The sequence below is a fragment of the Larus michahellis genome, chromosome 23, assembly GCF_964199755.1.
Source record: "Larus michahellis chromosome 23, bLarMic1.1, whole genome shotgun sequence".
Taxonomy (NCBI): domain Eukaryota; kingdom Metazoa; phylum Chordata; class Aves; order Charadriiformes; family Laridae; genus Larus; species Larus michahellis.
In genome coordinates, this window is record NC_133918.1 from 1,193,713 (window position 1) to 1,263,896 (window position 70,184).

Consider the following 70,184-nt stretch of genomic DNA (forward strand, 5'->3'; position numbering starts at 1 on the left):
GACCATCCCCCTGTACTCGGCACTGGTGAGGCCCCACCTCGAGGGCTGTGTCCAGTTTTGGCCCCTCGCTACGGGAGGGACATCGAGGTGCTGGAGTGTGTCCAGAGACGGGCACCGGAGCTGGTGAGGGGTCTGGAGCACAAGTGCTGTGAGGAGCGGCTGAGGGAGCTGGCGGGGTTCAGCCTGGAGAAGAGGAGGCTGAGGGGAGACCTTCTCGCTCTCTGCAGCTCCCTGAAAGGAGGGGGCAGCTGGGGGGGGTCGGTCTCTTCTCCCAAGGAACAGGCGATGGGACAAGAGGAAACGGCCTCCAGTTGCCCCAGGGGAGGTTTAGGATGGATATTAGGAAAAACTTCTTCACCAAAAGTGTTATCAAGCACTGGACCAAGCTGCCCAGGGCAGTGGTGGAGTCGCCATCCCTGGAGGGACTGAAAAGCCGGGCAGACGTGGGGCTGAGGGACATGGGTCAGTGGTGGGTTTGGCGGTGTTGGGTTGATGGTTGGACTTGATGATCTTAAGGGTCTTTTACAACCTAAATGATTCTATGATTTTAACAGTCTCCCTCCTTTTGTAACCCGACGTTTCTAGCTGATTCATGGCTGGTTATAACCATTTGTCCTTCTGGCAACCGCTTCAGTAATTCACTTCGCACCGCTCATTTTTCTGCCTCGTACGATGCATGTTGACGAATGGCTCCCAGCACTGCCCTGTTTGCAGTGAGCTTTCTTCACGTTTCCACACAAGAAATACGTGACTTGACGCACCCATGAAGAGCCTGGTGCCATTTATGTTGCATCATTGTAAGATGACTTCACTGGGAGACCTATCTTCCCATTTCTAAGATTCCACATTACCATGAAACCTTTAGACTGGTATGTTTTCCTATTGAACTGAAACACTGCAACAATGAATATATTTCAGCAAAATGAGATTGTTCCTTTAAAAGCTGACATATAGTTCAATAGGATAATATGTTCTAATTGCCATCACGGTTTTAAATAACAGTGTTTATGGTGATAAATGAAACGATGAGATTGCAAAAGTGCTGTTACAAGATAAAGGCATCGAAGCTCTGTGCAGTGTTGTCTTGTGCCCATGGCCTCAATTTTTGAAGATCTGAGACCCATTTTAGGCTTAATTAAAACCTGAAATGATGCAAGGAAAATACAAAATTCGCACTACCAGAAAGCTGCCATTGATGTGAATGACAAAATTATGATATTGTGGCTGGCATACATAGCAGCACGAGCAAATAACAGATGCACAAACATCTTTAATGTTTTATGAGGCCTTGAAGGATATTTCCAGACCTGTCAGGCTGGAGTTTACATGTGAGGATTCCCCATCTGGCACTGAGAGCTACAATAAAGAAAAAAAGGAAATTGCAGCATTTTTAACATCTCTCTTAATCATTAATGTCCTCGATGGACTCTTCATTTAATGATGCTGACCATTACGTTTTCTTTGATACTGTGCCCTTCGGACTATGGCAGATGCTGGGCTGTTCCCAGTTGTACCGTACACAGGATTCGGAGCCCGTGTGTAACGGCCTAGCGTAACAACACCGCTTGGGGGGGATTCTGAAATAGGTTTCTGGGCAGTTAAACCAGATACCGCCAGTGTAACAACATTGGGAATTTACTACACAAGGCCTTGCCACGTCAAGATAGGTAAAGATATTTGCGTTTTCCTTCTGTGATTTTCCATGTGTTCCAGTGTAATTATTACTGGGTACGGAGTATTTCCACACACACATGTGCAAGGAAATGGCACAGAATGCATACTGCTATATATGGGTTTGCTGCAATATTGCAAGTTCCAGTCCGTCAGGTGAGATCCCACTGCTCTTCTAGTCTAGCGAAAGGTACGTGAATTTGATTTTCTGTTATGTTATTCAATCAGGTAAAACTCAAATTATCAACTGTCTGTGAATGAAAAATAACTCACACATTTTAGCGCAGCAATATTCTGAATTTTTCGCCAAAGTTGAGCACCTTGACAGGTATACAAGATTCACGGACTTGCAAGCTTACATGTATGTTACACGCTAACCGTCCTGCTTTGTGCCATGGGTATTGTTGCAGAATACTGTGTGAATGACAAAAAGACATTTGTTTCCTGCAGAATAGTGGAATTTTACAGTCACAGACTCCTCCTGTGCAGTGGAAATAGGCTCAGGTATAAAGGGATGCCCTTGGCTACCGAAAACTTGCTGGCAGTGGACAGAGGGAGAACTCTTGACCTCAATTCCCCTGAGGCCACTGAAGAAGGAGCATGGAAAAGCGCCGGCCACCAGAGCTTCTCCTGCAGATCCTCACTTCTGTCTCGTTTACACGGGAACAATTTCATCTCTCCAGGGAGGCTCCTGTGCCTGAGCTACGGCTGGTGTGCGATGCCACGGGGAGACAAGTAACAGGGAGGCGCCGGCCAGGCACCCCGAGCCTGGGCCTGCCGTGCCACATCTGCTGCTCAGGCCTCGCTTCTGCCACGGGGAAAGACTTTTATTTCTCCTCCTGCGAGAGCAGCAGGGCAGGACCCACGCAGGAGCAGCCATGGAGGTCCACCTCCTCCTCCCAGCTCCCTCCCACGGCTTCAGCCGGCCTCAGGGCGAAGGCCGAGGCTGGGGGGCGCCGGCTCCGCTCTTGGGATCGCTCTGCTCAGGCTGCCCGCCGCTTCCCGCCAGCCTCTGCGGGAGCCCCGCAGGCCCGCTCCTCTCCCGCAGCGGCTGCCTGCAGCCCCGGCAGACGGGCCGGAACCACCCCTTCCCCGCCGGCCGAGGGCCCGGAGGCGGCGCCCCCCACCAGCCCCGTCCCCGGTGGGCTCGGGAGGAGGCGGCGGGCCCGGGGGCGGCGCGCGGGCTCCGCTCCCCGCGCCAGGCCGCCAGCGCCGCACGCGCAGCGCCCCTCCCCGCCGGCCTTTGACGGACGGGCCGCGGGGCCAATGGGGCGCGGGGCACGTGCGCGCGGCAGCCAACGGGGCTCGGTGGGCGGGGCGGGGGCGTGGCCGGCGGCGCTGCGAGCGGCTTGTTGTGCGCGCTGCGGAGCCGTTAGCCTCCCGCTGCACAGGCCCTGCCGAGCCGGCCACAGGTGAGGCCGCGCCGCCGCCGGCTGCGGGGCGGCGCCCGTCGAGCCCCCGGCGGCGCCCGCCAGGCTGGCGCGGGCGGGAGCGGGCGGCGAGGGCCGCGCCAGCGAGGCGGAGGCCGAGGCCTGGGCCTGCGGGGGGGAGGGGCCGGGCGCGGGGGGAGCGCGGGCCCGGGGCGGCCGGGCGGCGAGCGGGGCCGCGGCCTGCGGGCCGGAGGCGGGCCTGCGGCCTGCGCGGCGGTGAGGGCCTGCGGGAGGCGGATGGGGCACGGGCGGCGGAGGAGGGCCCGAGGCCTCCGCGCTCCTGGCCGAGAAGGCCGTGGGTCGCGCCGGCCGGGGCTGGCGCCGAGGGGGCCGGCCCCGGCTGGCGGAGGCGCTGCCCGGGTCCGTGCCTTATCCTGGAGCTTTTTATCTTCTGGTTAATGCCGTTGCCTTTCGTATTTATTTGGCCTGTGTCTGCACGGACGCGGCTTTTAAATCTCCCACCTTCGTTAAGACTGGCGCATCTTTATTGACTGGCAGTATCTGAGGGTGGGCTTCCTAATGAGGACAATGCGTGTGAGTATTAGTGCAGATTTGGGCCGGCTAGGAGCAGGGTAAAGCAGTGCTGCGCTGAGTGCGTTTGGCCGGAAGAAATCCTGACTAAAGTAGCAGTCCACTGTTGTTAGTACTCGTGGGAGGCTTTTCAAAGTAGAGCGCTTACCGTTTTTTAGTGATTGGAAGAGGCAAGAATGTATTAGGAGGCCATTCAGTGGGAGGGCGTGGGTGAAAGGAACGTGTGTGGAGGTAGCCGGGAGAAAGGGCTACTGAGCTCTGCTGGAATAGTTGTGTGGAAGCATGTGCTGGCTACCATATTCTGTAATGCTGGGTAGCGGAGTAGCATTATCTGTTGGGCAGAGGCTCATATCTGAGACTTGCTGAGAAGGGAAGCACGTTTCCTTGCATGAAGGATTTGCACTGGGATCCTGTGGACCACTTAATGAGGCATCTGTGGAAAATAAAGGAGGAAAGAAATGGGAAGGGTAGAGATTCATTCTCTCTGTTAATGTTTGTCGTTGTTGACATTTGATCACTTTTTATGGTCTCTGTATTTCTGTTCCTTTTTCCTTTTATACCCTGAATGTGGATGTTTTTCTGCTCATATCACTCAGTTCTTACCAGCCTTTCATTCCCGGTACTCATGTTTTAACCTCTTTTTCTTCCTAGATGTGTATGAACAGAGTTCTCTGACTGGTGCATCTCTTTAAAACTGGAGTGATGCTTAGGTTCCATAGGCTTTATCAAGGCTGTATGGTTCATATGATTTCTTAGATCTCTGTTGACTCTTGGGTTATGTGTGTGTTGTATGATAGATAATAAAGTCTAGGTTCCTGAGCTTGTAGGTCTGTGCAGCATGATACATTACTCTGTGACTGTCCTAGTTTTTGTTCTGCAGCAGTATAACTGTATTTGTATAATGATGCTAATGAGCCTGTGGTTTCATGATTCAAAGTGTTCAACAGTCCTGAGTTATAGAACAACGGCCTGCACTTGCAGTAGGCTCTTCCCTTGGCTTGATTGGAATATGACCAGGAACACCTTAAGCTAGTATGGTTCTTAAATTTATTGTATAGTGAGTTTATAGCCTTAGTTATTTAGTCCTGATGTGGGTCGTTCTGCAGCACCAGATAAAGGTGGCCCTACTGCTTTCTGATGTGAGCTGTCTCACGCTGTGCCAGGTTTGTGGGAAGAGCAGTTGTAGTAAGCACAGTCTAAATGGAAATGTGAATATTGTGTCTAGCGTCTTTCTTAACTTAATCACGTCTGTTGCATGTGGCCAGTGTCTAGTGCTAGCATTAGCTTACTCTGTTTTCTGGTCTTTGCATGTTTTGTCACTTTTTGTTTTTCCTGAAAAAATACCCTCCCTGTCTTGACCTGTCAGAGGCATGTCATTTTACTTTTGGAATCTGTTTCTTTAAGCTGTTGCGCCAGCCTGCTTTTTTTCCTGAAACTTTGGTCTCTGTCTTGTTTCTTGCTTATTTGTTACATGCCCTCTGTGAATTGATGACAGAAAAATGTTACTAGATGTTGCAGTGACTACATGTCTTGTGGATAACCTACCTCTGAAGGTGGTAGACTTTCAGTTACAGAAAACTCGAACTTGCTGTATTTGCAGACTTCAGAAAGATACTTAAGAGAAGCTGTTATTTTTGCACCTCCAAGTACTTTTAGAAAAAGCATGGAAGGCAGCTGTAGGAGATTCCGACCAATTTAAGCATTTGGGAAGAGTGACATAGTTCAGCAAACAAGAGGTGTTAAATTTTGCCTTCTGTTCGAGGTTGATCAGGACACATCTCCTTTCTGATGTGCATTTCTGTGATCTAGGCACCTGCAGTCTTCAAACTGCTGGCCCAAATGATCCATTTGATTATACAACCTTGTTATATGTAGGTGATGTATGCAAAAATAGATTTTAAGCTGCTTTTGTTTTGTTTTTTTTGGGGGCAGAGATGTTCTTCATGTGCGTTGGTTTGCTGCTTTTTATTTTATTTTTTTTAAATATTAGTAGCAGTGGCATAGTAACTATAAAGTATGATTTATTTTTTTTTCCTCTTGCCCACCGCTTTCATGGCCTCCTTGTAGGAGTGCAGTAGCAAGTTGTGGTGTCTCATCAAGCCTTCAGAGATGGCTTTCCAGCTCCTTGTTTTGTGCTGGTGAACAAGTTGGGTGCTGTCTCCTCCTCCTGTTACTTCCCTTGCCTTCTTGTCCCATCAAAGTGAAAGTACCAGCTGCTAATCCAAGGATGGATCAATGTGTGGGGCAGCTGTTTTCAGAATGTGTCTGGAATCCATAGTTCTTATGTCCACTTCTCACCTACCGCAAGTGTCCTGTGCATAGGAAACAATTTGTTCCCTCACAGCACAATTCTTTGTCTCCAGATGTTTTTTTGTAGGTGAAAAAATTGCCAGAGGCGACTGTTGCACAGTCTGACACTCTCTAGAACAAGGAAGATAATAACTTTTTGTGTTTTGTTTTGGTTTTTTTTAACATCTGGTTATCGTAAACCTATCCTTTTTAACATACCAGTGCAGAAGGTGAGATAGTCTTAGCTGCAAAAAGTTGTCCGTCTGTCCCTTCTCTGTTTAAGAGCTCCGTTATGTTAACTGTCAGCATCTTTGACCCTGGGACAAGACGACTGTGGAAGGTGTGGGCGTGAAGCTCTGAGCAGAGCTCTGTAGCCTACCCTCTCTGTCAAGGCTGTTAACCTTGAAAGACGGGGAAACCTCAGATCTAGCTGCAGATGTTTAGTATCTGAACTGCATAGTTTCCAGTTGGCCCTTGTTCATACCTGTCCAGCAGAGATGATCCTCCCCTTTGTGTTAAAGCAGCAGTGGATGGGAATTATGGCCAGTCTGCATCTGATTTCTGACAGCATCCTAACTATAATGAATTTCATTCCTGGGAATTGAGTATAGTTCATCAGACTGATGGTAAAACGAGGTCATTCCTCTGAAGAATGCAGCTTATTTTTTTGACCTCAAATATTTCTGTCTCTGAATGGCCATAGAAGCATTGACAAAAACACTTACCTTGATGATGTCATTCAATAATATACTAGAAATCATTGATTTAGTGTATGGAAATAAAGTTTGTTGAAATGCAGTAGTAGGTTTTAGAAATAACCAGTTCTGGTGCAGAGATATTTTTATTTTCAGAACTAACAAAAGTGTTGGAATCTCCAATTTAGTCAAGCTAAGGAGAAAAAGGGCAGTGTCTTCATTCCAGGTTCGCAAAGGGGGAGAGGACTCAATAAAAAAATGAGATCTGTTAACTCTGAAAAATCCAAAGGACTGGCAAGCAGAAAGGATTTATTTGGTTGCCAGGTTTACAAGCAGAACTTACACGTTAGTGTGGAAGGAACGTATATTACAATTTAAGCAAGTTATGTGGCTTAACGCTTAGAGTTTCAGTGTAACAGAATCTTCCTGTCTAAAGACAAACGTGTTGGTTTTTTTTAAGTGACCTTCATTAGCCTGTTTCAGTAGACCGAGTTGGTTTCAGTCTTGGGGAGGAGGGAGAGTACAAATACCAAAGAAATCAAATTGAGCATTGAATTTAAATTTCTCCTGTTTGTGGATTTAAAATATCGTGTCTGAGGGGAGAGGAATTCCGAGGAGACAGCTATGTGGGAGAGAATACTGATGTTATTGATCACTGTGGGACAATAAAGAGAGAAATAGGGTACCAGTACAGTTTGAGGGAAGGAATCTGTGATGCCTTGCTTTCTGCCTTTAAGTTTTCGTGTGTACCCAAACATCATGCTTCAAAGTTCAGGAAGATGGCTATTCCGAGGGAACATAAAGATTCATGCTCGTGAAATACAGTAGCTGCCCATCAGGCTAAGCAAGCATACCAAGCAAGAAGAGGTGAGATCAAGATTCTTCCTTTGTGGTCAGGGACTTGCTTTTTGGAAACAGCGTCAGGTATCTCAAACATCGGCACATTACTTGGGATCTACATTATTTTTATTCATAAAGAGGACTTAAGCATTACTACCTGTCTTTGCAGGTATACATTGAAATAATCTGTTGAAAGACTTAAGCATGTAGCTCAGATCTGAGTAGAGGTTTTGAAGTGCGTGACCTGTGTTGTGCGTGTACATGCTAGGATAACCTGTTATGTTAAACTTCACATTTTTTTCCCTCGTATGCTGTATAAACGTAGAAGGGTCTGGGTTAAGAAATAGATGTATTCTGGTTGTGGAGCACTGGGAGATGTTTCTGTTTTCTGGGAGGCATATAGGCCTAGTGGAGGTTTTTCTGCTGGCGTGGCTTCTAAGGTGAATCATTTTGTTTCTTGCATTGATTTGAGAAGAAAACATGGGTATCTTTTTCCCCAGTCTCTGTCCTTTCTATGCCTTGATTAAACTCTTGCTTCTCAGTCCTGTCTTGACAGCTGGCTGCAAACCAAGTTTTTGCGTGGCAATACTGTCAATACTGTGTTGGATCATTCTTGAGAACTGTTTTCCGGAAACAGCCAAAGCTAGCGGAGGCTCTGCAGGCCCTTCTCTGTGTCGCATTGCTTCTGGCATGTGGTCAAACCTAGACATCTCAGCACCTCTGCATCGGCCTTTTGCAGCTGTGTGGCTTGGTTTTGCACTTCCCTTGATGTAGTAGTGTCCTTTTTGTTCTATTTCAGGTGTGATCTCCAAGGAAGACTGCTCAGCAGCTTCAAAATGGAGGGGTAGAGCAGTGTCCAAGACAGATAGTCAAACTTGTTGTTTGCCTTTGAGTCAACCATGACTTGCAGGGGAGGCATGTCAACAAATATCATCCATGTGCTGAAGAAACAGGAGGCGGTCTCTTCTTTGTATAGCCCTGAAGTTCTACTTGAAGAACCCCATCAAGATTCTTGAGGTCAGCCAGTGTATTTAAGACTAAACCCTTGAGACTGAAGTCCAAGTTGATCAAGACAGCTCACCAGCAGAACTCTGCCAAGGTCACTTGTTCTGGTGCAGGATCCCTGTTCATTCACCAGTATTAATCCCAAGAAGGGGACCTCATCAACGCAGGGACTCAGTGAAACACTATCTCCTGCATAGCATGTCCTAGGTGATGCTAACTTGCACTTTGCAAAGACAGCAGCTTCAGTTCTCCCGTGGTTTGAGAACCACGCTGTGCTCGCTGTGGCCCGTTCCCAGCGTTCCAGTGAAGGTCCCCCGAACTCGGTGCCACAATACTTTAACACATTCATCTGTCTCTCTTTGGCCAAGTGTCAGATATCGGTGTAGTCTGTGTGCTTCTGATAGCAAAGACAAGAAGTATGTCTGAGGTAGCTCTGACCTCCTTGTGTTCAGCACAGCTAGTGCTAGTGCTCCCCTGCGCATCTGCAGCACTACGTGGCCTTCGCTGTCTGGAGAACTATATTGCATGAATGAGGTCAGTTGCTGGAGTGATAAGACCTGCTGCCTGGATTTTAATGAAGGTGCTAATTGCTGGCATGAAGGAGCACAGGGCTCCTTGCTCCTGGAAGAATTTCCTGTCTTAAGTTCTGCAGCAGCTAAAATGCTCGTGTTGTTATCATCTGTTTAGGTGTCTACATTCGAGTCTGTGATCCCAGTAGTGGGATCTGGTGCCTCTACAGGCCTGTGGACAAGGTGAAGGTACGCTAAGCCTCTTGCCTGATCTTGAAGACAGACAGTTTCTTTCTTGCCAGTGTTCCCGTTTCAGATTATCTCCTCAGATGTGTACAGGTCTTCCTTCTTACCAGATGTCTCCCTGTGAAAGACTTAATAGCACTGCCTCCTAGAATTCTAGGTGGAGATACTGTCAGTTGGAAAAATCTTTTATTGGTCTGTTGCCAAAACCATCTGTGTCATTTTTCTTTTAAATGTTCTGAGATCTTGTGCACCTTCGTAAGGTGGTTGTCGTGGTCAGTGCAACGTTTCTGGGGAAAAAAAAACAACAAACCTTGGAGAGCTTCCTGAGTCCAGTTCCTCAGGTCCCGAGTTCCTCATTCCAGTCCTGAGAATGCAGACCTGGCTGTTGGTGAACGACACTCTTCGAAGCGGGTAGTAAAGCGCTGGGCTATGTGAATTTGAGCACCTCCAGAGTCAATGGGAGACTTGAGCACCGAACACACAGTTCCCGTTGGTTGCTCTGCATCCTTGGCACTGTATGTTTGAGGGCATCTTACACAAGGAAGAAAAAGAAGGCTGCCTTTTAAGACAACCTGTTGCAGGTTTATTTTTAAAAAAAAAAAAAACCGCACCTAATTTTAGGAACTGCAATGCAATGGAACTTAATCTTAAGATTTCCTTTTTTTGGGACATAGAATTGAAGGCTTTTTTTGGAAAGGCTGCAAAGTACCAGTCTCGTTGCAGCTCCCCTTCCCAAATGGAGCTGTTAGGCCTTTTTCCATCCTTGACCTGTCTACTGAGAATGTGATCGCGTTCAGATTTCTGATTTATGTCAACATGGATTGACAAACATGAGTTAATGAAGTTAGAGATCCAAGTTAGTTTCTAGGCCTCGTTCTCCAGTCTGGAATATCTACTGATGCTAATTTGAATCCCTCTTTGATAAGGAAAGATCAGGAGATTCCCTCAACATATTTCGGTGAGAGCAGAATAAACTTGTTTTCTTATGTAGCATTTCTTAGTCCATCCATGTTGACCATTTTATGGCCTTTCCTTTTTGGAATTCTTTTCAGCATGCAAAGGTTAACAATTCTCCAGGGGCTGCCTTTATTCTCAACGGTATGAGAACTGTTCACCACCAGCGGAGGAAGCGGTTTCCCACTCATTTCCAGGATGGCCAGAAAGTGTTAGTCTTGCAGTAGATTGTGCAAGTGCTTGGGGAGAGATTAGGAAGAAAGGAGCATCTTCTTTATCAGCACTCTGCTCCTTTACTGTGCCTTTGTCACTTCTGCATACGTTCTTCCTCTTATCCCATGAAAACATTTGCCAGACCTTTATGGAAGGGCTTCCTATAACTTTTCTAATATCTGAAGAAAAGCAGATGGAAGGCTTCCTTCACAGTTCTAATTGCTCCTGAATCAACAGTGCCCTAGGCACTGCTTGTTTATCACAGGGAGATAGAGATGGTGAGCGTTGCAGACAGTGAGATTAGAGGCTGTGGTAAAATGATTTAAAGTTGATAGCCACTTGCCAAACTCCTGTCAATTTTGCTTAATGCCAGATATAAGCCTGGGAACTTGCCGTCATGGTGTGCTGGGGAGTTTTCTGCGCTTGGTGTCTAGCTGCGGTGTCTCCTTTCTAGGCAGCATATAGACCTTGGAGGATAAGGAAAATAGTTTTATTTATTTATTTTAAAAAAAGTTTTGGGAAAGCGTTAGAATACATAGCAACTTCTTAAACTTGGCAGGAGGGTAATATTGGCAGCAGGAAGGATTTGTATCTCATCGTGGGCAAATCTGGTTAGTGACAGAAATTTGAACTTTAGTCTTGTAAAGCTGGAAAAAATCGCAGCGCTTCTCCCTTTGCTTACTAAATATTCTGATTGTACCGTACCACGTCTGTGCTCATCAACACATTGGTGTGTTGTAGGGCTTGAATTTTATACGGGACGAAGGCAAGCGAAGTTGCCTTCCGTTAAAACAATTTTGAAAACTTAAGTCATCTGGTTTTATAGCTCTGCCGTGCTGAACAACGAAGGTTCAGCTGTTTGAGTGTCAGTTACCAGCACAGGAAGGTTGTGCCCGGGCACTTCTGACAGAGCCGAAAGGGAACATGTATCTAATGCCATAATTTCCCAGTAGAACTGAGACAACCTGGCAGCATAAAATCATCCGATGGGGGAGTCTCTTCCCCTGCTTCTAGCTCTGTGTTTTCTCCTCTTTCTCTCCTCTCCTCCGGCAGTAGCGCTGGTGCTTATCGTGCTGCAAGGAAAGCAGATTAAAACTGCTGACACAAGAAAAAGCGCTTCCCTCCTGGTGTAGTTTTCCATTGCTTTCGTGGCACGAATTGGTTATCCTGTGGGCAGAAGGGTGCTGGGGCTTGCTCCTGGGGACACTGGAAATGCAGAAATGAGGGTGGAAGGCTCATCGGTGGGAGAGGGGGAGCAAGACTTCTCTAACCTGCCAGCTGTTAGCGCTTCAGCACATACTAAAAAAAAAAAAAGAGGGGATTCAGTTTAAATCTATACTGTGCTAAATGTCAGGTTAACATAAGTCTAGTCATGGTTTATTCTAAAATGGTGTATTCTGTTGTCACCGCTTTAAAAAATCTGACCTTCCTAAGAAGAAAGTATGAAGTAAATGCCAAACATGACTTAAGTACTGGTGAAGGGACTGAAAGTCCCTTCCTGCAGGCAGCATTCCCTTTCTAGATGTAGGATTTCTAGTTGCTCTTCCTGACTTTTTCCATTATTCCGACAACTTCAGGTTGTCAGTAGCAGTGCGGTCCCTGAAAGGCTCATCCTTTGAGAGATCTGATTGGTAAAATAAAGCTGTGTTACCATTGCTGCTCAGGCCCTTGGCATCGGGGGCAGCGACGTCTGTAGTTTCACAAAAATCCGGAAGCTGATGCTACATAGTTGTCTTGTGTTGATTTTTGTAACTCAAAATCACCTTATTTGAGAATCATTTGTAGTTATATCAGGGAGTGTAATGATAGGACGAGGGGTAATGGTTTCAAACTGAAGGAAGGGAGACTTAGGTGAGATGTGAGGCAGAAATTGTTTGGTGTGAGGGGGTGAGCCCCTGGCCCAGGTTGCCCCGAGAAGCTGTGGCTGCCCCATCCCTGGAGGGGTTCAAGGCCAGGTTGGCCGGGGCTTGGAGCAACCTGGGCTGGTGGGAGGTGTCCCTGCCCAGGGCAGGGGGTGCCACTGGGTGGGCTTTAAGGTTCCTTCCATCCCAAACCAGTCTGTGATTCTATATGAATGCTTCCTACCCATCTTAATGCAAAAATAAATTGCTAAACGTAGCCAGTATTAACTACATGGAATGGCAGTGCTTGCTGGCTCACAGCACTGGGATGAGCGAGAAGCTTTTGCATCCTCTGAACACCTGACCTGGTGTTTTACTGGTGGCCGAGAAGCAATAATACCTTAAACTGTTGTAATTCAGCTGAGATTGATTATCTCCTCGGGCAAGACTCGCACTGTGCTAGTGATCCCCGCTTCAGTTCTCAAACAAACTGCAGCTAGAGGAGTTTTAATAGTAGTTACTTACGTACAGCATCTTATGTTATTCTTTTGGCCAAAGGATTGTATTGTCCAGAAGTTCTATTAAAGTAAACACAAAGCTCTTCTTTGAGCCTGTGGTAATTAATTCTTCTGTGGTGGCACTGAGAGGCTCAATGAGAAGCGGATTTAATGTTGAACTTGGAAGGTTTACACTGAACTTTCAGAAGGGAGCTAGGGTTGTAAGTCTGCCTTCATTTCATCCAAAAATAAAAGCGCTTGGTCTTATGGCCCTTACTGGTGGAGTCTGAATTGGAAACACATTCATACTCAAACATTATTGTGACTTTATGGTGTGGATTGACATGTCTGTGTGCTGCTAATAGGCCAGAGTGTTGGGATTCGGTGGTAAAATGCACAAGTAGTGAGGACTTCAGAGGAGGAGTGCTGATGAATTAACTTCAGGGGTTTAGCAGCTTTTCTGTTAATTCTGTGTGCTCCGCAGCTGGTTTTAAGAGTTGTTAAACAGAACTGTGTATTTTGGAGCTAGAAATGTTTGGCGCTCTGGGACTGAAAGGACGAACAAATCTGCAGCAGCAAACTCGAGAACCAGAGTCTGGAACCATACAAGAAATTAGCTTCCTGGTGGTGGTGGTTTCCAGAAAGAACGTGCCAGTCTCGGGTTCCTGAATCTGCTAGACCTCATTTTTTCTCCTGTTGGAGGAATGGGTTTAGGTATCCTGATTTTCTCAGAAATTGTCAAATCCTGTGACAATTTCAAAGTAGTTGTAAAAGTGCTTTAAAATTTATTCTTCTGGGAGGCCGTGAAGGAAGAGCAGCTCGGGTCTGGTGGGAGCTTGGGTGGTAGATGTCCTCTGCAGCTAAGATGTCGGGATTCAGTCCCTGCTGCTGCCTGGCTAAGGCAGAGAATATCTTCACGTGATGGAATTTCTGGATGTTTTCTCAAGGCTTTCTTTGAAAAGGTGCAAAAAATAGAAACTCAGTCAAATACTCAATATGCACCAAAGTTTGTGCTCCAGTCCAGGTTCTTCTGTTCCATATATGCAATTAAGCAGTCACCCAAAGGCAACCGTTTAGCAATAGCAGGGCCTTCAGATGCAGGATAAGCAACGTGCGAAAGAGGAAATATTCAGAAAATAAATAGTCCCCGGTTGAAATACTGAAGTTTTGATTCTGGCTCGTGAAGCGCTTGGACATGGGGAACCTGATTTTTTAACTCTGTTGTTGTGAATACTTCGGTGTTTACAGGAATGTGTACAAAATCTGTCTCGATGATTTTTATTTTTTTTTTTATTAATGAAAAAAACCAAAACAAAACCAAAAACCAACAACCCTTAAGAGCTCTTTAATGGCTCATAGTTTTGGAAGATGCCATGATTGTTAGTTTGAAGGAATGAATTGTTCTGGAATTTTCAACAAATAATGTTTTGTTTTGTGAGTGGAAAAAAATGCGTAGTCAAAACTGTTGCTTGTTCTCTTTTTTTTTTTTTTTCCTAAAATAAACATTCAAACTTAGTTCAGGTGGAGAAAGTTTGGCTTATTGAAATGCAAAGACCTAGAACTTACTTGGGATTTTTCTCTTCACAGATATTTTATAAAATGTCTAATGGTTATGAAGATCACATGGCTGAAGATTGCAGGGACGATATTGGTAGAACAAATTTAATTGTGAACTACCTCCCTCAGAACATGACGCAAGATGAGTTACGGAGTCTATTTAGCAGTATTGGCGAAGTTGAATCTGCAAAACTTATTCGGGACAAAGTTGCAGGTATAGTCCAGTATATAAGAAATTTTTACTTTGTGGTAGACTGCTCAAGCAAATACTTACTTGAATGCAATTTAATGTAAAAATATTAAATATTTGTGTGTGTCTGTGTGCAACCAAACTACTGACAAGTATGCATGTAACTAGAGTAATGCTAAGACGAGTTACTGAGTATTAGGAAGACAGTCATTAATTGGGCCCTAAGTATTCTGTTTTGTATATGGTTAAGAATTGCAAGTTCCTAAATTTGCACATCAATAGGCGTGTCTAAAACTAGTTTGAATTTGGTCCCCGGCTTATTTATTCTTCCTATAGTCTGGGCATTTTTCGCTCTACCAGAGCTCTAAATACGCAAACAAACTTTTTCATCTGATTTTGATCAATAAAATAAGGGTGCGGCTTGTGTCTGAAATGGTTGTAGGCCTTATCACTCTTCAGGAATTTTACTTGTAAGGTCCTTTAAATAGGATTGTTAGTAGTAGCTTTAAAAAATGAGAGGAATGAATTGTTCAGATTTCAAGGAAACATTTAAGTTTCACAAAACAGCCAGATGCTGGTAGAGCAACTGGTTCCATAAGCTGTGTCTATTTAGTTGCAGGAGCTTTTTTATCAGCTCTGTGAAGATGATTTAATCCTTGCCCAGTTAAAAAAACAAATCTTCATTTACAAATTCTGGTTGTTATTGTTCAGAATTCACAGAATCTTGGATTTAGTGGGAGAGCCTGGTTGGTTCTGTAAATAAAAGTAACCCCGCTGTTCAGTAGCGATGCACGCGTGCTTGTTCGCAGCCTGCAGACGATTGCCTTGTGGAATTTGCTGCTGCACATGCTCAATCTTGTAGCTCAGGATCTAGCACTACTGACTTAGATCATTATCTAATCCATAACGAAACAGGTCTGAAACTATGTCACTGCCTATAAAAACTGCATGAAAGCTGATGAATCCCGTGAGAATTCTTTGTGTCTTATTTTAAATGACTTTAGTGCTTTATTTTATGTGCTTGAGAATAGACATGAGAACTGAGTAGTTAAAAAAATTTAGAATTTACTTTCAGAATGGCTTCTCTGATTTCTGTCTAGTTTTCCTAATTTTTTTCAAATGAAGTTTCACATGGTAGCTGTCTGTCTAAATCTGTATTTACGGAATGTATATGTAAAATCATCATGAAATAGTCACGTAAAATACTGGTTTCTTTGAATAATTTGATAGCTGAGTAATCAGCCTGGATGTCATACAGTTTGGGATGCTTAGAAGTAGAGGCTTGCTCTGGAGGCTACTTTTGTAAGGAAATAAGATCACTTGTTTAACGGTAGCAAGCCGTTCATCAAATGTCATGGCTGATCCACAACTTAAGACTTTCAAATAAGTACAAAATTGTCTCTGTGAGAGGTGAGGGTATTTTAAATTGGAAGCAAGACATGTCATTACCTGAAGTTTGAGAGTCTACTTTGCACTGTTCTCTGTAGCATTGACTACTCCGGTAAGTCTGGTTAACTTTAACTTGGAACTTGACAGTGCTGGGTAGTTTAAAGTCCAAACCATATGCTTTTGTGCTTCAGGTTTTTCTTATCAACCCTCTGAAGAATCAAAAATAAAATTCCTGTTGACGTTGCATAGAGTCCTTGAGTGCCTGTGGATAAAACGCTCACGTTTCTTTAAAGTGATAGCGAAGTGTTTCATTCTGCCTGGCTGCGTTGGTCAGACCACTTAATTTTGTTCTGCCTAATTTTTTGTTCACTTGTGACACTGTTAGGAGCAATTCTCAGCCTTCTCCACGCTCACTGGAATATCGGTAACTAAGAACTGACTTCTTCAGGAACCTTCTAAAAGTACTATTTATTTTTTTTTCTTCCTTTTGCTTTTCTTTCATCCCTTCGTGTTTACGTTAAGACTTCTGTATTGTAAAACTCCACCCTGAGCAGATCTGCTGTTTGGCTGCCCCTGAGAAGAACAGTCTTGTGGCGGTGTTCTGCTTTCCTTGTGCCACCACTTGCGTTCTTCTGGCCCCATGGCAGACTAGCAGGAAACCAGAGCTGCAGAAAAACCTGTTTAGCTCCCGGACCTTGGCTTCCGTGAGGTCAAATAAGTCATAATATCAGCATGTGAGACATAGTGGGCTTGAGTGGCCTGGACAGGAGGGAGGTAACCTCCCCTTTTGTTGAAATTGTACTTTTTAGATCAGTTTAGTTCTTTCCAATGAAATCACAGCTTTTGTGCCCTGTAACATTCTGTTAAATCAAAGCATTTTGTCTTTGGAGTTGCCCTTATTAACTGTATTTGCAGAGTTCAAATCAGTGTTTGATAATGCTTGGTTTTCATAAAACAATGACTGATATGTATATTTTTTTCTCGATTAATTCTCTGTTAATGAAACATGTAGGGCAGAGAATGTCTCCTGCCTGGAATGCAGTTTTTAATGACTTACTGAACCTGCCTTAGTTTTCTGGAAATTGATTACTTTGGCTTTCAGATCGGTTCTTTAATCAAAGTTTTGTTTTGTTTAAGCAAAATATTTCATAATGAAGTCAAAGTCTGTACGTTGTTGGGCTTTGTTTCAAATGCAGGATGGTACTGAACGATCCTGTGTTCCATGTATTAGATTGTGTTTATAAAATTTAGAGAAACTCTTTGAAACCACTAGACTCCTTATCCTTTATTCTGTTATCGATGAATGCTGAAGGAAGTTGAAAGTAGCAGCAAACCCCAGTGGCAGTTTACATTCCTCGCTATGAATTTTCTGCTTTGTGTCTGCATGGATTATAGCCGCTGGTGAAAGTCTGCCTATGCGTTTGTTTTGTTGTTTGAGACATGATAACTTCTTTTTCTGTTTCGTGTTGGGTTTTTTTTTTACAGTAACTGTAAAGAGAAGCTTGCGCAGAGTAGACGAGCATTAGGCAGGGTGCAGTGCTCCTTCATCTCTTCCAGATCATACTGGAAAGGCAGGGTGCTGGTGTCTCCGTTCTCCGATTTGTGTATTACATTCCTAAGCACTTCCAGATGTGGCTTTGCTGAACTTGTGGTGGGTGAATCAGTTACTCAGGGTCAGGGGGCAAATATTGGATTGTTGCTCACTGGACTTGTATTTATGGTGAGTATGTCTTGGACATCCAGGATTTTCCTAAGAGAGCTATAGAATTGGGTATTGTTCTTTCTGTCAGATATTGAGACTAGCACTGGCCATACCTTGGAGCTTTGAGCCCTGGGTAAACATTAGAAGGTTGCTCCCCGATATAGTATGGCACAGTGTCAAGTCAGAGATGTGCCTTTCACCCTTGCATATGCAGGCGTATTGTGGTAATTGCTGAGGCTTGTGAGTAGCCATTGACCCAATTCCGTTGACAAAATCCTCTCCTCCTGTGGTGCTGGCTCATGAGGCTGAGAGCAGGGAAAAGTACTGGGGTTTGTCCGATCAGACTGTAGCCCTCTAGAACTGACTTAGAATCATAGAATCGTTATGGTTGGAAGAGATCCTTCAGATCATCAACCGTTAACCCAATACCGCCAAACCCACCACTGACCCATGTCCCTCAGCACCACGTCTGCCCAGCTTTTCAGTCCCTCCAGGGATGGCGACTCCACCACTGCCCTGGGCAGCCTGGTCCAATGCTTGATAACCCTTTTAGTGAAGAACTTTTTCCTCACATCCATCTAAACCTCCCCTGGGGCAACTTGAGGCCATTTCCTCTTGTCCCATCGCCTGTTCCTTGGGAGAAGAGACCGACCCCCCCCGGCTGCCCCCTCCTTTCAGGGAGCTGCAGAGAGCGAGAAGGTCTCCCCTCAGCCTCCTCTTCTCCAGGCTGAACCCCGCCAGCTCCCTCAGCCGCTCCTCACAGCACTTGTGCTCCAGACCCCTCACCAGCTCCGGTGCCCTTCTCTGGACATTTCAGACGCAATGGTGCCAAGCTTGTGCTCTGTACTGGTTTCCTACCCAGGAATGTACATACTGTTAGATGTCCTCTTTCGTGGAGCCGCTGCCTCCTATCATAGATGATCCAACAGAAGAAATATGTTCTGTACCATGTTTTTCAGTGGGGACGCTTGACTTTGCTGGGACATCCACATTCCAGGGTCTGAGTTTCCAGCCAGTCTGCTGTGCTGGACTCATCTTATGGGTGAACATTTTTCAAGCATTTCTTTTCCTTTAGTACCTGCTAATGCAGAAATCCAGGCCTTTGTGCCGCTCTAGTCTTGCTGAACGTCTTGCAGCACAGATGCGGATGACTTGTTGTGTCAGGATATTTGATTGCGCACAAAGCGGATGCTTCTAATCAATAGCAGTAAATTTTTTGAGAGAACCTGGTCATCTTTAGTATGTTCTTCATGCAAGTGTACGCAGGCTTTCAGTCCTTCTGGACCAAATGCTAAAGCTGAAAGTTAGTCTGCCGTGAGCATAAGTTGTATTTAGTTTCTCTGTCTTCCCCTTATGCTGCTGAAGTGTTGGTGGTTTTGGATCCAACTGTTCTAAAGCTCTGAAAAGGTTGGGTTAAACTTTTGCCGCGTGTTTAGGGTCTCAGACTGCAGTGGGATCCGCTTATTGCTCATGACACCCATCGCCCTGCTCTGAGTACCTTTGCTGTCTGCACCTCTCTGTGAGAGTGTTTGATGGCACTTGGTTTTGTTAGGGAGGCTTCCAACTTCTTGAGGGTTCTTGTTCCCTCCCTCACACCTTCTCTACTGCTTAAGCAGGTGTTATGGTTTGAGAAAACCCATAACTATTGTCGTTTAGGCAATTATTCTGTCACCTGATGACCCCTCCCCACCTGGAAAGGGGAATTGGGGAAAGCAAAGAAACAGGAGGGTTGAAATATAAATAGACTTAATAGGATAAGACTAAATAATTAACAATAATACTAAAGAACCAGTATTAATCCTGATACTAATATAAGATATACAAGAATGATACTCAGCCCGTTCTATCAGTAGGCAGCCATGCACGCCCAGCAGCGGACAGTAAATGTCAGACGCTGCGAGTGCAACGGCTTTGAGAGGAAGGGAAGGGCTCAGGGGTTTGGCACCAGGGCAAGGAGTTTCTCTGGACTGCCACCATCAAGGGAGACAGAAACTACGCAGCAAACTTTCTAATTTATATCGAATGTGACGTTAATGGTATGAAATAATCCTGTTGGCCAGCCTGGGTCAAATGCCCAGGCCTCGTTCCTCCTCATCCCTGCACCTGGCAAGGCTTGAAAACACTGAGACCTTGAATCCCGCATAGCCTAGCTGGCTATAAAGTAAATATTTTCACAAATTCAGACACTGGAGTCTTCCAAAAGTGGAGTTTTCCGCAGCATTGGAAGAGAAATTAGTCCTGTGTCGCTCAACCCAGGACAGCAGGGAATAAGGTATCCCTGTGATACTCACGACTTTCTACTCTAGGAAATCCAGGGTACGATCCTTCAGACTGTGCCAAAGGCTCTGTCTGTACCTGTCAGCTACCAAAATACAGCCATCTCCCTGCAGACACTGAAAGGGGACGGTGGCTTCCTCTCAGCTGGCTGCGTTTGCTGATGTAAGTTTGAGCTCTGATGGAGCTGGCTGACGTTGAGCTCCTTGATGAGCAGCCGGCAGGGGTAAAGGTATCGCTCCACTGTTGCTGAAAAACGTGGATCAGAATGGACGTTTTGGGGTGATTTGTTAAGGTTGTGTGTGGAAATCTGGGGTCCATCTCAAAACCCGCTGTCATTATGGCTCGCTCGCACTGCAAGCGTGCACGTGGCATTCAGCTTACGGGGCCAAGAAGAAATCACCTCTAGGTAGATGGAATTCCTCGGGAATCGGTATGCAGCTACACCTTTTCCCTGTCTTTTCCTTTTCATGATGTCTTCTCTGGAAGACTCTTTCACAGAAATTATGTAGCTGAAAAAGAAAGAAATGGCTGTGTCCTTGTAAGCTCTTAAAGCAAAAAGGGAAGGAAGATTTTATTGCGGTGCTTTCAGATGCTGAAAGGCGGTAAGTAGTGGCTCATGTGACAGGGTAACTATTCATTTCACTAGTGCAGTGGACTCCAGTCTAGAAACAGAATTCTTAAGTGTTCTTGTTTTGTCAAAAGTATTTGAGTGTTCTCTTTGGCTGAAGTTGTTTCCTTTTGCATGGAAAACCACCATGAAATTGCTTATGCAGTTTTGCTGTTAAAAACAAAAAACTGTGTAATTGGAATGCATCATTACCCCTGGATATTTTTTTTTCCTAGCTTTTTAATCACAATTGGTTGTATGCAGTTCCTTCAAATGCGCATTCAAGAATGCCTGGCAACAAAGATTAACTTAATGAAAAGTGCGAATGCTTTGTAGACAAATTGGCCAAATACGGAAAAAGTTAACACCCCTCTAGATTTGCCAGCTTCACATAACTTCCTTTATTGTAAAATTGGCCATATAAACTACCTCAGAGGTACTTGACTTAAGCAAGGTGTTCGACACGGTCTCCCACAGCATCCTCATAGGGAAGCTTAGGAAGAGTGGGCTTGACGAACGGCCAGTAAGGTGGATAGATAATGGGTTGATAGACAGAGCTCAGAGGGTTGTGATTAGGGGCCCAGAGTCTAGTTGGAGGTCAGTGACGATTGGTGTTCCCCAGGGGTCCAGTCCTCTTCAATCTATTCATCAATGACCTGGATGAGGGGATAGAGTGCACCCTCAGCAAGTTCGTTGATGACACAAAGCTGGCGGGGGTGGCTGACACACCGGAAGGCTGTGCTGCCATCCAGAGAGACCTGGGCAGGCTGGAGAGGTGGGTGGAGAGAAACCTTATGAAACTCAACAAGGGCAAGTGTAGGGCCCTGCACCTGGGGAGGAATAACCCCCTGCACCAGGACAGGTTGGGGCTGACCTGCTGGAGAGCAGCTCTGTGGAAAGAAACCTGGGAGTCCTGGGGGACAACAGGATGACCATGAGCCAGCAATGGGCCCTTGTGGCCAAGAAGGCCAATGGCATCCTGGGGGGCATCAAGAAGAGCGTGGGCAGCAGGTGGAGGGAGGTCATCCTCCCCCTCTGCTCTGCCCTGGGGAGGCCGCACCTGGAGTGCTGTGTCCAGTTCTGGGCTCCCCAGTTCCAGAAGGACAGGGAACTGCTGGAGAGGGGACAGCAAAGGGCTGCCAAGATGCTGAGGGGGCTGGAACACCTCTCTGATGAGGAAAGGCTGAGGGATTGGGGTCTCTTCAGTCTGGAAAAAAGAAGACAACTGCAGAGGGATCTTATCAACACTTATAAATACTGAAAGGGGGGTGTCAGGAGGATGGGGCCAGGCCCTTCTCAGTGGTGCCCAGGGACAGGACAAGGGGTAACGGGCACAAACTTGACCATGGGAAGTTCCACCTAAACAGGAGGAGGAACTTCTTTGCTGTGAGGGTGGCAGAGCCCTGGCACAGGCTGCCCAGAGAGGTGGGGGAGTCTCCGTCTCTGGAGACATTCCAACCCCGCCTGGACGCGTTCCTGTGCCACCTGCTGTGGGTGACCCTGCTGTGGCCGGGGGTTGGAGGAGATGATCTCCAGAGGTCCCTTCCAACCCTATGATTCTACTGACTGAGCTCCAGCAAGGGTATGGGAATGCACTGAATAGAAAGGTTGCTTGGATTCCTGAAGTGGTTTTGGAGCATGGCTAGCAGAGGCAGCAGCTGGTGCAGCAGTTCCTGGGCTCAGCTTCTAAATGTTCTGGGAACTTCTGGGGTTGTCAACGGACTTCTAGGAACCCTTTGAGGGACTGGAGTGCTTGCTGCTGCCAGGAAAGGATAGCTGTAGGAGACCTTGACTTCTAGTGGAGAGCTCTGAGCTCTACCAGGTGTACTTGATCAGAGGGAGGTTGGGGCTTTAGTTCCAGTTGGCCCCTGGTTAGGGAAGGTCAAGCACCTTTTTAGCTATTGCTTAGAGCAGGCCTATACATGCCCCATCCCTGGAGGGGTTCAAGGCCAGGTTGGACGGGGCTTGGAGCAACCTGGGCTGGTGGGAGGTGTCCCTGCCCAGGGCAGAGGGTGACACTGGGTGGGCTTTAAGGACTGTTCCAACCCAAACCATTCCCTGATTCTATAACAGTCTAGCCTAGAGCACAGCTCCCAGCGTGCTGCCAACAGGCGTAGCGGTGCGGATGGGGACCATGGACTGTGTTGCGATCAGCCTTTGTGCATTGAGGAATGGTGGTGACATGCTGCACAGTCTCCAGCAGTCATTATAGTGGCCATCCCTGTAACATCAGCAGCCTTGACCCAAAGAGAGCTCCCTTGACCAAAAAAGAAGGTGCAGCTCTGCAGGTCTCGGGCTGCAGGGAGTGCCTGGGGCCTCTCACCTGGGCTGGGTAGAGAGACATGTTCCTGTTGCTGCAGGAGGTGGGCGCTGCTGGGGGACCTGTGTCACCAAGTGAAGGACCTGTGGTTGGATTGAAAACTGATCTCTGAGGTTGGTGATCAGCAGCACAAAGTCCAGCTGGACGCCAGTTACTAGTGAAGTACCCGCAGGATTTGGTATCGGGGCCAATTCTGTTGCAAATTTTTGTTAATGACTGGACGATGGGACAGCTTGCGCCCTCAGCATGTTGGCAGCTGGTACCAAACTGGGAGGAGTGGCTGGTACACCACTGGTGGTGGTTGTGCTGCCGGTCAGAGGGACCTCGGCAGTGTTCTCTGAAAGCTTTAGGGCTGGGCTGGTAACAGAGGATAACTTCCTACTGTTTTAGGGTTGTGAGTATCCTTTTACTCTGTCAGGAGACATTGAGAGGGTTAAATACCTTCATGTGTTGTATCCCTCCTTCCGATAAATAGGCACATAAAGTCAAAAAAGCCAACGCGGTTGTACTAGCCGCTGCCTGAAGTACTCTGCTTTACAAAAGCTGACATCTTCACTTCGTTTGCCTTTCTTTTCCCTCATCAAGCCATAAAAATGAACCCTCTAGCAAAACCTTCAGTTGTACTCTTACTATTTCTCAAGATGTTTTTAGCGGGAGTTACTGTGCCGCATCTTCGTAGAGTACTTCATTCTCTGCCAGTGGAGAAGCAGTATGTGTCTACAGAGGAACAATTTAGTTCAGCTTGACTTACGGTCGTGTTGGCTCTGAACGCTTGCTGAGGCTTTGCATTGTAATGTTTGCAGCTAAAAGTGTGTTGTTATTTGAAAGCTGAAGTGTCTTTCTAAGGAGACAGGGAGTGGATTTTTCAGCCCTCAGCATCTTGAATAGTCAGGTTTCTGTTCCAACCACAGAGTAACGAAAATCTATCCTAAAGTTTAAAGAAATGAGATCTTACCGTGAGTGGGCAAGGCGTTTTCCTTCCAAAGGCTTCCTCGAGAAATCAGCCTGTGGTATCCGTGCGCAATTTGGGGCCTGGTGTTTTCTGTGTTCACTTTACAAATCCTTTTCACTTCACAGCATCTAGGATGCCGGCAATTCATCTGGAAAAAGAGCCCTGGAGCAACTTAATCTCAATAGAAAAATGTTCTGGAAATAAGAGAAAGGGAAAAAAATGTGATGAGAACATATAGAAATGATACGTGGAAGGGCTTCATTAAATGAAATTAATCACTAAAAACAGCAAAACTTTTGTTTTCAGGATTTAAAGCTGTCACTCCTGCTGTGTATGGTCAAATTTTTTAAATATTGTGGAGACGGTGAGGTCACTTGAAGGTGTCTCTGATCCGGGGTAAAGAACAAACTGATGTCAGGTTACCTTTGTAGCTTTTGACTTTTTTCTCAAGAAGCGCCTGTTGGAATTGCTTGTAGTCATCTTTGTTTCAAGGCAAATGCCATTTATTTTGCAAATGGAGGAGAGGCCACTTGATTTGTAAGTCGTAATTTTTCCTGCGTTATTTGAAGGTCAGGCTTTTCCAACCTGTTCAATGCGATTTTTGCCCTTAAACTTCCATAAATGATACTATTCATCGTTTGGCCACGGGACAAAGCGGCTTGTGTCCTGGCGTATAGAGCCAAATGAAGCAGCGGGGACACATTCTGTATTTGAAAATCCTTATCAGTAAAACTAGGTGTTTTCTTTGTTTCCTTTCTGTTGCAGTCAAAAGCCTTTTCAGTAAGACGTGCTGGGTTTAAGTCTTAAGCAGAAGCAGGAATTGGCTCAGAGAGCAGTCTGGGTCTTAGTCACAGAAACTGTAAAAAAAAAAAAAAAAAAAAAAAAAAAAAAAAAAAACAACAAACTGAATTGAGTTACGGTGGAGGACAGGACCGAGCTGTGGCGTTGACGCTGACCGTAGACAGGTATTGTGGAAGTGCTTACATACAAACCCGAGCTTTTGGATCGGTTCTCTAAAGGACGTGCTTGAAGTGGAGGTGGAGCGTGGTGCAGCGATTCGTGGTGTGGTGTCCACGGCCTCGCAGCAGTGCGCTGCTTCCCCCCGCGTCTCGCTGGGTTCGGCAGGACACCAGGCTGCCCGGCCAGGCGGAGCTTTGTCCCCCGGCCTGATCCTGTGGCATTTCTGCGCGGCTCTCTTGGTGTTTGTGCAACTAATGGTGGTTTTGGACAGCATTTATGACTGAACTGGAGATGAAGCAGAACTGTAAAAAGTCCTTCAGAATGATTAATTGTGGCGTCAAGAAGTTATTCAGGAAAAAAAACGCACACCAAAACCCGACTTGCTTCCATTTTCCAAAATCTGTATAAAAAACCTATAATATAATATTTTTTTCGGGGCAAAGTGGAAGTGACTTTTAAGATGAACATGCTACTTCATTACCTGTACTAAACTACTGTACTTAGTTCTATCTCAAACAGCGGGTTTTCCAGTTTTCTGGGACTTGGGGTGCTCACCATGGTGTCGGTGGGAGAGAATGGGGGTGTTTCCCAGAAGCAGAGCCGCTTCGCACTATCCCTGGTGAAGCCAGGGGTAAGGCCGTTGCTGAAGAACGGAGGACTGGCTGCTTGGGGACTGCATCAAGAGACAGGTTTTGGTTCCAGCAATGACTTTTAGCTTCAGATTCATTTGTTTTCAGAGTAGCTGAGACGCCTAATCTATATCTTAAGTGACAGGGGTGTTCCTTGTGTTTTCAAAAATATCCTGTGAGCTATGTGGTAGACTAGTAATAAATAGAATCACTTCTGTGTTGTGATAATAGTGTTTGATTGGCATAGACTTGTAATGGAAAATCATGCCCTTCTACTGGTAGTTTTTGAAGATCAGTGATTAAATACTTGAGATGCTTTTTCACATCCAAAAATATGTTTTGACCAAAATGCTTCAAGAAGCTGCTTTCTTTTCTTTTTTTTTCTTTTTTTTTTTTTTTTTTTTTTTTTGTAAGGACACCTTGTAGTATAAAAACAAAAACTGCCGAGGGGGTAACAAATAGCAACTGCTTGTCTCCAAAGTCGAGCCAAGCAGTGCGTGTAGAACAGGTCAGGTTCTGAAGTTCGCATTTAGAATATCAAAGTGAAAAAGTGGTTAACAGTTACGATGTGGAACAGAGATTTAACATTGGGCTGAAGGACATAAGGAGGAGCTAGAAACCAGCATCATCTCCAGAGACCAGTGGACAAAAAAAAAATGACAGAAGAAAACTAGTGGAAACCTACAGAAATGAGTTTTCACTCAATTAAAAATAGCCTATGAGAATGGATGCTTCCAAAAATGTGTGACAGAATAACTAGTCCACTGAAAATTGGCAGAGTCTGTGTTGCTAGCCATGTAGCAGTTTTAGTAATTCCAGGCTTTGGTTTAAGGACTATGCTAGAAATAAACTCAAAATTTAGACGTGGTTCCATTCATGGAAGAAAATATTGTGAGGGAGAAAAGAGTGTGATTCTTTACCTTCTCTAAGCCTTTCATTAATATTCAGTTCTGTTACATCCCCCCTTAGATGTATTAAGACAGCCTATATGCTGAACCTCGTGAAGTTCAACCAGGCCAAGTGCAAGGTCCTGCACCTGGGTCATGGCAATCCCAGGCAAAAATACAGGTTGGGTGGGGAATGGCTTGAGAGCAGCCCTGAGGAGAAGGACTTGGGGGTGCTGGTGGCCGAGAAGCTCAACATGAGCCAGCAATGTGCGCTGGCAGCCCAGAAAGCCAACCGCATCCTGCGCCGCATCAAAAGAAGCGTGGCCAGCAGGGCGAGGGAGGTGATTCTGCCCCTCTGCTCCGCACTGGTGAGACCCCACCTGGAGTGCTGTGTCCAGCTCTGGAGCCCTCAGCACAAGAAGGACATGGACGTGTTGGAATGGGTCCAGTGGAGGGTTATGAAGATGATCAGAGGGCTGGAGCCCCTCTGCTGGGAGGACAGGCTGAGGGAGCTGGGGGGGTTCAGCCTGGAGAAGAGAAGGCTCCGAGGAGATCTTCCAGTCCCTAAAGGGGGCCTACAGGAAGGATGGGGAGGCATTCTCCATCAGGGAGCATAATGATAAGATGAGGGGTAACAGTCTCAAACTGAAAGAGGGGAGATTTAGATTGGATATTAGGAAGAAATTATTTACTGTGAGGGTGGGGAGCCCCTGTCCCAGGTTGCCCAGGGAGGTTGTGGCTGCGCCATCCCTGGAGGGGTTCAAGGCCAGGCTGGATGAGGCTTTGAGCAACCTGGTCTAGCGGGAGATGTCCCTGCCCAGGGCAGGGAGGTTGGAACTAGATGATCTTTAAGGTTCCTTCCAACCCCAACCATTCTGTGATTCTGTGCATATTTCAAAAAGACCTTGTCAGGTAGAACTGGAAGAACCTCAGAGTAACATGGTGGTGTGTTCCTCCTTCTGTTGTTTGGGATCACAGGATGGTGCAGGGACACTAGTGCAGCCTCCTGCTGAGAGCAGTCAGCTGTGAGGTCAGACCAGGTCACTCAGGACTTTACCCCATCTTGCAAACCTCCACCTGCTCCAGTCCACTGAGGATCTTGGTGGACCTTTGCTGAGCTCGCTTCAGTTTATCAATGTCTTTCCTGTATTGGGAGACATTGACCTCTTCCCTCCTGTCTTCTGGTTGTATTTCCCTGTTGGTGTAGTGCAGGGTCCTGTTAACCTTCTCTGTCATAGTGCGCTCCTGGCCCACACTTGCCTTGCTCTATACCGTGAGTCCCAGGTCCTTTCTATAGAGCTGCTCTCCAGCCCGTAAGTGCCCAGTCTGTGGTGTTGCCAGGGTTTCTTCCTTCCCGTGATCAGGGCTTTGCATTTGTCCTTGCTGCGTTTCATAAGGCGCCTGTTGGCTCGTTCCTCCGGCGTGTTGAGGTCCCTCTGGGTGGCAGCCCTGTCCTCCAGGGTGTTGACAGGTTCCTCCCAACCTTTGTGAGAGCACGCTCCCATCACCTCCTCCAGGTCATGGATAAGAGGTTAAACAGCAGGTCCCAGGATAGATCCCTGCAGAACTCCACTTGTTGCAGGCATACGCGTAGAGTGTGGGGATTCTTTTTGTTTGTTTTTTTGTTCTCTTTTTGAAGATGGGTGGAACATTTGCATTCCTCCAGTTGCTGGGGACCTCTTCCAATTTCCATGACCAGTCAAAGATGATAGAGAAGAGTTTTGGGCAGGACATGAGCCTGGGGTCTCAGCACTCTTAGAAAGAGCTCATCTTGCCCCATGGATTTGTATGGGTCAGGTTCTCTCAATCAGTCTCTGACTTGATCTTCATCCACTGGTCCTTCTCCTTGAACTCTTTCCCAGAGAGAAAGAGACCTGTTAGACTTTGTCGGTGAAGACTGAGGCAAAGAAGGCGTCGTGTACCATCCTCGCCAAATCCCACGTGCTATTCAGCAGCTGCCCCGCATTTTCCTTTTTCAGGCAGCAAGAGAAGCTTTTCTCGTTCCCCTTGAGGTTGGTTGGTTGGTTGGTTGCATTCCTTTCAAGCCTCAGCTGCAGTTGGGCTCTGGCTTCCCTGAGACTGCGTGGAGGGTGTCTCTAAGTTCCTGCTGTCGTAGGCCGTTGGTTCTTCCCTCGACTGTGCACTTGCTGTCTGCGTTGGAGCTCTGCCATGAGCTCCCTGCTTCGCCAGGCCGCTCCGCTGCCACATCTGCTTGTTTTCCTGGCCGTTAGGAAACAAAAGATGCTGCACGCGTAGTGTTGACTTGTCTCAGGGGTTAGGATACAGCCCCCTGATGGCTTGCTCTGCCAGTCCTGCCTTCCCGCACTTCTGCATCGGCACAACCTTTTTTCGGAAGTTTGATGTAAGGGTGCTTGCGTTTTCCTGGGGGTTGGTGTGCTCGTGTATCCCCAGCTGCACCGTAGTGGACCTGTACTAAAGAAAGCCCGCACAAGGTGCATCTCAGCGCTTCCAAGCTGTCCTCATCCTCTGAAACTACAGAGCCGCTGCTTTGAATTCTGCTTTTTCAGCACATTGGTATCAGGCATTTGGACTTGGTGTTTCTTAATGCATTCATTCATATTTAAGCTATCTGGTTATCACTCACAGCACATTTTGTAAAGCCAAACAAACAAAAAAAACCCAAACCCAACTCTCTTTCCAAGATGCCACATCCTCCCCTGAGTGACATTGGGGGAGTTCCATCCTTCTGTGTTCTTTCCTTGAGCATTTTAAATTTAATCTCAAAACGCTTTTTCCCAGTTCAGAAAACAAACCGTAAGTTCAGACGCCCTCGTACTGAGGTGCGCTGACAGAACAGGAGCCAGGTGTAAATTTAGGTTTTCCCGAGAAGGGTGGGATGAGCAGGATCTGCGTTAGCGGCTTTCAGGGGGGCAGTGAGGCTGTGGCGAAGTGGACAGTAAGTGGTAGCTCTGGTCTCGTGTCGGGCTCCCCAGTGAAACTGGAGTTGTGGGGCGGTAGCGGGAGGGGAATGAGAAAGGAGCTGGTGACTGAAGGCGTGTGTCTCGGGGAGCTGGGAAAGGAAGCGGGGACATGGACAGAAAACCAAGTGATGCACAGAAAGAAATGAGTGCCCTCTCTGGTGAAAGGGCTTTTTGTCGTGGCAACAAAACTAGATTCTTTCTGCTGAAGGAGTATAGTAGTTTGCTTAAAACTAGGGTTTATGGTCACTTTGTTAATTATTCATCCAGATAAGGACCTCCTTGTTTGGTTTTTTTAATCTTTGTCTCTTGAGTAGATTTGCATTTATGGAAACCTTTTTGAAGGTTTTTTTTTTTAAAGTTTTTTTTAATTACTGTCCCCTAAAACACTTAAACTGTTACAGTAATGCCTCCTTTTGCAGGGTAGGTTTCTAGCAGGTCCTTAACATCACAATAAAGCAAATAACTTGTGTCCTTGCCTGGGATAGCAACACTTGACAGAAATCCTAACGCTGTGTAAGTGCCGATTCCATATGTATTTTCTGGCATGCCCTAGAAGGAAGGTAGTTTGTCGTGTTGAGGAGGAGGGAACACGGAGTAAAACTGTGCAGCAGAGAGCGTTCCTGAAGAGTGACCGTCAGCAGAAGGGTGTAACGTGCCTCTTGCAGTGACGAGAGTGTTGTGTGTTCAATATCCTCGGCTGTTTAGAGATGAAAACTAGTAACTGAACGGCAGGAGATGGCTGAGACTGAGGGTGTTAAGTATTTAGAGCAAGATAACGTAATATATGTTGTCAATTTTGCGTGGCCTGGTGTTTTTTAGCACTGGAAGACTGTAAGTTCATATTACACTGATGTAAATTGAAGGTGGTGAGTATAGTCTAAGAGGGAAGGTCTGTATTCTAATTTTTGTAGAGAAAGATAAATAATTGATATTTTTTTTTTTATCTAGTGGCAGGTAAAAGTTAACAGGACTGTGATTTCGGGTCTTTAGTCTGAACTTCACTGTCAAATGCCTACAGCGAATATGAGAAAATCTGGTAACTGTTGTAATCCTGCCGCTTTTCAGACCCTTCTTTTTTTAATCTGTGTTTGTTTCTGTCAACGCCATTATGTCCCTGCTCTCTTTTCCCAGGGCATTCAAACTCCTTGATAAGGAACAGTCATTGAGCAACCTCTATCAAATGAGAAGTGGAGAAGGTGCGGAATTTTGCTCAGACAAAACCAGTGAAGAAAGCCAAGGGGATATGGGCACTGCCTGGGTGTGCTTTAGGGAACAGACACTTGGAAGGATAAGTGTGTGTGAGCTCAAGGGCAGCATTTGCACGAGAACAAGTGGGTATGAAGTATGAAGACCCGCATTTAGAAAAGGAGAGCGTTGGATGGGGTTTGTAGATGCTGTGGTTTTGGCCGGATTGGCCGATCAGAGCGACAGATGCCCCCCTGCCACCCCCGTGCTCAGAGAGGAGAGGAAGAGATAAGGAGATTTACGAGTTTAGAAAAAGAACTAAACTACTTTAATGAAAATAATTATAAATACGAAAATAGTAAATAATAATAGAATAATAAAAATTAAAGAAAAAAAAACCATATACAATAGATACAAAACTGTATCCAGCTCCCAGGATGGCGATCGCGTCACCAGCAGACACAGGGAAAGTCCCAGACTGGAGTCAGCGACGGACGGGAGCTGAATTCCGGAACTAGAGTCAGGAATGCTGGGATCGGGATCAAAGGCAGACGGACAGACAGGGTCCTCCTCAGACGCCGGCCATTGAAGAAAGAACGAGCCAGAGCCCCCTTGCCCCTTTGATCCCTCAGCTTTTACACCGAGCGTGGTGCAGATGGGATGGAATACCCTGATGGTCAGTTTGGGGTCCCCTGTCCCGTCTGCTCCTCCCTGCAGGTGGGACCCCTCTGCGCTTCTCCGCTTCCGACCCTCTAACGGGGCAAACGGCGAAGTTCGCTGCCCTTGGTTGGTACAGCAATAAGTATAAGCAAGAGCCTCTGTGCGCACCGTTCCTTGGTACAATCAGGTCTTACCCCTCTGAGAGTGAACAGTTTCTGAACAAGATGCTGTTAATTTCAGACGTTAGTCAGTTAGAAGAGGCCCAGCTAAAAAGTAAAATTACAAAACTAGCTAATCTCCCTTGTCGCTCATTTCAAACAGTGCATAAATACGTAACCTGTCCGATGCTTTGCAAGAAAGCTGCTGGTGAGTGAGGGTGGCCGCCTGCTGCCTTCCCCGGCAGCTCGTTGCAAGAAAATAGTTCAGAGGCCGAGCCCCTGATGTCCGTGACTCAGCGTGCTGAAGATAGGTTAATAAATGCATACGGTGGGGAATACTGCTGCTCTTCCCCTGCTGGGAGAATATAGTCCCCCCTCCCCAGCGCAGCGTCCGCCTGGGCAGTGACAGCCCCGACTGCCAGGGCTCAATGGTGCAGATTTGGAGGGCTTAAGTCTTGTTGAACTCTGTTTCCCTGGTCTTTAAGGGCCTATTTCCGTAAACTTTATTAGGACCTGGTTCTATTCATTGGTTTGCTGGCATATTCACATTTATGTGGCTTTTGGAACAGATTGAAAGCATCTACAAAGCGGCCAGTGGTCTGAGCCTTCGGCGCAGGTGCTGGACCTGTGAGGGCTGTCAGGCTCTTCCCACCCTCTCGGGAGGGAAAAAGTCATTGCCTACTCTTAAACTTAAAAAAAGAAATAAGCCAGGGTCCAGGTGCTAAATGTTTTTCTAATTGTTAAATTATTTGCTTTCTTAATCAGGGGAAAAGAGTCTCAGTAGGTAAGGGATTGTAGACTAACCAGATTTGATCCGAATGTTTGACCATCTCTGACTAATAAAACAGGAAATGAATGTTCTAAAGAAATCAGCAAAACCTGTGCTGTAGGTACATGTAAGATACGTCTGTAAAATCCTGATCAATGTTATCTGTAGATCCTTAAGGGATAAAGGTGCAGAAGCTGGTGTCTGAGATCTTGCTTTTATTGCGTTTATTTATTTCCTGTGCAGAGTTAAATCCTGCTCGGCTGTCAGAGTGATTTGCCGTTACAGTTGTGCAGAAGCGTCTGGCATCAGGAGAGTCGCATCTGTGCCAGTGGAGATGATTTAACACTCGCTCTGTAAGAGAACAGGATATTGTTCCTGCGGGAGGGTTGGACACAAAGGGGATCTGGCTTCTTTAGCAGACAGTAAAATTAAGCGGGACTGTTTATAGAAGGAGCATATTAGGAAGCGGGCAATGCCGTTGTTTGGGTTTAGGTGGGTGACTGCTCTGCTCGGATTCAGAGCGGCGCAGAGCCAGGCAGGGGACGTGCCAGGGCGCGGGGCAGGGGTTCTGCGGCCAGTCTCTCCCGTGTGCGGTCGTGGGAGCGCTGCCAGGGGCATCTGGAGCTTCCTCCCGTCCTCGGGGCTTTTAGACTCGTAGGTCTCAACTCCTTCAGTACCCAGGGGATTCTCTTCTCGCAAGATGGAATTAATCTGCGGTGTCTGTTACAGCCCCTTTCTTCAGTTTCTTTGACATCTTGTGCTGCGATAATCACCATATCACTTTTTTTTTTGGGGGGTAGGGGTGGTATATTTGGTGTTCTGAGATGTCTGGAAAGCATAAGAAAACTTCTTTGCCGGCTAAGGCTATTGCAGAGCCACGCTTGGCCATTAAAAAAGGGCACTATTTTGGAAGAGAATCCTCTACTATAATGATTAGCTGTGTCTTCTGGTGTTCTCAAGCCTAACAATTGAGCTGAATAATAACTTAAAAATAATACATTGTTAAAGTAAAATAGCACATTCTCCTGTGCGTGCTTACAGTTTGCTTTAGAAAATCCCATAGATCTGGGTGAGACAAGGAGAAGTTGTCTGAAAAAGGTGCGTCTTTTATTGAATGGGAGTTGCTTTATTGCACTGAGACGGTCTTGAAAATATTTTAGCTATTTTTAGGTCTACAGTGATAAGAGCCTCTAATTGTTGGGAAATTGCAGCCCAAAATGATCTTAGTATATATATAGTGTTATAATTGACAGTAGCATTTGTGGGGGTTGGACATAGAAGCAGAACAAATAAATATCCAAATAAATATCCTTTGCCTTAAATATTTTAAAGATTTGTATTATTATTCTCAAATTCTTTCTGTGAGAGTTAAGAGTAAACTTGCAGTTCACGTACTATCACTTTATGTGTGCGTTGAAGAGAATTTTTCACTCCTCAGTTTCGTCCTGCGTTTGGGAGACTCGCTGCTCATCAGCGCTGTGAATGTATGAGGGATCGAAAACAACTTTTCCCCCCTTGTCTCCAGGAGGAATAGCCGCCCGGGAATGAGTAACCTGAAGATTCCTTACCCAGCGGTTCATCTGTTGACACTTTCTCCCTTGCTGCTCTTTATCTACAAGAGTTTGTACTTGTGAACTTTGTTAAATTTCTTGCCTTGGTCCCACACCCGTTAAGCTTACAAGACTGTTCAGAGTCGGTATTTTAGTCTTGAATTTCTTACTGTCGCTGGATCATCTGTGCTGTCTGATAGACGCTGCCCTTGGAGACTGAGGGATATCCAGAGTGGCAAATGAAGGAGCTTTGAGTTGCTTCATATGGTGACACTTCTTTGGCCTATTTAAATATTTGCTGTGTGGATTGCGTTTATGTCGAGTTCACTTTTTCTCATTTGCATTTCCTTTAACCTCAATGGTGGTAACTTTCTTTTGTTAGGATTAATTTAAAAAAATGTTCTTCCACGTAGGACACAGCTTAGGCTACGGCTTTGTGAACTACGTTACTGCAAAAGATGCTGAAAGAGCAATAAACACACTGAATGGCCTCAGACTTCAGTCAAAAACTATCAAGGTAGGATGTCGAGATTATTTCCTCCTTCTGTGAAAATGGCATTCTAATAAACTGCGTTCTGGTGGTAAAGCCTGCGTGGCCTCTGACTGCGAGGAGGGTAGAATCTGAGAGTAGTGAAGTGAGCTCTTAAGTCTCTCGGGTTTGTAATAGCTTTGTTTCAAAGATCCCCTTTTTTTCGTTCCCACCATTTTTACAGCAGCAGGTGGGATCATTCCAAATTGTTGCCAGGCTTTTGAACTCGTGTGTTGCTGATATTGCTGATCTCTGTTTTAAATCATGTTACTACACATGCACTCCTTTTCCAAAATAACAGCCAGTACTCTGCGTGCAGGAAGTCACACACGCCTAGGTGATATTTGTAACTTTCTCTAAAAGCAGAAATTAAGATAGAAAACTGCGCTCCAGCCGGTAAAATCTTTTAATGAGGCTTTAAAAAAAAAAAATACACTGGCAGCACGAGTTCTTGGTGTGATCTGTGGTTACTGACAGGTCCGGTACCTGAGTCAGAATTCAGTCAGGGATTAATCAAAATAGCAAATACGTTTGTTGGAAACATCGCTGTTAGTCTCCTGCTGTCTCTTTATAGCAATGCCACTATATTCTTTACCTGTTGGATAAGCCCAAATTGAATGGAGTTATAAAGGGACATGACTCTTCTCTTTTTGTTCGGGCGTTTTCCCCCTCCCGTCTTCTCCCCGTTCTGCTTTTTTGAACTCCAGTAAAAATATGCCTGCGCTGTTTAGTGGGGAACAAACTAAAGTGGCTCGTGACAAAGTAACGTACTCTTTCCTATTTGCACCCTGAATGTACCTTTTTTTTTTTTTCTTTCTTCGTAAAGGTTTCCTATGCTCGTCCAAGTTCTGAAGTTATCAAGGATGCTAATTTATATATTAGTGGACTGCCAAGGTCAATGACACAAAAAGATGTAGAAGATATGTTTTCACGTTTTGGACGCATCATCAACTCGCGTGTGCTTGTGGATCAAACTACAGGTGAGTTCCGTTGTGCTGGCTTCCTAAAACTGCAGCGTACGGCATGTTTGGTGGGTTTCAGAGACTGGTCGTTCCTAAGCTAAATTAGACTTTCACAAACTAACCGTGACATCTGGTGTCAACCACTGAAATAATTTTAATGGGGTATCCTTTCCCAATGTTTTTTTTTTTTTTTTTTTTTTTTTTTTTAAAAACACAGAATGACTTACACTGCCTCCTTGGCAAGCTTACGGTCTAAACCTCATGTCATGTTTTATGCTGTTCTTGTCAGTTTTGCCAGGCTGAGCTGCTGATTTGCCAAATCTGCCCTCTCGCTCTGACGCTTGACGCTACTGTAGCGCAGTGGGCTTCTGGGCAGTGTTTGTAGTCTGGAGTGCTAAGGTTACCTTTACCTTACACAAGCGCAGCTGTTACCCACAGGTAAATTCCAGGCCATAGGTACATATTAAAAAGCAAAACAACAATGTGTTTTGTCTTTTATACCAACTTGGAACTCACTCACACAGTTTCCTCATATTTTAACGCATTTGCGAGGTCTTGCAGTCCTCTTTGGTTACTGCCAACGAAAAGAATGAACTTCATACACTCAGAACTGCCCTCTTGAATTTTCTGAATGTATTTTGTTTGGGGGGGGGGGCGGGGGGAACCCAGAGAAAGAAAAGGGAGAAGTTGCTTAGTTAAGGACTCAGCTCAGGAGAGACCAAAGGTAAGGATTTCCTTTATGCTGGTAATTCTGATTTAGTGTTACAATGTGTTTCCACAGAGTTTTAATTTCTTACCTAATTATTTCAGGCAGTATGACTGCAGAGTATCCTGTAACCTTAGGTATTCTGTGTTTTTTCCAGTAGCCCGTATGTCATGTGTGAATTTGGAGAGAACTTCTACAAATACACTCTTTCATTAATTATGCATGTGCTATATTAGAATAGAAGACAATCTAATTCTAGCAATTGCACGTTTGAGGTTTATGTACAGTAGTATGTACAGTTATACGCAGTAGGTAGGCAGCAACTTTCAGCCTCTGGGAGGAATTGACTAATTTGGAGTAGGCCATCGGCAGCCTTTGGTGGGATTAATCTGACTAAATGCTAAAGTCTAAGTATCTCCGTCGGAGCTAGCTCCTTGAGTAGGCGTCCGCTTTCAAGCATTTTGATTTGGTCAGACCACACTGGAAATGCCATTGCGCGTAAAAGAAATCCGAGGTGACACGAAGAGATCTGGATACTGATGTTGTAGGCGCTCAGGTGTTGAGTGAGGAAAATTCTGCCCTTCCTTTCCTAGAGAAAAGGATTCATTTTGTCCAACTTGTGTGGTTCTGTCCCTAGAGCTAGGTGACAGCTGTAGGCAGAAGCAAGAAGACGAGTTCTAGAGCACAGAAAACCTACTGTAAGACCTGTCCCAAACAGTCATCCTTCTCTGGCTGCCAGCGGAGTCTAGATAGCTACGATCTGTCTCTGACAGAGCTGTAAGATGAGGGTACACGAGTTGTACAATCAAAATCTCTCCAGGAATACTACAGTTTTCCTTGGGTGTGCTGAGGCAAGATGCTGTCTAATTCGGTGTCAGCCCAGAATATGCCACTTGCTTTCAAGTAACCTTAATAATGTATTGTTTGAAGGACGTGCTCCGTTACGTTATAAAGGTTAATGCACGCATAGCCTCGGTTTCTCTTCACTTCAAGAATGTAGCCACGCGTTGACATTAAAACCTGCCTTTCATATCTTGATCTAGTCCGTTAGGATAAATTTAATTTGTGCTCTTAGATGTACCTTCTCAGCAGAGCTTGTTCTCTAGCTTCTGAGAATTAATCTGATTTAAAAATATTTTTCCTACAACATTTATATCTTTAAATGAACGCTACGATAAATCAAGTGAGAAGCACTAAGAGGAACAGTATGGCAGTGGAGAAGAAGTAAGATATGTTGGGCTCTGGGATGGTCCTGGCTGAGTTCTGGGCGATGCTGCTGCTCTGTGCCCTCCCGGCGTAGGGCAGATGCTTCCCCCTGGCCCGGAGAGGCTCCATCTCAGTGCCCTTGGAGCAGATAGTGCCTTCAGCTCTACCTTGATGAGCCGACCTGGTCCAGCCTCCTGTTTAGGAAGTAACCAACAAGAAATCAAAAAACGGAATACGTTCTTCACAGGTCGGTTCCTTTCCAGATCACTGTAGAAACACGAGCTGCACAGTTGGGACTGGCCGTCTCCCGCCATGGTTCTGCAGTTCTGGTCTTCAAAAAGTGCAGTGGCTCTGCGTACTTAACAACATGCAGTAAATAAGAGGAGTTGTTATTTACGGAAGTTCTCCCAGTGCCCTGGAGGAAAATACACGTTTTCTAGAGACCACTCCATGGGTAGCTGTAGGGGGTGGATTCCCTTTTGCTTGCTTGCCGTACGCCCAGGGTTCTGCCGTGCTGCATTTCCTTCTGTGAAATACAGGAAATAGCGTTCAGCTGTTAAAACAGCTTTGTGATTTATGAGAAGCTTAAACAGCTTCTGAAGCTGTGTTTGAAGATTGCCCTACGTGGGGGTAGAGTAGAGATAACATGTCAGTGTTTGATACGGCCCTTTCCGAAGAGTTGGTAAAGCACTAGAATTAGTCTAGCCGTAATACTTTGCGGCTTTGGAAATGCAGTTTAAACAAAATGTACCTTTTTAGCTTCACTGTGATAACTGATATTTCCAGAGTAAGGTCGGGTCACAGGTGAGAAGGGAGAGTGGGGGACGAGATCTCCCAGGGCACGACGTTGACCTCAGTCAGGAGGGTAACAGCCTCTGGGGCTGGAGTGAGGGACAAGGGACGCAGGTGTTTAACAGCAGCATGACTCTCAGTACGGTTACCGAGGGGTCAGTCCTAATCAGTTTTTAATGAATTAAAAACAAGGTATGTATGTGACAGCTAGAAATGATGACCGTGATGTAAGTGAACTTGTGATCTCTTCATTACAGAAGTTCAACCGCTTTATTCGCGTTAGACCTTCATATCCTCGTCTGCGAAACGGAGTGTGTTTTCAGTGTGGAAAACTGAAAGCATCTGGAAAAATCCGTGTCAATTTTGTGTTTGCAGATGCTTTTTAGCGATAAAGTAATCGAAGCTAAGGGGTTTTGTTTTGTTTTTAACTGACTGGAATTAATGCTTTTCTTTCTGGAATTCATTTAAAATGTTGGGAGGTTTTTTTGGTTAATGGGAATGTCAGTTGGTGATGGATTTTATGGAATTTTTTATTAAGTGTTTTCGTCACTGTGTTTGTTATAGCCGAAATGTGTTAACTTGTCTTCTGTTTCTTAATTTTGTACTTTATCCTCTAGCTGCTGAAGAAACATTAGTAAATGTAGAGAACTTGAAAGCTGTGACCATAGAAATATTTAACTTTTTTGTTTTTTGCTTTCAAAGTTATTTTGAGTTTATCCTGAACTTCAATTTTTTTTTTTATTTTTTTTTTTATTGGTTTGGTTAAAAGGTTTGTCCAGAGGGGTCGCATTTATCCGGTTTGACAAAAGGTCAGAAGCAGAAGAGGCAATTACAAATTTCAATGGTCACAAACCCCCAGGTTCCACCGAACCCATTACAGTGAAGTTTGCAGCCAATCCTAACCAGAACAAAAATGTGGCACTGTTATCGCAGCTGTGTCATTCACCAGCTAGACGGTTTGGAGGGCCAGTGCATCACCAGGCGCAAAGATTCAGGTAGGTTAGGAAGAATAATGCGTTTAAGGCTGTCCTGCTAATCCCGTGTCCGTCTGGGAAACTGTACCCTGGCAGCTGTGCGGTGGTACCTTCATGGCAGCGTGTGTGAATGAATACAGAGTGCGCTATATGTCCTGCAGTGTTTTGTAAATAAAGTGTTGAATTAAAATATGATTAAAGTAAAATCTTACTTGTAAAATTGATATTGAAGTTAATTATGTAAAGGTACATACACTACGGTGTCTGTTTCTACAACTGAGTGTACAGTGAGATGGTAGAAGGTAGCAGTTTCCAGATGGGTGTTGGTAGATGCCTGTCTCAACAGATCCCCACTCTGGAGTCCGTGTATCTGAACGCAGATATAATTTGGCAACTTTAATTAAAGCTCTGAACCATTGGTTCCAGCAGGGAGGCGTCACAGAAAACCAGGAAAACCTTATTTCTGATTAAAAGATTCTGTGGGATATCTTTCCTTGAGTCCTGGTACGTTCAGTTAGGTTATTGAGTGATTGCAGCGTTGTCTGCTTCCAGAGCTGTGGAAGATACTTCGTATTTTGCTGTGAGAATTGCCTTAGTTGCTTTGAGTATGAATTGCTGGAATTTGACTTGCCTTAGTTGCTTAAAGGAGGGTGTTGATAGTTGGCCTGTGCTCTGGAGAATGCATCATGTTTACTGTCTTGCAGTTAAGTAATTGGCTTTGTTGTGTTCATGAGACGTTCTGAGCATAGTGTTTCCCTGCTGATAATTTACTTTTTTTTTTCCTTTTTTTCCTCTGAGGTGTCCAGTTAGCTCAACAAAATTGGACTAAAACCTCGAATAGTTTTTTGGAGTGCTTCTGTTCCAGTATTGCTGTGACCGTTCCATAATGCTTTAGTTTAGCGTTTTAAGAACAGCTAGGTGTGATGTGTCTGCAGTGAAGGTGTAGCGTGTCTCCAATGAGACCTTTGTTTTACACTAAAGGTAATTGAACAGGTTGCCCAAAGAGACTGTGGAGTATCTGTCCTTGGACAGGCTCAAAACCTGGCTGGAACGGGCCTGAGCAGCCTGCTCGAGGTGTCCCTGCTTTGAACAGGCACCGAGTACAGGGGGACGATCGCTCTGCATCGCCCGCGAGTCCTTCTGTGTTGGCAAACAACAGGTCCAGCGGGGCACCGTCCCTAGTTGGCTCATTGACCAGCTGTGTCGGGAAGTTCCCTTCCACACACCCCAGGAACCTCTGAGACTGTTTCCTCTGTGTTTCCAGCAGGCATCTGTTAAGTCGAAGGCCCCCATGAGGAGAAGGGCTTGCGATTGTGAGACTTCTCCCAGCTGCTTACAGACTATTTCATCTGTCTCCTCATCCTGGTTGGGAGGTCTAGAAAAGAATCTCACCTGATTCTTACCCATAAACAACCCTATTGTCACCATCAGTCAAGCTCTAGACAGTCAAAACGCTCCCTAACGTACAGGGCCACCCCACCTCCTCTCCTTCCTTGCCTGTCCTTCCTGAAGAGTTTGTAGCCGTCCCTTGCAGCACTCCAGTGGGAGTCATCCCACCATGTTTCTGTGATTGCAACTACATCAGTTTTCCTGCTGCACAGTGGCTTCCAGCACCTCCTGTTTGCTGCCCACGCTGCGTGCGCTGGTGTGGATGCACTTCAGTTGTGCTATTGATCTCACCACCTTCTTGGGGGAAGAAGCCCCAGTTCCCACGTGACCATTCTCAGGCGCTTCCATGGTTTCTAATGCATCAATAACCCTCGCGTCTTTGCTGCCACGTGGGTCACCGTCCCCTTCCTCCACTGAGACGGCGGACAGAAGGACCTTGCTAGCACGCTGTCCCTCAGACACTGGTGTGCTGCCCCCGGGCTTAGCTCTCGCCAGCCTGCTCTTATCCCCTTCCCCTTCAAATCTAGTTTAAAGCTCTTTTCAGTGAGCCCTGCCAACTCCTGCGCGAAGATCCTTTTCCCCCTTTGAGACAGGTGTGCCCCATCTGTCGCCAGAAGCCTGGTGTTGTGTAAACTGACCCATGATCAAAAACCCCAAAATTCTGCCAGTGACACCAGATACCGATCTGCTGGCTCTTCCTCTTTCTTCCCTCATCGTTCCCTGCCACTGGAAGGATAGAGGAAAACACGACTTGTGCTCCTCATCCCTTAACCAGTTGTCCCAAGGCCCTGAAGTCTCTCCTGATTGCCCTCAGACTTCTTCTAGCAGCTTCATCCCTGCCTACCTGAAAAATCAGTAATGGATAAGAATCTGAGGGCCACATCGGGGCAGGGAGTTTTCTCTTCACGTCTTTAACCCAGGCCCCAGGGAGGCAGCAGACTTCCCCAGGAAGCGGGTCCGGACTGCGTACTGGGCCCTCTGTTCCCCTCAGGAGAGAGTCTCCTAGGACAATGACCCATCTCTTTTTTTCTTTCTCTACGGAAGCAGTTTTGATGCAGGGCACAGGCCGACTTAACCTTGGTGACACCTCCAAGCTGGATGAACCATCATCCTCGTTATTGTTCGGTTCCACTTTGGTTTGTTCATTGTTCTTTGATGGTACCATTAAGAGCAGCATTAACGCTATTTGCCTGCATTTCCTGCCTTTCTACAGGCCTGAGTTTTCACAAGTGAGGATAAGGTGAAAGAAAACGTTGTGTCTTTCTGTTCCATCCCTGCTTCTGTGGCAACTACATCCGCTCAAGTTGTCTGCGCCCGGCACTCATCTGTCAATGCATTTTGGCCAACTTCTGCTCCTAGTTACAGGCTTGCTGGTGGAGAAGGGGCTGAAGATGTCTAGGTGCTACAGATCGGCAGAGGCAGTAACAGAGCAGTTTGGGGTTAAGCCATGCTCTTACGAATATGCCATGGAGGCAAGATTCACCAGTTGGCTTGAGGACAAGTACTGTCCACGTCTCTCTCTGTGTCTCGTCACAGACTTGTAAGAACTTTAACGCTTGCTTCCCTCACTCGCACGCGTATGCACACCAGATGGATCCATCCCGCAGCCCTTCTGATTTTTCTTCCCACCTTTGGTGTCAATTGCAATTTTTTTCTAGTGAGTCTTCCTTAAAAGATGCTGAACTTTATGAATTGTAATAATTCACCCTGTGGTAAAGCTTAGGAACCTTAGCTTGGACTGAGTCTTGTTTGTTTTGTGCGGTGAACAAAACATGATGAAAGGATAAGCTGCTTCCGAAGAGCTCACGGTCTGTATAAATTACAGTTGTGGTTTCTGCTACGTAGAGGTTGAATACTTAAACTGACATTTTGATTACGCTTCATCCTGTTCCATCATATCCCTGTAAAGCCAGGATTAAGCCTTTAGCATCTCTAATTTGTAATTATTAATTTCCTACAGATATCGCTCAGACCCTTTGTTTCGTGTTCCGTTAATCCTTTGTAGCTACTGTGGTATTTGGGGCTCGCATCAGGAACGGGTGGCGATGCCTCGTCCCCCGGGGTTGGCCTGGCTGATTCTGAGCCGTGGTTTTCCAAGCGCTCCGTTGCCATCCAGAAGGAATGATGCTGCAGCACGGGATTGTGTTTGGAGGACAGATAAAACATCTGGGGCGAGGGTTTCTTTCGAGTATATTTGTTTACTTAAACAGAATAGCAGATCTTTAGGCGTTAGGCTCTGCTGCAATTAAGGAGTTTAGCTCCTAAAGCTTGAGAGGGCAAGTCCTTGGAAGCCCTGTGCTTTTACGGTTCACCGGAGCTTTATGCTAGAAGAATGTTTTTTTCGAATCTCAAATATTCCCAGTTCAGCTGGTTTTGCTTTCAGACTTGTGCAGGGTTGAAGCCAGTTCCCGCTTACTTTAGCAAGCATACTTCTGTTTATATCCCAGCCCGTGGGTTGGGTCCAAAATGCCTGAAGGGGAATTGTTGTTTCTTGATAATTCTTTGATCAAGGGGAAATGCGAGAAGGCTGTAGTGTGTTTAACCCTGTCACCGGCAGCTCCCACACATCTGTTTTGTTTCACTCCAGTGAAATTGTTTAAATTTTCAACTGTTAAGCCAATTTGTAATTTGGATGCAAGTTGTCTGTGGTGACAATGCCTCAAAAGAAAACATTTCATCCAGAGTAGCATTTCGTCAAAGTTCTAGGAGAATGAACCCCCTTGTTTCCATTGCTGCTGCTCTCTGCTCCGTGGCTGTTTGATTTAATGCCCTGCTATTTCAGGCTTCGAGCTCGTATCACTGAATACTCAGCAAGCCCCGTTTTGTACACAGTAAGTTGTTCCTGTCTTTATCAGGCTGTAGGAGAAAAAGTTCCTTGTGAGGCAAACAGTGGATGTGACCAGTATCAGCGTAGCTGAGCTCCTCTTTTGTGGAACTATTCAAAAATAAAAAGATCATAGAATCATAGGGTTAGAAGGGACCTCTGGAGATCATCTAGTCCAACCCTCCTGCCAGAGCAGGGTTGTCTTAGAGCAGGTGGCACAGGAACGCGTCCAGGTGGGGTTGGAATGTCTCCAGAGACAGAGACTCCCCCACCTCTCTGGGCAGCCTGTGCCAGGGCTCTGCCACCCTCACAGCAAAGAAGTTCCTCCTCCTGTTTAGGTGGAACTTCCCATGGTCAAGTTTGTGCCCGTTACCCCTTGTCCTGTCCCGGGCACCACTGAGAAGAGCCTGGCCCCATCCTCCTGACACCCCCCTTTCAGTATTTATAAGCGTTGATAAGGTCCCCCCTCAGTCATCTTTTTTCCAGACTGAAGAGACCCCAATCCCTCAGCCTTTCCTCATCAGAGAGGTGTTCCAGTGCCCTCAGCATCTTGGCAGCCCTTTGCTGTCCCCTCTCCAGCAGTTCCCTGTCCTTCTGGAACTGGGGAGCCCAGAACTGGACCCAGCGCTCCAGGTGCGGCCTCCCCAGGGCAGAGCAGAGGGGGAGGATGACCTCCCTCCACCTGCTGCCCACGCTCTTCTTGATGCCCCCCAGGATGCCACTGGCCTTCTTGGCCACAAGGGCCCATCGCTGGCTCATGGTCACCCTGTTGTCCCCCAGGACTCCCAGGTCTCTTTCCACAGAGCTGCTCCCCAGCGGGTCACCCCCAGCCTGTCCTGGGGCAGGGGGTTATGATGCCAAGTTCGTGTGTGAAGGGCAACATAAGCTACTACTAAAAACAATACTACTGCTTATTAGCAGTGGGATTGCTCCCACCTGTGATGGTATCTACAGCTGTTCTCAGGTTGCAGTGAAAAGAATTCAGCAAAAAGAATTTATAGGACTTCCATAGAACTAAAAAAAAAAAATTGTTTTCATTTAGGAGTGTCACTTCTGAGATTATGTCCTCTAGAGTGTTAAAATAATCCCAGAAGCTATTAAATGAAGCGGTCTGTCTCGTAACAGTAGAGAAGCTTATAAGGTGAAAAAGATTACAATTAAAAAAAATACATATACCGTGTTGATAATGTCAAAAGATGTTGGAATGTTGAGGTTAGCATGACTTAAAAGAACGATCCATAGATCACATCATCTACGGCTGCTTAGGGAGGATTGAAAAAGCAATGTGGAAGAGACAGTATAAAAATAAATGAAACAAAAATGAGGACACCAGCAGTAAGTGAGATAAGACTGCAATCATTCAAATTACAGTATTGATGGGATTTAGAAATTTTTTTTCTTTGAAACATCTTGGATCTCTGTGGGCTTTAGTGGTGTTTGCCCAAATCAGACAGTACAGCTTCCGAAGAGTCATCTTAAATTTGTGTGGTCAAAAAAAAAAAAAAAAATCTCTTCCTGGAGGGCGAAGAGGTGTTCCGCATCAGCTGCTCTGTGCCTGGCTGCCTGCGGGCTGTTGTCCCCAGCTGATCCAGACGCCTCCTGTCCCTCCTGTCCCTCCTGTCCCTCCTGTCCCTCCTGTCCCTCCTGTCCCTCCTGTCCCTCCTGTCCCTCCTGTCCCTCCTGTCCCGGTTCCGGCCAGGATGAGCACAGGTTTAGCAGGGCGGCCGAATCGCAGGACGAGCCTGCTCCGCTCGCCGTGCGAGTGCTCTCGCTCCTGCCAGGGCTCCTGTGCGACGCTGCCAGGGGGATGCGAGTCGGGATGTGGATTTAGCCTTCCACATAGCTCTAATCCCATAGCACCTTTACTGTCACTTCTACAAACTTCTTCTTTTGCTGGTTGCTTTTTAACCAGCTGGAAACTTCTAGGAAAGGTTTCTTTTTCACGTGAACTTGCAAAGTATAGCTTCACTTTAGAATCATGCTCAATCTGGGTAAGTGGGATATTATGTGTGAGGTCGTATCTCTTGTGGTTGTTCTTTTTTTGAAATGACTTTTCAGGCCTTTTAGGGGTGTTTTTACCCAGGTTTGTTTTTTTTCAGTTTTTGGGTGTTTTTGGTTTTTAATAAACCTGCCACATTTTTGTGAGTCAAAGCAGGAAGAGAGGACAATGCTTGAAAATTAGTGTATCCAAAGAACAGAGGTATTTGCTACTTTAAATTATTTTGCCTGGAATAAGCGTTTAGATTTGTTGTCTTCCTGCGTTTAACCCTCAGCTGCTCTTCTACAAGTGTTTCCAGGCCTTGATGTTCTGTTGGTGTGGGGCCCGGGGCTTTATGGCAAGCAGGTTCGGAGCTACACTGACTGCTGGAACCAACGTCACGCAGTTCTGAGCTTAGTGATTTTTCCGCTCCCCAAACACGTGAGCAGGAACCCAAGACTGGTGATCTGTTGAGATGAAAGCTTCCCAGGTATTAAGATAAATGCATCCTACCAGATCGTTACTCAAATGGAAAGAAGCTACAGAGCTGAAGGTGTCTGTCAGGAAAAGTGAGCATATAAAGCATGCAAACGCAAGAACATTTTTACATAAAAGCAACATAAATAGTAGATATGTCACATAATCATCAGATCACACGGATTAGTGCGCCTCATTCACATTCTGGTACTCTTAACCGCTTTTTCAGTTTTACTATAGTGCAAGGATTCCCAAACTTGGATTTGCTTGGGGCTGGCCAAGAGTGGCAGCGGCAGTGAGTATGTGCAGCGTGAGCTCAGGTGTGTCCCACCGCGCTCCCGAAGGCCCCAGGTCGGCTCTGCCGGAGTGCAGCGCTCAGCAGGACTGAGGGTGCGGTGGAGGGACGGGCTCTGCACCGCCACCCCCCACCCCTGCCCCTGCTCTGGGTACAGGCAGGTCTCATAGCTCAGGTGTCCAAGGAAACCAGCTCCGAGCACTGGAGAGCCTGGTGGGGGGGGAGATGGTGACCGAGTGGTTCTCTTGTATGAGTGCATCAACCCGAGTGCCACGCTGGGCGTGAGCCGACGTCCCTGCGCGGATGCGCGTGCTGCCGCAGCTCTGCTCCCCCTCCTGCTCATCCACGCTGCCCCCAGCCCTCCCTCCCTACAGAGGCAGCAGCGGCTCCTGTCTTTATGCAGGGCAAGACAAAAGTCAGCGGGGAAGCGTTTGGCACTTAACGCAGCGTTCACTGCCCAGACATCCATTCCCTGTTTCCTCCAGGTCAGCAGAGAATCAGGAACTGCCACCGCCATGCTCTTGGCAGAGAGCAGCACGTGTACCGCTTTTAAGTGGTTTGCATATCACCAGTGGTACACCACAGTTTGGGAACCCCTGGTATAGTATAATTATATTTCTACAATCATGCGACCTCACATTTTTAAATAACACACGAGCACGAGGAATCAAATTGAGGGTTTTTTTTACCTTAACTTTCCCATTTCCTGACCTTTGAGTGCTTAGCTGTGCAGCTGTAATATTGCAGTAAATATTCGGAAGCTTTGAATTTCTAGGATGGGGACAAGAACTAGAATAAAGGGGAATTAGAGATGCGGGTAATAGGAGAAGAGACAATAATACAAAACAAGACATAAAAATGAGAGTGTTTTTGCTTTTTGTTATGCATAAATACTGCTGGGGTGCTGTGCAGGAGGCAGGGTTTAGGAAGAGTGGTTTCAAAATCCAGTTCAGTAAAGCCAGATGAGTTTTCTTAGTGTGAAGTTGGTGAAAAATTAACACGAAGAAAACCACGCACGCCTACTGAAATTGTAACTGTGTACTTAAATGTGATCTGCTATTTTGATGTTTGAAAGCTACCGCAGTCAGTAATATCTGCATAACTGGTATTAAGGAATAAAACACCTGAGATTTGGATCCTGTAGTGAGAAATGTGGGGCGTCCCAGCTAATGAGAACTGACCGAGGAAGCGCTAATATTTCCTTAGCTGCCGCAGAGCTGCGCGTACGCAGGGTTGTGGCGTATTTAGTAGCCCGCTGGTACTGGGAGCGTTTGCCCGCACCTGCTGCCTTAGGGTGGAAAAGGGAGCAGGTTTTGTTCTGCTCCACAACAAAAAGAAATTTAATTTAATACACATAATCTCTACGCCTTAACAACAAAACACACACACATGCGCACGTTTCCCCCCCGCCCCTGCCCCCGGAAAACCCAAAGAAACCCTTTGACTTAAGAGTTCCCAACGTGCTATTTTAGAGGCGAGAGAAGTAGGATGCAAGATCCGTGGGAGGTGCCTGAGGGTGGCTTGAAGCAAAGCTGGGGGCCCTGGGGGGGTGGTGGGGGGGCGCTGGCCTGTTACCCGCACTCGAGCGGTTCCGCGCTCGTGCCCCGGAGTGCTCTTAACAGCCCGGCTGAGTTCCCAAGATCGATCCGGGTCCCCTGTGAAGGCGATCACGTAGTCGTGCCTTGCAACTCTCCTGTTGCCTCCCTGTTCCTAGGGAGGCTGGTTCCCCGTTGATAAAGTAGTTGGAATACTTAACTTTTTTGGTTTTTTTTTCCTGGCAGCTGTCAATTTGATTGTCAATTTGAATGGGGAAACATTTCTTTCTGGCGGTTTTGATGTCCATGTAGAAAATAATTCATTCTCAGTTGCTTCCCATTCAAGTTAATTTGCTTAATTGAATTGAACTTTTACATGAAATATTGTGCTTTTTATTTGCTAGGTTCTCTCCTATGGGTGTAGATCACATGAGTGGGCTTTCTGGTGTAAATGTTCCAGGAAACGCATCTTCTGGCTGGTGTATCTTCATCTACAACCTTGGTCAAGATGCTGATGAGGGAATCCTCTGGCAGATGTTTGGCCCCTTTGGTGCGGTTACCAATGTGAAAGTTATTCGAGATTTCAACACCAACAAGTGCAAAGGTTTTGGTTTTGTGACCATGACAAACTATGAAGAAGCTGCAATGGCCATAGCAAGTCTTAATGGCTACCGCCTGGGGGACAAAATCTTACAGGTTTCCTTCAAAACCAACAAGTCCCACAAATAACTTGCTCGTGCTTTTTTGTATGGAATAGATAATTGAGTGACAGAAGTTGAAACATTTTTGTTAGTGTAAAACTCATTTTGCGCCAATTTTCACAAGTGTTTGTCTTAGTCTAAATGAGAAGTGAAAAAGGTTTTATATTCTGGGATGCAACTGACATGTTCAAATGTTTGAAATCCCACAATGTCAGACCAATTTTAAGTTCCTTTAAGTTATTTCATTTAAAACACGTTAAAAATCCCCTGAAATCTTAAGTAGATTGCATTAACTAGACCCTCTGGATGGTGGTAAAATTGAAGCATGCTTTCACTTATGAGACTAACATTTGTTCCATTGAATGTTGTCTGCAAAAACTGGAATTTTCTGAAAAATATCAGGCTGAATTCCTTAATTTTCTTGTTTTTTATGTTGTTGTTTTTTTCTTACCCATTCCCCTGACCTTCTCTACCCCCCAGACACAGTAGTATGGAAGAAGAGTGGAGAAATACTAATGTTTTAGTTGCCAGTAAATTGTTTGATGGATTAATATGCATTACTACGTATCTAGAGTTGAGGATTAGGCTTTTTAAAGTCAAGGTCTTGTAAGTAGTAGCATGCCAGCATAACTTTTAACACCATTGATGAGGTAAGTTGCACACTGAGCAGTGGCCGAGCTGTCAAAATTCAAAGGTTTTTTTAGAAACGTGACTTTTTAAAGCCCACTTGCTAACAGGAACGGACCAAAGAGTTTCAAAGAAACTCCGGGAAGATTTCAGAGTCAAAATGAAACCTCCAAAACGAGAGTGTGAATATATGTTGCTACTTTATCAAACCGAATCTCTTCTGTCCAAATATTTAATGCATGGTGCACTACTTACTGGTACATTATAATGCAGCCAGATACTTACTCATTCTCAAAGATCATTATAGTTTGAATTCCTTTGGTAGTTCTATTTTGTAAAGAGGAAAAAAAAAAAAGAAAAAAAAAAAAGAAAAACCAGTTATAAACATTTGAGCATTGTATTTCTCGCATCCCTTCTAATGAGTGCTAGATTTTTCTATTTTAATAGGATTTTGTTTTGACAACTAGCTTTACCTATTGAACACTCAGCAGAAAAGTACTTACTACTTGCAAGTTAGATATTAACAAAAAAACCCTTTGATTTGTAGATTTAAAGATTAATCCCCCAAGTTTTCTGCAGACTGCCTTGAAACTTTGAGTTGTTCTGTTTCTGTTAATTTTCTTTTGCTTTTTTGTGTTTTTTGTTTGTTTTTACTTTTGCATTTAAGAACATTAAATTTGATTTTGTTTTGCTCAAATTTTGTTTTGTTTTTTATTTTCTATTATTTTTTTGCTAAGTATTGCACAAAGTGTCCAGCTTTCAAAGAGTGATGTTTTAAAGAACCGTAGCTCCTCTTTTAAGAGTTTTAAGTTACTCCTTTGACAGATGAGTAGAGGCGAAAGAGCCGTGAAACGAGAGCGCTACAATAAATGTGTCGCGTAGAGACGGGTGTAACCCCGCAGGGGTTCTTTGGTAGGAGGCCTGGCAAGGATTGCTCTGGCAGATAAAGGCTGCGTGAGGGTGCTGTGCACGACTAGAGGCTTGGCTGGGCAACGTGCAGGTCTAGTTCGGTTGCCAGAAGGTAGAGCCAACGCGAAACTGGGGAGAGCGGCAGTTTTACCGCACTGTCTCCTTTTCTTGTGTGTGAACCTCCACCAGTCCCCAAGTTTATTTTCAAATTCCAGAGGCCGTTCTGTGCCGCCTGCTCGTATCGCTCCATCCTTAGCCGACCTTGCCTTGTCTTCGCAATCATTTCTTCCTCGCTCCGCAGGCTTGCGCAGCCTGAAGTCTGCATCGGCGCGACGCTGAGGAGCAGCTGAGCCAGCTGCCCGTCCCCAGCCCCTTCAGCGCCGTCCGGGAAACGCGGCTGCTGCTCTTTCTGGAGCAGCCTGGGGCACGCGGTGAGCGGCCGCCCACGGGTTTTGAGCTCGTGTGCAGTGAGTGTAAGTGGGATTTTTGCTATTAACGCGTCCAGCCTTGCCTTTCCTGACAGTCCTGTTCCTTCCTTTGGAGAAGCTTGATGCTGTGAGACGGTGGCAACCAACCAACTGCCACCCCCAAAATGTGCTTTCTGGCTGGCCGGTCCAGTGCCTGTTCCAGGTGTTTCCACCAATTTACCATCGTTTATCACTTCAAGCAATACGTCTTTTCTGTGTGCAAGGAGAGATTCAGAAGCATTCGGGGGATTTGGAGATCCATAACTGCGGTATGGAGGAATCCTCTCGCTGCGTCCCATTGCCTCCTGACCTCGTGCTCCTCTTCCACCAGCCTGGCTCTGCAATCGTTTCCAGTTTCCTGTCACTCTTTCTTGCCTTATTTCATATAAGGTTAATTTTCAAACTAAACGGGTGTTGCCGTTTTAGTGCAGCGTTTAGGTGGAGGTTCGGACTTCCAACAAATGACACCCTCAATATGACTTTGCCTCTGGGATCGTTCCGGGCGTGCTGGAATCAGCAGCGCACTGCTGGGAGCTCACCAGCTCTTTTTTTTTTCTTTTTTCTTTTTTAAAGAAAAAAACCTCTTCTTGGAGATTTTTGGGCATCACTGTCCATCTGACTGCTTCCCTGTTTTTCCATCTCTCGTTCTTTGCTACATAAGAAGGAAGGGCAGGATAGTGTTTCAGTAGTGGTATTAAAACATCTCTTTTAGGAGACATCTGATCCCAGCTTCCTTTGACAGTTGCTCTGAAAATAGTTACGAGGCAATTCATGCGAGTAAAGCACAGTCAGAAAAAAGGAGGAAAAAAAAAAAATCACACTAAAATGTGAAGATCTGATCCCAGAAGTGGTGTGTGGTCTGCACCGTTTTAACAGTCAATCAATGTTGGCATAAATACTTGAAGTCAAGAAAAAATGTGTGTGTGTTCTTGATGCTTTTGGTCCTAAACCATAGCCCGTGCATCCTATTAGTAAAGACCAAAAGGAAACTTCTGGAAGCGGAAACTAAGTTCTAACAACACGTAATCTGCCCGCAGTTTTTCCAGCCCAAAAGGGATGGGCGACTGGCTTCCTTACCGCGTCGTCCTGCTTACCCTCCTTTGAGGCTCCCTCCCTTGAAACAGGTTTGTTTGAGGGATTTTGGCCTCTTAATCCTCAGAGAGTTTAGAAAAACTGCGGATGCGTCCTGCTTTCTCATCCTTTAGTTTGGTGAAATACAGATGTTTCTTTCAGGTGACACTTCTGTCTCAGTCCGCGCTTCCCAATCTCTCTGAAACCAAGGGCCTGTCTCAAACCAGGGGGCTCCCGCGTTTCCTGTGGGATGCGGTAGGCTCAATGACATGGCGAGTTCTGGAAAGTCTTGGCTGCTGGACTGGGACGTGATGGTCAGATTTTAAAGAGCTGGATTTGATGGTCCATGCTGGAGCTGTGCTACAGGGAACAGCCGCGCTGGGAATGTTTTGGGGTCCTTTAGAATAGCTTGGAAGCCTCACAGGACGCCCCCCGGTACCTGCTTCCGAAGGATCAGGTCTAATTCCTCATGAAAACACATCGTTGTGGCCACGCTGCTCGTGCAGGCTCTCGCGTGGAGATGTCGAAGGGAATCCCGGTGTCTCAGGGGACAGGGCATGGCTTTTTGTGCCAGCGTTTCTGAAGGGATCCATCTGGCTTTTGTCAGCCTGCACTTGGGTGGCGCCAGTTCCTTTACACTCTGCTGATCAGACACATAAACATGGTGACAAAATGAGAAGTTTATCTGCCTGTGTTTAAAAAAAAAAAAAAAAAGTGGGGGGGCAGGGGGGAGAGAGAAGGCTTTTTCATCGACCTTACGGCCGGGGTAACAAGCCTCAGAGTCTCAGATCTGCCGACGGGGAATACAAAGACCAGTGATCCTGTTGTCAGGCTTCAGCTGGGCTCTGTTGCTTTGTGTCCAAAGCTCACTTTGCTTTCAGAGGAGAGAACTTGCTCGTGTGGGAGCGCCGAGCAGAGAGCGGCCTCCGCTGCTGTGGCTGTTCCCCCCCGTGGGTGGCCGGGGCTGTCCCTGCACTGTCTCCTCTGGGAGGGACTCTGCAAACGGGGCACCTTCGAGCCTTGGCTTCTGCGGCGACAAAACGACTTACCGTGCGAGGCAGGGTCACACCGCGGGGCGGCAGCCGCCTTCGGGACTCCGAGTGGAAGCCAATTTATCTTTTTCAGGAAATGTTACCAGCTGTCGAATATCTGCTGTTACTTTAATTATTGCTTTGTCACTTTTCGCTTTTGAATCACTTTGTATTCTCTTGGTATTTCTTCTGAAAGGGAAGCTCTGCTGCCCTCACTCGGTACCTGTCCTTTTCTTGACTGTTTTTCCAAATACTTGCTGTGTCTGGCGCTCGGCAGAGGCTCTTCCCAGCCCAAGACGTGGCTGCTGAACGTGCTTGTTACAAGGCTGCTTCCAAAATTACACGAGCAGGCTTCGTTCTTTGCAAGACTGTGGAGTTTCACTCTAAAAACGAGGCAATGCCTAGTTAAGAGCAAAACTGTCCTGCCTGTGGTTGAAGACCACCTCCAGACTTCTCTGAAGATGTTCTGAGCTTGAGTTGTGTGGTACAGAATTTGGGGGGGGGGGGGGGGAATAAAAAAAAAAATAAAAAAAAATCAGGTTTTCTTAGTATGTAAAAAACAATGAGTTTCGTCAAAGTTAAAATTCCTTGAAGGCATTGTTCAGACTTGGTCTTTTCCAGTCTGTTGATTTATTAATAAGTTTTTATTCCTGCTCAGTAACTTACATTTGCTTCCCAGATCTCCACTATGAATGGAATTCGCCCCTGTGCAGAAAGTTAGCCGCAAGCCTAAGGACAGTTTGAACCTTCTGTTAACCATTTGCAGATAGGGAAATGTCACAGCAAATACCGAAAAGGAGCCGAATGTTGCTGTGTACTTTGTCTAAGCTGGCAGAGGCAAGGACAGGCCTTCAGATGAGGAGATGGCGACATCAGCAAAGCTATAAACACGAGCAGGACCGAAGCAGCGTAGTGCGGTCAGTTCGCTTGTGATTCCGTCTTTAGACGGTGTCCGCGTCCTAAAGCGTTGCGTTTTATTTCATTCTTCGAGCTACGTCCTCATAAAGTCTGGCTCCCTTGAGGCGCTGTGCCCCGCTCCTGCGCGTAGCGGGAGGGACCGGAGCCCGTGCAGGAGCGGTGCCTCCCGCGCCCGCCTCGGGCCAAGCCCTTCGCCTCTGCTGTAGGTCTGGGACCGAGGAGGACTTGAGGACCCATCTCTTAGGGTGGAAGGAGAAGGCAGGACCCACCACTGTCCAGAGCAGTGTCCCCGTAGTGGTGTGTATCCACACGTCTTTTTTCCTTCCCTTTGGTTATGTTTTTTCAGTACGTCTGTATCATGAGGGCATGAAAACCACCGAAAACTCAGAGACACACAAGCCACTAAAGTGTCCGGGGGCGAGTTGGTCGGTTTATGGTCACCTTCTGTTGTCCGGCTGACGAGAGGGTGTCAGCATGGACAGGACACCTGTTTTTGTAGGGACACTGAACGTTGTAGTAATGTTTTTTATGCAAAGCAATGAAAAGTCTTTACAAGTGGGGGGAAAAAAAATTAAAAAATTGGCACGGCTACATTTATAGAAAGATTGTTCAGCAGTTGAAACCAAAATGATGAAATAACTGTAAAGGTGATCCATTATTTTGAATGTTAAGTTTTGGGAATGAATAGTCCCTAAGGTCCTTAAACATTTATTATAATTTTATGTTGCTTTAATGTTCTGGGTAAGGTCAATAAAGTAGAGATTCTTCAAATATTTCAGGAGAGATTTTTTTTCAGTGTATTCTAAACTGTAATATCTAAAGTTACTTTTTGGATAGTTTCTAGTTACGTATGTGCTTTTAAAAAAAAAAAAAACAACTTGGAGAATGTCCCCACACTTACTTTTTTATCAAAATAAACAGGTCTTATAATAAAATAAACTGCTTATTGAAAGTAAGGTCCTGTGATACATCCACCTGCAAAACGTTAGGGTTTGGGGGAGGTTTTTTTTTTTAAGATCTGCTTTTTGTGCTCGGGGTTCGATCACAGAGGCCAAACGCAGAGCGGTCTGTCCTGGCGCTGCCTCTGTCACAAGGTGGCCGCGGTTTTGACTTCCGTGATGAGGAAGCTTGTCCTTCGTTACGCTGTCAGTGAAGCACCTTGTTGTAACGTCTCTGCTTTTAGGTCTTCGAAGAATAGCCGCAGGGTGAAGGGACCAAAGTCACATTTAGCGTAAGAAAACACAGCTCCCCGCGAGCTCCCGTGGTGGAGCTGCGCTTGGCTTTTTTCCAAGATCTCCATTTGTCACCCTGTGATCTACTTTACTCTCGATGTTTGGAAGCAGAAGAGTCTTTGTGCCGTAGGCAAGTTCCTCTGAGGTAGCTCTGCGCTTCTCAGTGCTGGATACTCAGCGCGATAGAACTGATAAATACGAAGACCGAAAGGCTAGCGTTTATTTTCGAGGGTTATTATACCTCATTGCTTTTCTATTTGTTAATTTAAAAGCCGCGGAGTTCCTGAAAAGGGTGGCGTGTTACCTCCCTCTTGCTTGTCAGAGCCGGGACCGGCGTGTTCTGCGACTTCTCCGGGCCATGGCCGGCAGAATTGGGACTGGCCCTTAACTTTTTAAAGCGTCTGCTCTTAGATGCGTCAGGCGCGGCCGCGTGCCTGGGGCCGCTCTGCTGTAGTGGTCGTGTGTAGGAAAGCTTAAACGAAACGTGAAGTGTCGCTTTCTCCTCCCGCGTGATTTAAAAGCCAGTTGAAGCCTTTACGATCCCTAAAGCAAAAGGTGACGCCCAGGGAGCGGATCTGACCCTAAATCCTGGTGGTGTTTTCTTCCCTCTTGCTGCGGTTCTTTGTTCTATATCCCACTTGGTCAAACGCTTAGAGGTTGAGCTAGAAATATTTTTCTGTTGAGTGGAATTTTCAGCACTTAAATTCTTTTTGGTGATAACGATGGGAAATCAGTACTAGTCGAACTGCCACCTGAAACCTGGAAAAATTGCTACTGTGTTCACTTTTTAGAGTCTCTATTCTCCTACTATTGTTCCTCGTTTTTAAACGTTTTGGAGCAACTTTTGGGTGGAACAGCTGAACTTTTTCACTTGGTCATTGAGAAGAAAATGACTTGAGACATTTGAAACATAAGTTGGGATAAACCTTTATTTGACCAGTAATTTTGAATAATACTGTACTTCTAGTCTTTTTCTTAATTTAATTTCCCTTAACTTATGTAATCTTTTGTTTATAAATTAATCTGTTTGTGGGACAGAAGGTTTTACCAATTGTTTTCCATACTGTACAGTATATGGTTAAACATTTTGTATATTTAGTGTGTTTTTAAGTTATTGATTTGTTTTATATCAAATAATTTATTTTTCAGGTACCATTTTCATTTAAACTTTGTTTTTACATGGGTTTATTTTAAATAAAGTATGACACTGCTTTCCAAATGTCTAAAATGAAGTTGAATCCCATTGTGTTATTTTGAGACTACTGCTGTAAATTAACTTATTTTAGAAATAACTGCAAACCTGTACCGAGTTCATACTTTGGTTGTGCTTCGGTTCAAGTGCTTGGAAATTTTCTGCGATGATTTTTGAGCAATTGGAAAAACGGGAATTTTCATATTGAAACAGTTCGAAGATTTGTTGAATGAAGCAGCGGCTTTGTAGAATCCTGTGGATGGAATTATGAGCATTGTTTTCTATATGGTATTTTCAAAATTAAAGAAACAACGCCTAGATATTTTATGCTAGTGTTACTACTGAAATGAAATTATCTGTCAATAGTGCAAAGGAGTTTTGTACTTTCGCCACATGTTCATTGCCGGTTTTGTTGAGTACTTGCTTGGAACATGCTCACGATGTTTTTAAATGATCCATGATGAAAGGTGATGTACTTCAAAATAGAATTAGGCGTTTACTTAATTGTTCATATTTTGTCTTTCTTTTCCTGCAGGAATTGGATTATTATTGTGCAATTTGGAATTTGACATTTTTTTCAGAAGAATCTGAACTGTGTTCATGGCTAGGCTAATGGAGCTTACTCCGCTAAAGGTTTTGTCACTTGTAGCCTTATTAGAAAGACGGAATTAAAAGACGGCACGTGATTTCCTTTTTATTTTTCAGGGGGAAAAAGGTTGTTTCTCCGTCTTTACGGTGTTCATCCTGATTAAACCCAAACCAAAGCCCAGCGACGCTATTGCTCAGAAAGGTGTATTGAAGCTTTCGAAGCGAGCCCTTGCGCCCCAGCAGCCCCTCAGCCGCGGGTCGGGCAGGGCGCTGGCGTCCCTCTCGCCAGGCGGCAGCCCCCGGGCAGGGGGGGGAACTCCCTGGCACCCCCCGGGGGAGGTCACGGAAGGGACCTTTTTCAGAAATGCTCCTGAAACCCTGTCCTTCCAGTCGCAAGGGACCCGCGTGCTCCTCTTGGCTGTGAACAGACCGTACTCCGCAACTTCTCACCAACACAGATGCTTAAAGTTTTGATAAATTGAAGTCGACTCCAGCTGAGTTTCAGCATGTTCTTTAGTGGCAGAAATTCTCCATCTCTCTCAGAGCTGGGCTAATTAGCATACCTTTGGTTCTGGGTTTTCTCTTGCCTTAATGACTTACCTCTGAAAAGGGATGCAAAATAAGAAAAAAAAACCCCCCGTGTCTCATGTATGATAACACGGAACGGATGGCGATGCTGCACCAGCTCAGGCATGTCAATACAGTGGAGATCTAGATTTCCAGTTATTTTTCACGTGTTATGGGAATCACTCAGTCCAGCCTCCTTCACCAAGTTGGAATTATTCTTTGTGCTAAATTGGTAAAGAGCAGAAATGAGCCTTTTCTGTTACTACCGGTATAACAACAGATTATTGAATGTGCAGCATCCGTCATAATCAGGAATGCTTATTCGGCAGCGCGGAATTCTAGACCTTTCCTGGGTTTTGCTTTGGATGGAGCTGGGGCAACTTCTACATTCTTACTCCCACCAGATGTCAGTCCTGCGCCGTTCGCTTTTGCAGGTTCATTCTGACCACCATTGTATTTTCCAGGTTTTTCTTCTATGAAAAATCGTGATGGAAAACACGTCTTAACCACCAAAAAGCTTAATGACAGGCTACGGCCGTGGGATGTCTGTGTCCCTCGCAGAAATGGCTGTTTTACCCAAAACGAAACAAAAAAAATCAGCGTAGACCCAGTGATTCCCCAGGTGGAGATTGTGTTTTTGCAGAATTCCCGATAGGCTCCTTGGCTTTAGGCTCTTCCCCCACCTCGCTCTGCTGTATCCCGCTGTTAAATTTAATCCCCTGCGTTTCCACAATACCGGGGGTGGGGGGGTGGGGGGGGGGAAGGATGTGGGGGGGGGGAGGTGTTAAACTGCACTGATTTCTGTCTCGCTGGTACGGCAGGAAACAAGGTGGAAAAAATTTCATCCTGGCTTTATATTTTTTCCTCTGTATCTCCTATCTTTTTTTTTTTTTTTTTAAAAAGCCCCCCCCTCGTTCCCCTCCTCGTTCCCCCCGTTTTTTTTTAAAAAAAAAAAAAAGCAACATGGAAGAATTTTATCTTAGGGAATGTGGCGTTAACGGTGCCTTTAGCTCGGGATCGGGTCTCCGGCAGCGGCAGGAGGAGGAGCTTGTTCAGGAGAGCGCCTTGTGCCTGGCCGACGTCCCCCCCTTCATCCCCCCACCTCGTCCCCCCCCTTTCTCCCCCCTCTCGTCCCCCTCTCCCCCGCTCGTTCCCTCCCCCGTTCCCCTCATTCCCCGCCCTTTTCCCCCACCTCGTTCCCCCCCTCGTCGTTCCACCCCCGCTCTCCCCCGTTCCCCCCCCCGTTCCCCTCCTCCTCGTTCCCCCCTCCTCGGTCCCCCCCCCGCTCTCCCCCGTTCCCCCCCTCGTTCCTCCCCCTTTCCCCCCCCCATTTTACCCCCGTTCCCCTCATTCCCCCCTCCTCGTTCCTCCCCCCTCCCCCCCCCCCGTTCCCCTCCTCGTTCCCCCCGTTCCTCCCGCTCGTTCTCCCCTGCTCTCCCCCGTCCCCCCCTCTCGTCCCCCCGCCTTTTCCCCCCTCGTTCCTCCCCTTCTCGGTCCCCCCCCCCTCGTTTCCCCCCCTCTTTCCCCCCTCTTTTCCCCCTCTTTCCCCCCCTCGTTCCCCCCCCTTCCCCCCCTTGTTCCCCCCTCTTTTCCCCCCTCCTTTCCCCCTCTTTTCCCCCCTCGTTCCCCCCCCACCTCTTTCCCCCCCTCTTTTCCCCCCTCGTTCCCCCTCCTCGTTCCCCCCCTCGTTCCCCCCCCCCCCTTTCCCCCCCTCTTTTCCCCCCTCGTTCCCCCCCCCCTTTCCCCCCCTCTTTTCCCTCCTCGTTCCCCCCCCTCCTTCCCCTCCTGCCTCCCAGCCCCGCAGCGGGTGTCCCAGGGCCCGGCCTCTTCCCGAGCCGTCTCCGCTCCTTTTCCTGCTGGAGCTGGGAAGCTGCCGCTCTTTTCCTCACGCCGGCTCCGTCGCGTGCGGGCAGCAGGAGCCTGGAAGGAAAAGCGGAAGGTTTGGGGTGACTTTTTTACGTCTGCGTGTGTTACACGTGCAGGTGAACGAAGGCGAATGAATAGCCATGTTTCACTCTCTGCACCGTGAAATACCTTTTTTCCCCCGTTATTAAAGCATTTACGTACAGAAGCAGTGAAGTTAGCACAATGAGACTGAATTTAGTTTATCGGAACAGAACTTCTACTTTTTGCTCATGGGCAAATCTTTTTTTTCTTTGCGGTGAAATTAATTTAAACGGAATTTGTCAGAGTTAAAATACCGATTGGATTTGTTTGAATTGTCGGTATGGTGCATAACGTTTTAAATGTTGGGCTTTTCAAAATGGATTGACTTCTCTCTGCAGATATTAAAGAGCACGTTCTCAACTTAAACTAGAACTTAAAAGGAACTTCACGTGGAGTTTAATAAAAATGAGTTTGGGCCGTCCCGTATTCTCTGAGCAGGTATCGGCGGGCCTCTTAACCTTCCTTTAACTGCCATTCTGTTTGAATGTGTTGGACAGATTCTGCCCCCAAGCCCAGCCCGTGCATGCCACAAAGAAAGATCATAGAGGAGAGCAAAGCAGAAATGGTTTGGCTTAGGAGCTGTGGTGGGGCGGCGCGAGCGGCGCTGAGCCGCCCCCTCGGCGCGGCTGTCCGGGAGGAAGGTGCGCTCGCGCTGCCGGGATTGCGAGGCTGCGTCGCAGCCGTGCGAACGCCTGGGGTAAGTAAAGTAACCTTGTGCGCGTCTCCGGAGTCGTGGCACCAGAGGGGTTTAGGGCACGGTCAAACCAGGCTTGCGAAGTTCAGGATGAAACGGTTTTTGTCAGCCTACATCCGACTTCTCCTTTCCCTCCCGGCTTGTTCCCTCTGCTTTGCATCTTTCAAGAGACGCGGTATCTATACGCATTTATATGTGTATGCACGTATATGTACAGATACGTATACACACATGTAATACCTGTCTGTGTATGCGTGTATTAAAGAGTACGCAGACTGTATTTATAAATAGTTATTTTAAAATACATAAATGTATCCGTATTAGCAGTGTGTATCTGCTGTATATGCGCATATATGCTGTTCCCTGTGCCCACACAGTATAGAAGTAATTCATACAAAGGCGTATATCCTTAAAAATCCAAGTTTATGCAAAACTTCAGAAGGTATTGTTAGCAAGAGTACAGTAGTGTAAGGAGCAAGCCATGGGAGGCTGGGAAAGTTAATCTCTAGCTGGGTAAAAACTTAACATCTGGCTTTTTCTGTAGTTTCTCTCGAAATAACTCTAGAAATTGGCCGCATCTCTGTATTGTAACGTAATATCTCTCAACAACGGTCCTGTAATGCACAATGTCACTGCTTTTCAGGGAGCGCCTCCCATTCCCTTCTCCCTCTGAGACAAAATGCTCTCACTCCTTCGGGAGCCAACGACTTCTGAAATTATTTCAGTTTTGTTTTAAGCCCCCTTTACTACTTTTTTTTTTCCCCTTTCTGTTCTTACCGTTATCTCGTGGGCCTTAACGTTTTAATCCTTTCTTACTGCAGGAATGGAGGAAGGAAGACAATTCGGCCTCGAGAAGGACTGTGATTCTAGCGAGATGGCGGTGACTGACGGCGTATGCCTCGGCACACGGCGCGGTTGCCCCGGGGTGCTGCACCGGGCGCTGCTCCCCCCGCTCCATGGCTGGATTCCAGGATAGCCGTCCCGGCCACTTGTGCTAGCTTAGATAAAGTGTGTCGAAGCCTCGCCCTGAGTGTCTTAAGCGCTTCTTTTCTGAACAAGGCCAAGCTAAGATTTGAGATGCGACGTGCTTTGGTGGCTTCGCCTTGTCCGCTCACTCAGCTGGCGTGAGAGGACTTGCCCCAGTTGGTTTATTCCTGGGCAGCGGTGGCTCCAGCGCCTGTGATAGTTCCTAGGGAGCATTCTGGCTGTCCTAATTTGCATCTTATGTTACTTAAACGCAGCAATTCTCAAAGGCAGCGCGAGGTGGAGTCTTGTTCTGAGGCTTTGTGCGTTCCTCCTGGTCCCAGCGTGCGGCACGCTCAGCTGGGCAGGCCGGAGCCTCCTGCGCTTGGACTGCCCGTGGCCTTGGGGACGGAATGTTTGACCTGAATTTGGCCCCTCCACGTTCATATCACAAATCCTGACCTTACAGAAGAACGGCTCTAATATCCACTGCGTGGAATCCGATGTCCCCCTTCCTTTGTCGGGATACGTTCTGGGTTTGGGTGAGGGAGAAATGCAAGCCGGTCATGTCCAAGAAAGAATCAAAAGGGAAAAGGACAGACTTTCTGTTGAATTGGTGAGACGCAGGCAGCGTGACATAAATTTGTGAAACGCTCCTTCTGCGGAGAATGACTTGGTGGCGGTCTGGGTGCCGCTGGGGGTGCAGGAATCTCTGGCGGCGTGGGGCAGGGAGAGCTCGGCCGTGCCCCGTTGCTCGGTGAGGAAGGTGAGCGTCCCCTCATCCCGAGCAGGCGTTTTGTTGTACGAACCAAAGGAGGGAAAGGGGTGACGGCCTGCTGTGAACAAAGGTGGAACGGTTTTGCTCACAAACGCTTCAGTCTCTTGTAGTGTACGTGCTAGGGTGGGATGGTCCCGCCTGCTGGGCAGAGCTGCTGGAGCTGGAGCCGTGCTGCCGGCCGAGGCCCGTCCCTCTCCCGCTCCTTACCGGAGCTAGCTGAACGAGCAATTCCTTACGACGGCCGCTCTTCCGCGCTGCCGGCACTCCTGTCTGCCTGAAAGCTCAATAGGTCATTAAAACGGCGTGACGTGATACAGCTTCAAACACGTTTTTGTATTACAAGAGGATTTTAGGTATTCAGGTCCTAAAAAAACCTACTAATAATCATCGTCACATGTCATTGCCGTCGTAAATAAGACACCAGAGGTGAATTCTGGATGTGGTTTTAGGTGATGGTGGGGTTATAAATGCTCCAGTCTCCAGCATCTTATACCAGCCCTCCACCGTCATCTTATTTGTGCTGATAAAACTGTTGGTAGGACTTAGTTAAACGGAAGATAAGCCTCACCAGTGGTTACTCTCCACCTGGATCAGTTCTTGGGTCTGTTTCCCATGTGGTCCCCCAGGGACGTACATGCCAGCACTGCTGGAGGGGTCTTTAAAGGGCGGGATCAAGCAGGTGAGCGTGGGGCTGCTTCAGGTGGCACAAAGATGCGCGGAACGTGCCTGGTGTCGGCTGGGTGGCTCGGTGAAACGGGAGGAACCCTTCAGGGAAACCAGTTCGACTGGGAGGTGGACTGCGTGGATGCGGAGGACGGTTGGAGTTGCTTCTTCGTTCAAAATTGCTGGGACGATCATCCGTCTACGTTCCTGGGAAAAGCCAAAACCAAAAAACCCACAACCCCGCGCGCTGAAAAAAATCCAACCCGAAATATTAAAGGAAAAGAAGAGTGAATGGCGGTGGGGGAGGGCTGGTTAGCAAGGAAAGATAGGGGCGAAAGGTCAGAAGTGAAGGAGCCGTTCGTGGTGGGGTGAGGTGGGATAGGGAGAGACTTCATTCGCAGCTGGAGTGAGAACGTGGCGTGTTTGGCAACCGAAGGACGGGTGACAAGAGTACGCGTACCCACGAGGACAGGACCGTGCCCGTGGGTGCGAACCGGAACAGCTCTCGGGTACCGTTAGTGGTGGCATTGCGGTGACAGTGGGCACAGGTGTTTGCTGTCCAGAGCCAGCCGGGGGGCCGTGGAGCTCGTCACTGAATTAACACCTGTCTCAGAATTGTCTCTAATGCTGGGTTCAAGCGGTGCGTTCCTAATTGAGTTGCAGATCAAAAGCCGTCGGAGCCTGTGTTTGGTGAGGAAGGCAGAGGGATGGTGAGGTGAGGAGGATTTGGTGAGGAGGATTTGGTGAGGATGCTCCTCTGCTTGGCCGAGGGAGCATCCCGTCAGGCGTCGGTTCGTACAGCCCCGTCGGCCGGAGACCCTGCTTCCCTGGGGCGGGTTTTTCTCTCGTTGCCGTAGCTGTGGCAGCGGGGGCGCCTCACCCTGGATTCTTCATTACAAAAGAGGGTGTTTTACGAGACCACGTTCTTTGGTTGGGCCCCAGGACGCTGGTGTTTCTTGTCCCCGGCCCCAGGCCGGCTCGGAGTGGCTGAACCGCAGGGCGCAGGCACCAGCGGATGTTCCTGGTGGGTTCGAAGGCGGCCGTCGTCCTCCTAAGACTTCCCCGAAGCTGGGAAGCGTGGCGGTGGTTTTCCCCTTCCTCTCACTGGCATCCTGGCTAAAGCACGGTAGTGCTTTTTGATGATTTCAAGTCCGATGGTTATCACAGTTGGTCTCTTTGTATAGCGACGGTGAGCGGTGGCTGGAAATCCACCTGCCGGGGCGTTCCAGACACCTTTGTATCTGGGCTCTTTTTAACATAAGAATGTTTTCTACGGAAGTGCAAATGCCGTGCCGTTCCCAGGTGTAAATGCCGTGCCATTCCCATTCCTCATCGAGCTGCTCCTCGTGAACACCAGCAAGAGTGTAGAGAAACTCTCAGAAAATTCCAAACTTCAGACAGAGCCAAGGTTTGTTCTTTGGATTGCACCATTTCTTAAAGAGATTGTCAAACTTTTACATGTTTTCGTAAAATCAGGCCGCCTCTATGTGCGTCGTTTCCATTTTCCTTAGTCCCCTCGCTCGGCTTCCAGAAGTTGATGCCGTAGTTTTGAAAGCCAGGGCTGCAGAGCGTGAGATTTAAGGGGTGGGGTGGGTGTTCAGCGTCTTTATGAAAACAAGAGCCCCTGCAAATGAAGAAATAACCTCAGTTCGTAAGATATCCCGTGTCAGTTAAGCAATGGGAGAACTTCTCAGCTTGCGCACTGAAAGGCCGAGCACTTTTGTCGTTCGGCGTGTTCATAGACTCGTTTTGTTGGGTGTTTTTGTTTGTCTGTTTTCTACTTGGCATCACTTTAATTCCATTCTCAAGAACTTTTGTTCAATAAGGAGCTTGTGTGCTTGAGTCGGGGATGTCTAAGAGCTGTAATCAAGGGGTTAACTAACGCCTGTAGTTTGTTTTGGTCCTTGCCTTTAGAGCGTGGGAGAGTAGTGTTCTTTTTACACCAGGGAGTTTGAATAATAAAATAATGACTCTCTTATCATCTTCATTTTACTTTTCCCACCATTATTATTCCACTCCTTACGTAGCGCAGGACAACCTACTTGATTCTTCTGATTTCTTCCTCTTCTGACCCGTTAGGTAGTATAATCCGATTTATTTTTTTTTCCCTATCTTCCAGACTTGGTGCGTGGGTTAATTGTTCCGGTCTCTCTGGTGCTGTGAGCTTCATGTTTTTAGTTCCCAGGACAGTTGGTAACCAGAATAACAAGCAGTTGAAGAGGGGGGTTTGTTGGGGTTCCCCCCAGCCTCGTCGGGTGCGCGTCCCCGTTCCCCGCCGGCGTCTCTGGAGGCAGGGGCAGCACACGCCTCTTTGGTTTCTCCAGTAACGTCTTTCCCAGCTGTCTCCCGAGACGGGAGAGCGGTGCCCTGCGCCTGGGTCGTGTTGGTCTCCCCTGATATTCCGCATGGGGATGTGCTGAAGAGAAACGAGTCAGCCCAGAGCTGCCGCTTGTGTACTGGGAGGTGAGAAAAGGGAAGATCTTGGGGGAGCATCCCTTCCGTTGGGGCTTACGTGGAGAGCGGCGTGTTTGGATGCTTTGAGGAGGGGATGGGGATAGGAGGGGCGGACCCGGTTGTTTTCTGTCTCCCTGTTCACGGGTGTTTGGCACCTTTCTCTGTGTATCTTGTCTGGCGCCGCCGAGGCAAGAACCGGGAGCCTGCGAAGGCCCCAGCGCAGCTGCTGGAGGAGCTCCTGGTGCCCAGCCCCGCGCGGCGTGACTCCGCCGGTCGTTTCTGTGTCCCATGCCCAGCCGTGTCACAACGGTGGGACCTGGCTTGGCCCCCGCTCCCTGAGCTGCTGCCGCTGCTGGATCGTGAGGGGGAGTTTCTGATGTAGGTAAAGACATCCCTGCTCACTGCAGGGGGGTTGGACTAGGTGGCCTTTAAAGGTCCCCTCTGACCCAACACATTCGGTGATTCTGTGAAAGGGGAAAGGGAGGTTTTATGATTGCAGATTCAGAAGGTGAAATTATTCAGGTCCATAGGTGGACAAACATTCTTACCAGTTCCTTGTAGGTATTTTTTGTACCTGGTTGAAAAAGCGAGGGAGTGAATGAGTACAGAGAGAGATTTCTGCTTTCATAACTCTATTTATAGAATCATAGAATTGTCAGGGTTGGAAGGGACCTTAAAGATCATCTAGTTCCAACCCCCCTGCCATGGGCAGGGACACCTCCCACTAGATCAGGTTGCTCAGAGCCTCCTCCAGCCTGGCCTTAAAAACTTCCAGGGATGGGGCCTCCACCACCTCTCCGGGCAACCTGTGCCAGTGTCTCACCACCCTCATGGTGAAGAACTTCTTCCTAACGTCCAGGCTGAATCGACCCATCTCTAGTTTTAATCCATCCCCTCTAGTCCTACCATTACCTGACATCCTAAAAAGTCCCTCCCCAGCTTTCTTGTAGGCCCCCTTAAGATACTGGTAGGCCACTAGAAGGTCTCCTCGGAGCCTTCTTTTCTCCAGACGGAACAACCCCAACTCTCTCACTCTGTCCCCATAGGAGAGGTGCTCCAGCCCTCGGATGATCCTTGTGGCCCTTCTCTGGACACGTTCCAGCATGTCCGTAGCTCTCTTGTAGTAGGGGCTCCAGAATTGGACGCAGTACTCCAGGTGGGGTCTCACGAGAGTGGGGTAGAGGGGGAGAATCACGTCCCTCGCCCTGCTGGCCACACTTCTCCTGATGCAGCCCAGGATACGATTGGCTTTTTTTTTTTTTTTTGCGAGTAATTGGTACTTGCAAAGGATATATACGAATGTTTTATTTCTTTCTTTTATTTTTTCTTTTATTTCTTACTTAAGGCTTCACGTACAGGACATGCAAATTGGTGCTCAGGTTGGAAGAAAGCATGATCTTGAGGAGCAGGTGATGACGCTAAATAATAGATTAGCGGATGCAGGTATCCTCTTGGGAAGAATCGCCAATGCGTGAGCAGTAGAAACTAACAATTAAAGGTCAGGATTGGCGTTTGGTTGTCATTGGGAGGAGAGTCGGGAGGAATTTAGCCCGTGAAAGCAGCAGCAGGTGTCTGCCAGGCTGTGAGTGCACAAGGCGTTCGTTCTGTCCGTCCATCCCCACCGAGCGCAGCCTGCCAGAGCAGATGAGCCTTTGGGGCTTGGCGCGCAGAGGGCAGACGGGGCGCCCGCAAAGGGGAGTTCGGGTGTCTAACGACAAGACAGCGTTCCGAAGGGAGCTGGGGGGGGGGGGTGTCACGATGCTGCTGGTATTAATCTTCAACACCAGAATGTGGTTTAAGGTAATGCTTTGCAGATGGTTGAAGACTTCAGGAATATTGAAAGAGGAATGAGGAGAGTGCCCAAACGCCCGTTTTCTTGTGGCCCTGCTCAAGGAAGGACAGTGCGTAGACGATCTCGGAGGTGAGATGGCCAGGTAAGTGAAGCAGCGAGTTTTGGGTTGGGTGCAACGTTTCGACCCTGTTCTTTGCTGTCTGTGTCCAGCTGTGGTTTGGGTAGTCTGTGTCTCGGCAACAAAGCCAAAACCCGGTCTTACAAATCTCTCTGCTCAGACGCGTAATTTAGAGTGGGATCCATCCTACTGGCTCAAGCAATTAAAAATCTTAGCACCCAGACGAAGCCTTTCAGACAACAATTTCATCTGCTTCTACAGCACCTGAGGTTTACCGGTCGCAGAGGCGCTCGTCTCTCGCTGTTGGCTACAGGGGACTTGGTTTGTGCCGTTTAAATGAGACGCGTGACTCGTGGAAAGCAGAGGCGAGCGTACGCTGCGCACCTGGGCGCCAGGACGTCTGCGCTAGTGACTCCTGACGGGGATTTTGGAGCATCTTACCCGGGGATGTTTTGGCTTCCTCTCCCCCCCTCCTCCCCCCCCACAGGCCGAAAACCTAGGCAGTTTGCGAATGGAGAGAGGCCACACGGTGCGGAATTGCCCGGGCTTGTGGAGATCCAAGCCGGTGAGTCCGTAAGGTGTCGCCTCCGCGCTTGGGCTTAGCTGAGGACTAACGCGCTCTGCCTGGTGGGGAGCACGAGTCCCACAAAGCTGCAGGCGCGTTCGGAACGCCGCCTCAAGGACTTATAAAGCAGGTGGGAACGTCTGTTGAGAAACAGTTTGCAAACGGTTCTCTGAACGCTGGCGGTGCCGCCCCGTGCCTTATTCTGTGCTCGGACTGCTTCATCTTCTGTGGGATCTGCTGAGTTATAGGGGGCGGGGGGGTGCCGTGAGGGGCGCCCGCCTGCGGTCAGGACTGAAATGATTTCTTTGGATTTTCTAGAAAGTGTTATTATGAGACGCAATGGGAGACTCCTTAAGGAACGAGCGTGCACAGTGAATCAGAAGGGAAGAGGCAAAGGCAGGGGGCTCCCAGCGCGCTCACCGGGGTGGCGCGTACTCCTTAAAGGAGCATTTAGTGTAGGTTACGCGCTGCTTATTTAAAAAATAAAAATAAAATTTAAAAAAAAATAGCGTATCGCTTAGAGCTGCTTTGGAAACCTGATTCTACAGAAAGAAAAACCTGGTGCTTTCAATTTAAATAAAGACATTCAAAACTTCTCGTGGAACGCAATTTTCACCAAGTTACTCTCGAAAACTCGCGCAGGGTAATTTGTGAAACTGGTGGTATTCCAAGTTAAAAAATGGGAGTGTTTGGGCTGTTTTTCCACAGCGGGTGTGTTGATTTTATTTTGCTGCGTGCTACATCGGTGAGTTATTCCGTTCTTTTTTTCAGTTTTAGTAAAACACGAACCCGGGTCCGTCTCGCTCTCGGAGGCGGCGAGGCAGCAGTGCACTCCGCTGACGGCAGGTACCGCCGCCAGTGTCACCGCGCTGCGCCGCCGCCTCTGTTTATAAACCCTAAAAAGTTGTAAAAGTAACGTCAAAGTGAAAGTCTGTGATCCAAACTCATCACTTTTTGTAAATTCAGGTACGTAAAAATAATCATAGAATCATAGAATCTTCATGGTTGGGAAGGAGCTTTGAGATCATCGAGTCCAACCAAACCCCCTCCAATCTGTGCCACTAGAGCATGCCCTGAAGTGCCACATCTGGACGTTTCTTAAACACCTCGAGGGATGGTGACTCAACCCCCTCCCTGGGCAGGCTGTTCAGTGCCTGACCACTCTGTCAGTAAAGTCATTCTTCCTGATATCTAATCTAAACCTCCCCTGCCGCAGCTTCAGACCATTTCCTCTGGTCCCATCATTATTCCCCTGGGAGAAGAGGCCAACACCCACCTCTCGGCACCCTCCTTTCAGGGAGTTGTAGAGGGCAAGGAGGTCTCCCCTTGGCCTCCTCTTCTCCAAGCTGAACATGCCCAGCTCCCTCAGCCTCTCCTCACATGCCCTGGTCTCCAGACCCCTCCCCAGCCTGGTCGCTCTCCTCTGGACACGCTCCAGCACCTCAATGTCCCTCTTGTACAGAGGGGCCCAGAACTGAACACAGCACTCGAGGTGAGGCCTCACCAGCGCCGAGCACAGAGGCACCAGCACTTCCCTGCTCCTGCTGGCCACGCTATTCCTGACACAAGCCAGGATGCTGTTGGCCTTCTTGGCCACCTGGGCACACTGCTGGCTCATGTTAAGCTGGCCGTCCACCGGCACCCCCAGGTCCTGTTCTGCTGGGCAGCTTTCCAGCCGCTCTGCCCCAAGCCTGTAGCGTTGCTTGGGGTTGTTGTGACCGAAATGCAGGACCCGGCACTTGGCCTTATTAAACCTCACACAGTTGGCCTTGGCCCATGGATCCAGCCTGTCCAGGTCCCTCTGTGGAGCCTTCCTACCCTCCAGCAGATCAACGCTCCCACCTCGTTTGGTGTCATCAATGTCATAATTCATGCTCTTGGAAGGCTTCTAACAGCGCGGGAAGGAACCCCTTCTTTCTGATGAAGGCAACTTCACCGCAGGCTGGAGAAAGGAGCTGGCATCTCCTGTGTAAAGCTCGGGCTCGAGCTGAAGGGCCAGTTTGATGCAAACTCGTTTAAGCGTAGTGTTTATGGGGAATTATATCCCCAAATTCACCAAAACCACTGGTGAAGTGCCATTCCCTGGTCAAAGCTCGTGTGGCCGAAGAGGTAGACTTTCCCCCTGGGAGGGGCCATAAAGCCAAGCTTCTCCTTTTCGTCTTGTTTAATAACCACAAAATCTATAAATATCTTTCACAGGGTTTGTAGTTTACGGAAGTAGCTTTCTGTAATTTATTTATTATTTTTTTTCTCTGTGAGAGTAATACTTGTATAACAACCGAGTTCCTCTCCCCGGTGGTTCTCCGACTTTATTACAGCTTTATATGCGCAACCCGTAACCTGGGGAACATCTCCGTCACAGCGTCGGCTCAGATTTTTACGTTTGTAAGGAAAACAAGGATTTCCAAGGAAGAAACTTAGGTTTGGAGCTCGTGTTCTTTCTGTACCCCTTGGGTTTCGTTGTCTGGTCAGTACGTGCGCCTTGCGCTGCGTGTGTGTGTGTCTCCGACTGCACGGGAATACAACGGAGACGGGTTTCTGTTTTCATTGCTAGGAAGGAGAGAGGCGCCTTTTTTCCTTACGGCTATCTGGGAAAATAGTCTAAAATAACTGTGAAGATGCGCTGTGTCGGTTAGCAGGATTTAATCATATTTGACCTTTTTTTGAGGCTGGGTAGTTTTCAGTTTGCTAAGCGGGATGCCGGCTTTGCACGTGGGATTTGCTTCCCTCCCGTCCCGTCCTCCATCTGGACGGAGGAAAACTCCATCGGATGATGCCCAGTGACTTTGCCCCGTCTCCGTGCTGCTTCCTCATCTTCTAGAAATCTCCTCTGGAAATCTCTTGTCCCTCACCCGCCGATAAGCTCTCGTTATTCCGTACACACGAAGTCGTGCTGACGTTTGGCTGCGTTCAGTTTTGGCAAATGGAGGCTGCTGGTCCCCGCGGAGCCGCGGGTACGAACCGGTGTAAATGCTTCCCCCGGCAGCGGATTATGGAAAAGACGAGTGGGGTTGGGATGGAGCCATCTGAGGACGTGAGCTGAGACAGTGGATGCTTCCCTAGCCGCTAAACTCGGGTTTTCAGTAAATCTTTAACTTTTCCACAATTTCTTTTTCCTGTTCAAAGGTGTTAAGCCGCCTCTTCCGCGCCCCTTGGCAGCGCTGGAGGCGACGGGGTGTCCTCGCTGCCTTTGGCTTTTTCACATCAGTAGTGACGGCTTCACTTTACCAGACCACAAACAGACGTTCGGAAGCGTTTGAATATTTTTTTCTTCCTTGTTTTGTCCCGTTAGAGGGGCAAAGTGGTTACAGACCAGTTTTGAGACTGCTCAGTGGTTAAAGCTCTCTCTCACTGTATTTATCGTTAGGTACGAGGCTGAATTCTCTCTGACACGACACGTTGGGGTTTTTTTTAGCCTTAACAGAACGCCATCCTTACTGCTGGTTTCACAAACCAAAACTTCTCTGCTTAAAATGGGTCTCAGCAGCTACAGGAGACGTTGCCGACACTTGACAAACCACGGCGCTGGCCGCTCCCGAGCCAAGCTGCGTGGAGCTGTGGTGGCTTCACCAGCTCTGGGTTCGTTACCGAGATAATAACGTCCAAATATCCAATGGTTTGTTCTACTGGTCGCGGTGAGCTTGAGGGTGCTTGAAGCTGTTACTGGGGGGAGCGCGGCCGCTGGGGGCGGGGGGAGAGCGTGGCTGCCCTGCAGAAGGCAGAGCCCCGTGAGGTGGGTGCCTGCCCCGAGACTCGTCCTGCGTCCCCACCGCGGGCCTGGGAAA

General features: G+C 47.1%; 1 protein-coding gene across 5 annotated transcripts; it reads left to right on the top strand.

Moving 5' to 3' along the window:
* Positions 1–2,946: 2,946 nt before the first annotated feature.
* Positions 2,947–49,147, top strand: ELAVL1 (ELAV like RNA binding protein 1). 5 transcript variants are annotated; one of them, XM_074566079.1, is made up of 7 exons: positions 2,986–3,083; positions 8,256–8,473; positions 14,309–14,492; positions 33,869–33,972; positions 34,811–34,964; positions 38,420–38,645; positions 47,527–49,147. In XM_074566079.1, exons 3-7 carry the CDS (start codon positions 14,321–14,323, stop codon positions 47,849–47,851), a joined length of 981 nt encoding a protein of 326 aa, XP_074422180.1. In that variant the 5' UTR covers positions 2,986–3,083; positions 8,256–8,473; positions 14,309–14,320; the 3' UTR covers positions 47,852–49,147. The 5 variants fall into 5 exon arrangements, with proteins under 5 accessions (XP_074422182.1, XP_074422180.1, XP_074422178.1 ...); XM_074566081.1 differs by lacking the exon at positions 8,256–8,473 and having other exon boundaries at positions 2,947–3,083; XM_074566077.1 differs by lacking the exons at positions 2,986–3,083; positions 8,256–8,473 and adding an exon at positions 3,334–3,461.
* Positions 49,148–70,184: the final 21,037 nt, after the last annotated feature.

What these genes read in the sequence shown, in the direction of transcription:
- ELAVL1 (XM_074566077.1), top strand. Translation starts at nt 3,339, where the DNA reads ATGGGGCACGGGCGGCGGAGGAGGGCCCGAGGCCTCCGCGCTCCTGGC. An exon ending in GCTTGTGGATCAAACTACAG is followed by an intron (nt 34,965 to 38,419) that starts GTGAGTTCCGTT and finishes TTTGGTTAAAAG; the next exon opens with GTTTGTCCAGAGGGGTCGCA. An exon ending in CACCAGGCGCAAAGATTCAG is followed by an intron (nt 38,646 to 47,526) that starts GTAGGTTAGGAA and finishes TTTATTTGCTAG; the next exon opens with GTTCTCTCCTATGGGTGTAG.